The following is a 72089-nucleotide window of genomic DNA, read 5'->3' as shown; positions in this document are numbered from 1 at the left end:
AAAATAATGCCATTCCACAACTTCTAATTCCATCTTCTAATCCAGATTCTTCAGGGTGTCCCAACCACCTCAGCATTCTTCCAACTCTCCGACTACCAGTTTACATGTTTACATTTTGGGGTTACCATTCCAATCTTTTATCAATCCTTAAAGCACCTGCTTGCCTTAATCTATAAACACAAACAAAACCCAAAGTAGTCTTACTCCAGAATGTGTATTTCCTATATTGCTCCCTTTTGCAAAATAATGAAAGACTAAAACAGATTTCTACAGTATAAGGTGGAGGAGAATGTGTTATGTCATGACTGTGTCATGAATGTGTTATGACTGTCATGTCAGAGATTTGGGATTAAGGCTAACAGTATTGTCCAAGGACTTTTCACTTCTCTGTTTTTCTGTCATGTGCAGTTGGTTAGACATAATAAATACATGGTAGGGTTAGTTAAAAATAAACTGTTTTGGACACTTGTTCTGAATTTGGACAACACCATCCAAGGAGAAGATTTTCAACTGTATTATGTACAGACTGGAAAACCTGGGTTCTTTTTACAATAGCTTCATTTAAAGGAATAAATTTCATAATCTGACTGAGATCAATCTGATCAGAGATTCCAGCTGACATGTTTACATGGACTCTAGATAAAGTGATCTGATCAGCAGCAGAAGAAGAGGATTTTTTTTTTAACCTTTCAACCATATAAATGCTCAATAATCCTTAACTCTTTCAGTTTTCAACAAAACATAGAATCTTTTCCTTATGATCAAGTCGTTAAAAAAGTTTAAACAACCCCTCTCAATTGGATTTTAAATTCTTTCTAGGTCGATTGGATTGGTTGGGGTGTTTACTTGATGCAGTTTTATTTTGATTGGATGTGAGATTGGATCGAAAGTGCTCCATGTAAATGCAGCTAGTAGTGTTTTCATGCACTGCATGTTATTGAATTCAGTCAATTATGCTGGAGAGTTGGATCATGGACAAAAGAAGAATCCATTAAATTTTAAAGATCATGATGACTTTTATATATCAAAAGTAGATATGCTTTCCAAGCATTTTGAACATTAAAACCATGTAGATTAAGTCCAGCTATAACTGTGTAATATGACTCTCAAGGTTGTGACTTAGATAAAAAAATCAAGGAAGTTGAAAAGCGAAGGGATTAAGGAATAATGTAAAGCGCAGGATTCAAACTACAAATGTAAACGTGCAAACATCAGTTGTTTTAGGGGTGCTGTACTGCAGTAGAGAATTGCAAAGGCAAGACAAAGACATTACACAATTTTTTATACTTTAAAATGAAATTGTTACAAAAATCATCATTGACAAAAAAACATCTTTGAGAATTTGTCATGAGATCGTGTTTCAACGAGAACTGATTCCACGACTTGTTTTAGCTGTGAAACGTTTGAACATTTTTTTATGTAAAAGCAATATCAGTCAGCTATGGAGTCACTGTGTGTTTGTGTAGCAACTAAGTTTGTAACTCATTTAATATCTAAAGGTTTATTAAACCATTTTTTTATTATTGTTCTGTGCATTTGTGAAATTGCATTTTGGTACTTTTTTTTCATCATAATCATTTTTTTTTTTTTTTATCAACAATCATATGATGCTGTTTGCAAGAAATTTGACAAGTTGTCACCTCCCAGCAGTAAACTCATTTCACATTTCAGCATAGTTTAGCAATTTCACATTCTCACATAAAACTCGACAGGCTAATTTTTTTATTCCAGAGAAAGCACAGAGATGCCGTTGATGACTGTGGGAAATGTACAGCCATATAGGTATTGAAAAATTCAGTTTTGCTTAATCTATTTTGTTCAGCATCTTCACTCTGAGTCATGGTTAGGGGAAGTTACTGCTCTCTTTATGCATATGTTCTACTTGTGAAAAGATGTGTTGTTTTTATAAGGTGCCATTTGGAAGTCATGCTGTGGCCCTCCCCCTTGGTCAGCGAGGCAGTCAACTCTGCAAAGAAAAGTTTATGATCTCACTAACACACCATGAACCTCAGTCAATTTGTGCACTGTAGTATAAGAGGGAAGAAAAAATCCCACATATTAAGACTCAAGAATTGTGCAGCTTTGTGCATGCTAGTGGTGTACATTCATGTGTCACCTGGTCATTCACTCACTTTCTATACTACTTAGTCCAGTTCAGGGTCACGGGGAAGCTGAAGCCTAGCAGGCAAGAAGCAGGTTACACCCTGAACAGGTTGCCAGTCCATTGCAGGATTAACACAGAGAGACAAACAGCCACTCACGCTCACAATCACTCTGTGCCACCTGGTATCACCACAAATACCACAACATATATATTTTTTAATTAACAGTCAGTAGCATCACAGGCAATCACAGCTGATCAGGAAAGGAAGTGGTTTACTCATCTTCTGCTCTTTCCACTCTCCCAGCAGGGAGCTGACAAGTGAATTATCTTAGCGTTTACACAGATGCTCAAAGTTAGACAGGGCCATGAGAAAGGGGAAAGGCAGACTGATCAGGTTACAGGCAACGGATGCTCTCCTGAAATTCTCTGTTTGGAGTGCAGCTTGTTGTGAGGGATAGTCTAACATACCGCCTGTCTTATTACCTGCTGGGTTTGTGTTAGTGGGTGTCACCATTGCTCTTTGCTTCCCTCCCTCCCGTCCTGGGTCTCTCCCTGGGAAAAGATCAGTTGTGCGAATGTTGGGATAAACAAATTAACATCTGTGCTGCTTTATAGCTTGATGCACAAACAGAAAACCAATAAATCTCCTTTCATATTTAAATATTTTAAAGATTTTGGCACTTAAACTCATTGACTGCAGCTTATTTGCATGGCTAAGAGTCACATTATATACACTAGTTTTAACATTCGAATTGCACAAGAGTACAGGAAATTGCATCATAGATTGTTCATAAGAAAGTGAACCTGCATATGCAAAATTTTTATGTGGTAAACCACTTTAGTCTGCAACTTAAAATATATCTTGAACTGAGGCCTCGTTGTGCATTTGGCTTTGACTTTACCTCCGTCCTTTTTTTATCCCCCAACTGACACTTCCAGGAATGGTGGTTGTCTTGTCTACACAGAATGTAGCCTGTTTTCTTCGAAGCACACACCAAAAATAAAGCAGTAGTTTGCTATTTGCTTTAGATATAGATTACATGTTAAATGTATTCACTGCAACTCCTATACGGTACATTCTGCATGAGCTAATTAACACTGCTACACTGAGTCAGAGGTTAATATAAAGGATTATCCCAAAACATAAATTCAATGCATAAAACATTCATTTTTAAAACACATAGACCAGTTTGTGTGAGAATAATTAAGGGGATATTTGTAGGTATATTTTTTTATAAACTCCCTCTTGGCTTTGGTGCTTTGGGAGAAAAATATCAGCATTTTTCCAAATTCCCTGGTGCCATCTTCCAGCTCCTGTCCTCGCATTGAAGCATTGGTCATCAGAATTGCAAATATGGAGCGGACTACCTCTCAAATAAGAATAATTAATGAGCAAGCCTTTTGAAGTTTATTCGTGGAGGACTGACATCAGAGATGAGCACCAAAGTGTTTAGCTTTTCATTTTTACATTTGGGCCAGTTGGGCAACATAAGTATGACCTTGTGACATTGTAATTTAAAAGCCCTAATCTGGCATTTTAAGACATAAAGAGCCTAAGTATCTTACCGTTCAGTAGTTTTAATCATTGCAGTTTGAGTCCATGATTTCTATGTCATTCCTAGAGTCAAATAGTGTTTTCATTTTACATATTATCATACTCATTCTGACTGCTAATCCAAACTCAGCATGACTTGTATGTAAAAAAATATTTAACCAGTGAAATTTGAGGTGATTGTTTGCACTGCCACCTCACAGAGGAGGAATGCATGAGGCATGCTGCGACTCCAACTTTGAAAGTATTGTTTGGTTTCACTTTACTAAAGACAAACATCTCTTGTTCTGGGTCTTCTTACTAAGATCCAGCCCTTGCATGTCTTTTGTGGCTTCAAAAGACCAAGAGACACCTGAACTCACTACTTCAAAACAACAATTAATAAAATGTTGTGTGAAATCATAGTGCTGTTTCTCCTAAGTTATGGAGCACTAATGGTTACTTACAGTTCCACTATTAGTGATAAAAGAAGAATAAACACTCTCTATCAGGCCCTTCTCACGCATGCTCTGTTTTTCATCTGGTGGTATTTGAATGTGTCACATTTACATGAGACTGGAAAAAAACTGAGTTATCTTTTTAGTCACACCAAAACTAGATATTTAAATGCGTATAAACATGTTAATGCATCTGAAATTGAAGCTCACAAAACCAGACTAACACAACCAGATAACATGGTTAAGGGTCAAATCATTCCTGAATATATACACTCAACTAGATTAAACTGGACCAAGGTGACGAACACGTCCTCCAAAGACCCACCTTTTTGCATCTTCATGTATTCTGGGTTAAGCAGTTTCATATAAATACAATGGAATTCCCCTAAAGCTTTATTTTACATTTATTTCAGCTTTTCTTTGTCAGATGGCAAAACATGTTAACTTGCAGTTGCTTAAAGCATTTTCAGATGCTGCTTTGGTCAAACACAGTCGTCAGTTGTTTTAACTGCAATTTCATTGGACAAAATTGTTATTCAGGACATTTGAAGACAACATCTGTGCAGCAAATTCAGCTATACTTACACATGCAATGTATCACCCACAGATAATTTTTTTCAGACCATAAATACTGGGGCAAGGATGGTGGTCCAGTTATAATGCAAAAATGTGGTCCAAGTTGAATTCAAAACATATCTCGACTCAACTATGTAACTGTACTCAGAGTCATGTTAGAATGGGCATCCTGGTATGTTTAATATTTTCCATTAAATTTGGCAGCAGTAGTCCTATTAGGTCAGATTAGATTACATTCATATATGATTTGCAACTCAGCACAAATCTGAACTGTTTCACTTTGCATTCACCCATAAAGCAGTAGGTTAATTTGGTTTTCTAGTCACCTGTTAAGAGAAAACTAGTAGTCTAGTGTTTGATCTCACCCACTGCGTTTGGTTTAACCCAATGCAGCATGCTTATTAAACTGATTTTGACTGTAGCTAAAACTTTCATTAAAAAAACAGCATTGTTATGAGAACCCTGTAACTCTGTGAAAACTTACTGAGTTTTGTACCAGTACTGCAGTTTTTCATCTTACAGCATCGACATTAACAGGTGTTCTCAGGTAAAAGATATTTTTTTCTTAAGCACATAACAGTTGTGGTCGTTATTGTACTGCAATTAAATCCACATCTTGTGTCAGGTTGTGTCAGAATTATTCATTTCAGTAAAGAGAGACTGGATCAAGATGGAATGTGTCATGAAAGGTGATAAGAAACGCAGTGGGTCTAGATGCTGGTGAAAGCAGACGTGTCTATCTTGGGCTTCTGGAGGATAAGGAGGCAGATAGAACGATCTGAAAGAGAAATGACAGCGAAACTGAAATCTGTAAAGAACAGAAATAAGACTGATTTGTTTGAAAAGAGGAAAACATGAATGGAAGACCAGAGCAGCGGCTTCATAAATGACATTTTAGATTTGACAGTGAGGGGAAAAAAGGAGTTACAGGTTAAAATCCCAAGGGGAAAGAAAGAAAAAGAACAAGATTGATCAGATCTTACTTATGAGCTTCCGCCAAAGCTTCATAACAACAAAAAGTAATATTTGTAGCTGCTGGTATGTCTTACACAACTAGACCATGGTGTGTGAACTGTTAGTGTAACACAACATGTGTTTGTGAGAAAATTTATCTTTTAAAAAATCTTTGGTTTTAAACCTCACTTGAAGTACAATCCAGCCTTTTGCTACATTTGGATTTGCATGAAGAATAAATAACATAAAAGTGTCCAATGACTGAATGAAAGCCATAAGTTTAACCACCAATAAAGAATGTTACATATCTTGTGTGTGAAAAGGGCTGTAGAATTTCTCCCTATGGATCTCCGTAAAAAACAGACACTCCATTTCTACCTTATTCTAAATCTCCTATTATTTTTTTCCTCTTCTGTCAAGTTAGTCATTTTTCTTTTATTTATATTTACTATTTATCTTTGCTTGTTTATTCTTACTCATTTAATTATTTTTTCATCTTCTGGACATGTCCTTTGATTGCATCTACATTTTGTCTTCCTTGTCTATTTCATTTCTTTATGGAAAAGCTTTTGTGGCATTTACAACCTATCCGTCTGATTTTATTTCCCTTTGTAAAGCTTTGTACAGTTCAGTTGTTACTAAAACCAAGCATTATTGTACATAGTGTGTTAAAATTAGGTTGTATTTGATAATACAACCTTTTTTTATGCATTTGTCCTCATTTACTGTCATAAGCTCAACTTCTGCATTATCACAGAAGACTTTATGTTGACTGATTAATGAACTGTTTTTCTAACAAATGCAGACATTTGTAGATAAATATGTTTTTATGTAAATTGTTAAAAAGGGTTTCTTAGTATGACAGTTTAAGTCCATTTTAGGGGAGGACTTCGGTGCCAAAAGTATTTTCTAGGGCATGAGGGATTTTCAGGTCACACATTTATCTCTGGTAATTCACTGATCACTCACTTCTTGTCTAAGCAGGCTCATTCAGGCTGCATGAAATTGAAAAAGATGTTGCAGATAACAAATGACAGTCACAGCTTTCTGTCCACTCAAAAATTACAGGACTTCCTGATCTAATTATGTGTGTAGTGGCATTTATATATTTGTTCAAACTAAATAAGGAACATTCACTAGACTTGTGGACTCAACGGAAACAACGATGACACAGAAAGGCAGCTGGTCTGTGTAGATGCTCCTTCTCTTGCACGCTTAAAAAACCACAACTGGTTCACAGGTTGTAATTTTACAATGGTGGAGTTTAGGCATGTTCCATCTGATATGCCTCCTGTTGTTTAGGGTGAGTATAGTTATGAAGAAGCGGTATAGAATCATGTGCATCCACAAATGACAGCTCAGGCTCACAAGCGAGACAGCTGTCTGAGTTCAACTGTAAACCGACATATATTAATTCACTGTTCCTCCTGTTACTATCAAGTGATCAGATGCTTCAGCAGGAAAAGGTCAGCAAAGAAGGAACATTTGATGATTCCACACGTAGTAAATGACTCCGTCCACGCTGATGACTTCAGGGGAATAACACCCTTGATCTCATGAAGAAGCTTTTATTATTCAAACTGAGTAAATCCATTATTGTCTTTGTGCACTGTCACAGCCGCAAGACGAAATGTCTTTTTTATATGCCACCACATTCATAAAAAGGCTAATTAGGATGGCTGTGGGTGTGAGGATCATGTGCTCTAGTGTGACAGACATTGAATGGATGACTGTGTTGGCTCACAGAGGAGGAGACTCGTGGATGAAGTGTACATGAAGGGCTCTCTGTATCTTTGCCGTGCACACAAGTATGCATTTCATTTCTAACTTTGGACAGGAATAGCTCCAAGCCTCAGGGTTTTAGCTTAAGGCCACCTCAGCTGAGCCCTGACCTGCATTGTCCGAAGCCTTGACCCACCAACGTCATTTGTGGGACTCGTGCCTGTGATTATAAGACTTTCCTCATAAGATTTAGTGAAAAATGACACATTTGTTGTTGGAACATCAAAGCAAAGACAAAAAAGAAAAAAAAAGAAATTTTTCCATTCACAAAGGAAGGAAAATGACCACACAGCCTTAAAATGCAGGACCATTGAGGAATATAAAGCAAATACATATAGACAAGACAGCTGGTCCATGGAATAATTACAGATACAAACATCCACAAAAAGATACAAGCAAATAGTGAAAAAAAACAAACAAAAAATAAATAAATCAAAAGCAAGTGCCAAGAAAAAATACATAAAGGTACAGCAACATAAAACAGATGCAAAACAACTGAGAATCAATGCACAACTACCAAGAGAATAAACATGAACTAAAAATGTACACATAAACGTAAAATTATATTTTTTAGATCTAAAAGAAATTAGTTTTGTAACAACAACAAAGAAACAAGATCAGAGACAGAAATTCCTCACTTTGAGGAAATAAAAACAAAGAAAGAAAAATGAACCATGAAAATGACAAGATGATGCAACAAAGAACAATTTAAAAACAAAACAAAACAAACAAACAAAGAATACTAACGGAGAAAGTTTTATATGTTTACCTTAAAACAGGAGTTATGACATTACAGCACTCCCACAAAAACATGTTCTGAATATGAACAGAGCTGGAAGAGCACAAAACCAGTGAAAACATTGGAAACTAAAAACCTTTCAACTGAATACTTCAATGTTTTCAGATGATAAATTTTCAAAAACAAAGAAAACAAAAGAGAAAGAACATGCTAGTTCACTGTCTCAGCTCATTCACCTCATCTAACACAAATCATTATTAAAACTTGATTAAATAAATATGATTAGTATAGGTCTAATATTATGTCATCTATTTAATACTTGAAATTAAATAACATAAAATAAATGCAATATATAAATATAATAAATGCAAATTTAACAAATATGTTGTTAAATCCCACAAGAAATTATAACTATTAAAAGATTAAACAGACCCAGACTAATGCTTGAAAACAGAGTTTTGCTAAATATATATACATAAAAAAAATCAACTCTTCCCCTGTCACAGTTTATAAAACTGATCTGTTCTCCTTATTGTGGAATGGATTATCAATTGATTGATTATAGCAAAAATTTTACAAAAGAAATTAGGTCAGAACAAGAGCCAATTCTTTAAAAGATTTAAAAAAGTTTTAGAAGAAATGGCTACTAAGTGTGTCTTAACTGAAAATTTATACAGCTTTATGTAAATAAAAATATGGAGGAAACATGTTAAAAATGCTCTATATTGAAAATCATCTCCTTTATATCTGTGCCCTGCCATGAGAAGGGTAGACTACATTTTTTTTTAACTGCAAATGGAAACACCTTTCTCCGAAAAAAAATAATTAAGCTTTGTTAGTCTATGTGACCATCACAATGCTTGGAGGTCAAAGTGTGATGCTTTCACAGCAAAACTATCCCAACAGGGAAGCGTGGTGCTGGTAGTGTCATGCTGTGGGGTCAAAAAATATGCGGCACTATAAACAGGGACAATTATATCTGGAAGTTAAGTCCCGATATGAATCTTCCAAATGGACAATAACCCTAAGCATGCTCCCAAAGTTGGAGCAAAATGGCTTAAGGACCACAAAGTTGGAGCATTTGAGTGGCCATTACAAACCTTTGACCTAAGTTCAAGCATAGCAGAGATGCAGTTTGGTCCACACCCAAGCTTCCGGCACTTTGGAGCATTCTGCTTTAACATATCATTTGCTGGGTCATAAATCTGCCCAAGCCCCACAGCAGGAAGCTGGTTGAACCTTTTACAAGAGAAGGCCTCCCCACCCTGTCTTGCCTCCCATTCCTGCCCTGTGACAGAGACCCACAGCTGCTGCGTGTATGTCCTCATCGCTCACTGTCAAATCATGGCAACCAACTAAATCCTGCTCTGTAGTAGCTGCTTACTAGAATACCTATAGTTCTGCCAGGGACTCTGAAAAAAGACACTGTTCCATAGATGTTTGGCACTATTCTCTGCTATGACTGTGTGTATCTTCTTGTCATGGGTGATGTGTTGTCCACTTTCCCTTTCTATTATCTTTTTCTTATGTGGCTTGAAACAAAGCTAATTCAACCTACCTGAATTGAATTTTCACCTTGCTCTTTCACTAATAAAATCGGAAGGAACAAAGTGATCTCAGTGCAAAGACCACTTATTTATGGTCTCTAATCTGGATCATTAATCTTTAGGCTCACTCATTTGCAGGCTGCTCTGACAGCTCATTGATATGAGAGGCACCCAGGCAGGTTTACTCAAAGTGTCCAACAAAGACAAACTTCTGCAGGCTTTGAATACTGCAGGTGTTGAAAGCTCACCTGAAGAATGGCTGTCACCTCAAGTTAGGCAAGACCTGGCAGCTCTTGCAAAACACATGTTGCAAAACAGACAATGTTAAGTTTAACCAGGAGAGCAGCTGCCTCGGAATTTGAAATGATCATGTGTCACATTTTGTTTTCATGATTATTCTTTGGTTTATTTAAACATATGTTTTACACTTTTGCTGCCCCAGAAATGTACAGTCACCAAACATGATCTGTATGTATGTGTGAGTTTATGGTGCAGGTTGGCAGGGCACCAAGGTCAGAAAAAAGGGGATGACCGGCGTCTTCACGTGTAATGCTCCATGTGAGGTACCTGTTATTGACACTGAAGATTCAACGGGGCTCCTGTGGGACCCTTGAACCTCACAGACAGTTCCTGGGAGCAGCACCGGAGGGCTGAAGAGTCCAGTGCAGTTAATGTTCAACCCTTTTGATCTCTGCCGAGAAGTCACATTCCCTGAATTCCTCACCAGCATTTTCAGCGGTAGAGAGACTATGAATGGCTCTACAGAAGATAGTTAACACTCCAATGTCTTCTCTCTCACCGAGGAGAGGAGGAATGAAGCCAAATTTGCAGGCACTAATTCTCATTATACGTTTTATTTGTTTTCCTATCATTTATTTTAGCAATTATGTCATCATTCTTCTACAGAAGTAAAAAAATATCTGCTTTCTGTTAACAAAGGTAAACAGAAGATCAAGCAAACTTTGATCAATGTTATGAAAAAAGGAAAACTTCCAAGAACCATGGGCAAATACGATGAGCTTAATGTTTGTTCTGATGTTTTTGTCCTTTCCTTTATGTTTTTCGGCATGGTCATAGAGACCCGCTGCTTTGTATTCTGGGTAAATTGAGCAATGTGAGTGATACAGGAGTGCTATCTAGAAAGATCAGAAACCCTTATCCAGCACTATGCAACTGTTTTCCCTTCATGCTTGGACATTTACTACCTGGTGAGTGTTATAGCCTCTGACATCAAAGCAGCAAAGCTCTTTTAGTGACAATAAAGTGATCACACCACCGGGGGGAATGTGTTTAGCAATTTACTTAAAATGCATGCCATGTGGATGGCAGATTTCATTCCAAGAGATAAAACTCAGCAGATGTCACTGCAGAGACAACCAATTTATGGGTCATATGAATAATACGATGCTCAGCGCAATGATGTCTCTGGGCTCTGCTGTAAAATGCTGATTGATTTTGTGAGATATTTCCTATTGTTTGAGCTGCTGGCTTAGGAGGTTTAGCATGGGGGTGATTAACTAATGGAGGGACATAATCCCAGGTAAGAGTCAGAAGCTGGGACCCTAAACACAATAGAGAGCCTTTGCTAACCTCCACTGAAGGGCTGAGATCAAACTCTGCAGACCTCAGTCACATGGCAGACGTTATTTTTGACTGTCATCTGTGTTTAGAGTTATGAGACTGAAATGGAAAACACTCCTACTTCAAGAACAGAATGAAAGGAAAGTGTTCACAGGGCAAGATGAGCTGGTGAGAGTAACTTTCGGACTAATGAAAATTGCTTTTTTTTCTTTCTTCCTGTATCACATCAAAACTTTATTACACTTAAATCTAATAGCTGAAAACTGGTCTGACTGATGTTGATTGTTGGTCGTTTGGGCTAGGTATGAAACATCCTATAAAACATCCAATGAAACACCCTTTTTCTCTGTCTTTGTGTTATCAGTTACAGTTTCCCATTTGGAACAAAGACACAACATTTGCTCTCAAAACCTTTTATGACCAAAGTGTCAAGTGTTATCCAATAAACCAGGTTATCTTAGTTCTTATGACGGATAGTAGCAAAGAATATGTTCACAACTTTTGTTGACTGACATGGAAATTGCCCACCTATTTCACAAAAAAAAAATCTTCTATGTTTGCAGGAATGTAATGATTGTGTATATTAGAATTTTCATAAACAAACGCAAATCTAATCTGAGCCTGAATTTCTCTTGTCTTGACCCATATTGTTCTCTTTTCCTTACTTTAAGTTTGCGAAAAGAAAAATGTAACTTCTTTCTGAATCCATTGATACAGTCAATTGTACAAAAGTTCTTCCCTTTTTATTTAGATGTGTACTATGTGTTTAAGTCTGACAGACCACAGGTCATTAGTATTACATTAGGCTAGGTTCACACTGCAGGCTGAAGTGACCCAAATCTGATTTTTTGGCCCCTATGCAACCTGAATCTGATCTTTTCATTTCAAATGTAACCCAGGCCACTTAGATATGTGGTCCTAAATCCGATACGTATCTGATCTTTTGCCATGCGACTTCAGTCTGAATGGCCAGGTCGCATTAATCCGACCTACATGTCATACACATCATTGTTTATAAACTCTTATCTGTAAAGGCGCTCACATCACTCTCCCATCTTTCCTGACTGTGACTCCTTACCCACACGTTTCTCTGTATAGACGTTGCTGCCACTGCTCCACAAAATGCCATGGCCAAAAATCTGTCTCTCCTCTTTGCAATCTCCTCCTAAAAATGATGCCATCGAAAATGTGCTGGCTATGGTTGGATAATAAATTAAAAATTGCAACATAAGCTCCGCTGTTACCGTCCATATGTACTTCCGCAAACACGAAGACGTCGCACGCACACTCACTGTCAGGTCGTCGTGTCTTCAACGCATGCAGGACACTTTTGATGTGCATAAGGTTCATACAAGAGATTACATACAAGTCACATTTAATTGGAAATGTGAACGGACTCTCAAGAAAAATCACAAAAAAATCCGAATTGAGCATTATGCCCTGTAGTGTGAACCTAGTACTTTAATATTTTGCCTAAGAACAACAAACACAAGATTTTACATTTTCTTTGGTTTATTTTTAGGTGGAAATTAGAAACTTGGACTTATCATTAATTACTGAAGACAGCGGGATCTGCATACAAAATTTAACTAGAAGTGTAGATGAAACACTAAGGAATGGGCTGTCAGTGAAACCCAGGGGTTAAATTAAGCCTTTACAGTACACAACAGAGAAATTATGACAGGATTTTGACTCATCTACCACCCGCTGGCTGGCCGCTACATAACCTCTGAGTCTGCATTGCAGTGTTTACCAACCTTAAACAGTTCACCGCATGACTCGTGACATGATTATGTCCAAAAGAAACATCAGAACCAGCTTTATGTGGCAGAACAACAGAGGAAGAAAATGCTAATATTTTAGAATAAAACTGCCCACCAAGTATTAGTCAGTTTGTTGAATGGTAGTTTAAGCTGCCAGGCTAATACTGTAATCTCCATCATGCATTAAAAATGTGCTTTTGTTCAAATTCACGTTTGAATCGGTTGCAGTCTCCAATTTTTTTTCCCACCGATTTAAATTAAGTCTATTTTTGGATTTTTTAGGGTTTTTTAGAATTGTTTTCTTGGCCATAGCTAGAGAAACTAATATCCTGTCCTTGTATCTAGTGTGTAGGTGTATCGTTGTAGGTCTCCCAGCCGGCATAGGGATGGGGGGAGAAAGGGGGTCTACAGCTCAGACTGAAAGTTTTTGGGTAACTTTTAACCAGAAGTTGTTATTTGGTGTGCACACCCATGACTACGTGATGTCAGAAACACCCATGATGCATTGATAGCAGATGTTGGTAGTCCCATTTTATATTTCTTATATTAAGTGATGTGAGTTCTATGAATGATTTTATATTGAATTAGTTGTAAATTAGCATTTGAAAGTATCAATCTTTATGTTTATTGTATTTCTAATTATTGATTTAAGTTGTAGATAATAAAAAAGACTGTTGGTTTTTGATTGCATATTTCTGAGATAAGTCATGGAAACTCATGAAGTTATTGTTATTAAATCTTTTTATCATGTAAACAAACAACAGATCACTTTATCTAACGTCCATGTAAACATGTCAGCAGAAATCTCTGATCAGATTGATTTCAGTCAGATTAAATATTTGTCCATGTAAACGTAGTTTTTAATCGCCCTCAGTGCAGTACAAAAATCCCCAATAGAGTCGAAAAAAGATCCACAAAAACACTTTAAGACTATTTACTCCATCATTAGCCTAGTATGAAAACAAAGACAATAATTAGGCTTACATTAAAAAAAAGATTCCTCAAAATAAGTCCAGAAAAAGTCTTAAAGTACAGGACAGATATCAGCCAGCTGTGCTGCAATTTGTATTTGATATATCTAGAAAGAAATATAGTGACAATTATCATCTCTAATAGATATAATATCTAATAGGGTTAACAGTGTTTAACTGTTACAAGATTAGCATCAATTTTAGTTTTATCACAATCATTAATTAAATAAATTGGCTCCTTTAGTAAGATGTTACATATCTAACCTAATAACACACCTGTGGGTTTTTCCTGAAAACAAGTTAATTTACTGTGGAACGTCTAATGTCTTCACTTGAATTCATACAGAGAATAAAATCATACTATGTGGATCCATTTATTATTATTATTGAAGCCTGGTGAGGTTTAATTGATCAGTTTCATTACTTATATTGATCACATTAAATGGTCACTAAAGTTTCAGCTCCTGAAACAAACTTTTTTCATTTCTAAATTCTTTATGAGCTGCTGTCCCGTTTCCTAGAATCAAAACTAGTTGACTGGGAAATATGCTCCAACAAATCACACACAAGTGAGTCACTATCGGCTCGTGATTAATTGACGTATTAAACTACAAACAATGTCCGTTGCCTTCAGCAGACATTCTGTTCATTACACATTTAATTTAATTTCAACTTTGAGTGATAAAACATCACCTATGGAAACTTTTTTTCTGAAGAGAGACAAGCAAAGAATCCTCTTTAAAAAGTAGTTGTTTTTTTTGTTGTTGTTGTTTAGCTTAGTTTTTTTGTTGTTTTTGTCAGAAATGCAGATTTTATTTCTGGGGCCAGGATCCCACAAAATTAGATATCTGCTATCCCTTCGTCTTTTCCTTCCATCCTGTTAATTATCTGACCTCTTCCTCTCATCATGTGGCTCTCTGGGGGAAATCTGACAGACTGGAAGGACTTTTGTCTGTTTTAGAGGAGTGAAAACGATGGGAGCCCCCTTCCAGAAAGATATACTTGCTGTGCATACAAACATGAACATCAGGGTTCTCCATCATATGTGTATATACTTGCTGCACCTCAACAACAGCACAACACGGCCAAAACACTCGATACTGTGGGTCACTGCTAGGGGCAGTACACAGCACTTGGACTCTGACATAGTGAAAAAGCCAATCTGCCGGTCACATTATTCTGTAAACAACAGTTTACCAATCTGTTGCCAACTGTTAATCCACAAGTGTGTCACTCAGTGCTTTAAGTGGAACAAAATAAGTGGTGGTACTCCCTTAATGACTTGCTGTCAGTTTGTCATACACTACAAATATGGGACAAAAACATGGGTGATACTTATATGTAGATCTATAAATCGATCTATAGATCAATAGTTTTATTGCATAGAAATGACAAAGAACAAACTAACAAAGCAAGTTTTAAATCAAATACACATTTGCCAAATTCAAAGTGCCATGGAGACACTTTTATTAACTTCAAGCCACATTAAAATTAACATTAAAAATAAAACTGAAAAGTAAAAACATAAAGTAAAAGCTCCTTAAAAACATAAAGAAGTGATAAGTCCCATTTAGACTTATTTAGTTTATTAACAGACTTATTTAACGGCATATTACTATTACAGTTTTTCCTCTGTGAAATATATTTTTTCTTAAGATAATATTGCTAAAGTGTCATAGGCCAGGCCAAATCTTATCTTTTATCTGAAAATAATCTTCAAAAACTCAAATGCTGACCAGCCACACTGTGAGTGTCAGATTAAACATGTTGAAAGTCAAATTGGTAATCAGATAATACGAGTTGTAATACAGAAATGTGTGAAATTCAAAATAGCCTGAACTTGAGGGCAACAAAAACAAGCGGAGTCCACTTCCATCACACAGCAGGGATAGATATATAGATGGAAAGGAGATGGCAATGGCTGAAAGAAAAAGCAAATATAAGCAGGAAGACATTAGCTACGAATATGAGGAAATTTTATTAATCAAGAACGTATATGTCCCATTTTTAGTATTTTAAATAATTGTATATGGCTTGACGTCGTACAGCAAGCGTTGTGAGTCAAAACAAAATATTTCTTTTGAGGCAACTTTTTTTCTTTTAAATTACCAAATACGAGCTGTAAACTGTGGTGAGGTCGGAGGAGCGTATACTGACTGCTGAGGAAAGCTGATAAAAGTCCTGGTATGCATTGTACGCTGTAAAAAAAAGTCCCGGTATGCTAAGGGATAACATTTGAAAGTGCCGGTACTGCGTACCGGTGCATACCAGCCCACTTAAAGCACTGGTGTCACTGTGCAAAGGGGAATAAAAATCACAAAGATGCCAGTAGTTACCAACAAGGGGCCAAGAGGCACTCCTCAAAAATATCTGCCACTGTGTTTACCTCTGACCTCGTGTTCACGCTCTTGTTCATGTTCCTCTAGCATTTAGCATGAGTGGCCTCACGCTCCTAGTGTACCAAATGTATGCTAAGAACACGCGGCAGCCATGATATGTATGCAAATGCCTTGCTAACAGCAAATAGCCTATATCGCAGCCCTTTCAGCTTTTAGGGTCAAAGCTGATTTTAGCTGCCTACTGGCCTGATCCATGATCAAACATGACAAAACTGGATATTTTAGGACACAAACCAGAGCGCTGCTGTGTCAAACAACAAATTGCTTCACAGCATTTTGCTGCAGCTTTGCTCTGTCTATGTGGCAATTCATCAGTTTTTCTGCTGCTCAAACAGCCATCTGAGCATGTGCAGAGGACCCCGTCATCACAGGCCTGAGGGGAAAGCATTTTTAACCTGTGGACTGATTGCCAGATCAGGATATGCAGCATCATTCAGGCTGACAGGGAAGGGTGTGAAGAAGCTGTAGAGAAGTTCATAGCAAGCTAAGGCCCCTGAGGCTGTGCAGTGACATCAGGTGATTGGTGATATAATCCTCTTACTGTACACATTACATGCTGTAATGGTTTGAGTAAACTTTGGACAGACCTCTCTGGTTTCAGCTGGCCTGCAGAGCCTCAACAAAGAAGACAGACAGAAAAAATCAGCTTTGAATTTACACATCACACGGGCTGAGACAGTTCTCAGCTTTGTTTTTTATTAATGGGTGGTACCAGCTGGGTGCTTTATGATCCCCCTCACAGGTGTGAGCTGTGTTACTGCTATGTTACGCTTGATAACACATAGCTCATCATGCATCCATGCATTTTTAAGCCTACAGTTTGTACTAGGGTCATCCTACAATTTATTAAAAATACTTTAATTTTTCTCGAAATGACCATTGGAGTAAGTATGACTGTGTTCAACTGCTGTGCAATGATGTTGTGCCAGCATGTTATATGAATGCCTGAGATGCGTATCACAGCTGCATGTGTTGCATGTTTATTATAGTTAATCATTTTTTCTACTGATTTATGCCATGGGTAACATTAGCAGAATAATCAAAGTCTCCAACTATTGCTGTCAGTTTAGTAAATGTTTCTACATTTTTTTGGTCAAGTCAACATTAACAGATAGTAAAGCAGTATTAGTTTTTTAGTTCTTTAAAGAAAAAAAACAATATTTTAAAACTTAGTCATATTTTTCCATTAAGTAAATAATGTAAAATATTTGGATTCATCTCCAAATTGGTTATCACAGGCAACATCTGCAATGCAATTGAAGGAGAAAATGTTAATGTGTGAGCGCTTGTTCTTGTCATTTTACCAGGTCAACAAATTATTTAGGTTATTAAAGCTACATCCACACTATTTGCAGCAGGTCATCCCTCTCCAGGAACAGAATTTTCTCTATCGTTATCTTCCATAAAAGCTGCTTCACTGTCCAGTGTTCTCCTCTGTTTGACAGGTAGTTCTAAAGCATAATGTATTAACAGGAACCTTTTCATTCTTTTGTGGATAAACCATCTCTGTCTGTGCAAACCTTACAAGCTCAATATTTTGTTGTCATATATTTATTTAATTTTAAACAACAGGAAGCTGTCCTTTTTGTACATCATGCACTGTAACCTGCCTTGCTCCATTCTTTTTTATAGTTTTAATGCTGACATTTACTGACAATGCTCAGAATTATACATAAAGTAATTTTTTTGAAGGGTCATTAAAAAGACATTTTGTAAAGGTAAATACACACCCACTCAGAGCCCCATCCTTCCATATTAAAAAGAAAACCTGGTTAATTAGTGTAATTTGCTGCTGCTATAAAATGAGCTACTGTGGTTTTCCAAGAATTTTAAGGTGCTACATAAAATCTTAATAATAATAAAACTTATCTGTGAAAATAAGAAACAATGCAATATGTTACAAAGTCAGAACACTACATGTAACTCTATAAACCTTTAATGGGAGATTGTGATTTTAAGTTTCTGTGTAGGCCCTGATTCCATCACTCCCTGGGAATGTGTTTTTCAAATTTGATATTGGGAGGAGCAAAGAAGAGGCAGAGAGCGAGACAGTTTAATTACACCGCCCATACAGGGGGTTATGTTTGATACGTGTCCTGGAGAGTGAGCTCACTTGAGAAGCAGCAGAGCAGCTTGAGCTGAATTCCTGAACTAACTCCCAGGTGTGTGAATTGTGTTCACTGACAATGGCTTCCAACAGTAATTTCCCCCATCTGCGTTTTTAATGCTGTACCAGTATCATGGTTCAGTGTTGTCCTGTGTCCACAGAGATATCTTTGGATTCTCTGAATTCTTTAATGGTTCTAAAGAAAATCATTAAAGAATCCATTAAAGTATTATTCTTAAATTACCTAAATCACAGCTGAACTCTTTCACATCTCTATGAGACATCAATCCTGTCTGAGATGCTCTTTTTTAAACTAAATCAGTTAGTAATCTGTTGTCAATTCAACTAATTACTTGTGTGATGTTCAACTGGTCATTTTCCTTAAAGCTTTATACAATATTTCCTTTCTTTTGTTGCCCATATGCTAATTTATTTTGAACAATTTATTTTTGCTAACTTATCTTTTACAACCCATTCAAAGTCAGGATATGGTAGCAGCACTATAAACAGAGAAGCCCAGACTTCTCGACCACTTCTTCCAGCTCATCCAGGAATCTCATTGTGTTCCCAGGTCAGCCAAAAAACATAGTCCCTCCAGCATCTTTAATGTTTGCATCAAATTCAAAATGAGTCCATATCGCTCAAAAATCTGTAAAAATGTCTCAGTTTCAACATTTGATACAGTATTTGTGCTACTTTAAGTTAAACAATTATTAACTATTTTCAAATCAGTTAATTTAGTCTTTATTTCATGCTTTTTGAAGAGCAGGGTTATATAAACTCAACGTATTACACCTCTGCTGCAACCTTAATGTAATAAAGCTGAATCTGATTTGTAGCTTGTGGAGCTCACTTCCCAAGAAAATTGCTTCAAAAGATCTCAGCATCTTCCCAGTAATAGTGTTACTGTTACTTGGAATAATAAGAGTCCTTATTGAAGCTACTTCACTGACAGAAAATAATTCCAGATTAAAGCTGTCCACTATATATTTATGTCTTTATAGCACAGCAACAGTAGGTCATGATATGCAACACAGGTCCCTGGCCAGATGCTAAATGTTTACCTTATGGTTCATGGCTAATATCCTGAGGTCACCACGGTGCTCCTGATTTGTATATTCTTGATTTGCCAAGAAGAAATTACTCAACTTAAGGTGGCAGCAGGAGTCTCAGTCACAAATATCTGAACTTTTGCAGATGAAAACAAAGCGGGCCTCATGCCATGATACTGCACAGAAGAAAATACAGGGAGGTCTTTGTGACTTGGGGAAACCAACACTTAAATACACTTTTAGAGGATTAGAGACGCACCCTCAGCAGCATCAAACTGTCAGATATGCCATCCATTCTCCATTAAGACTCGAATATTTTTAGGAGCTGTAAAATTGTCACAAAAAAATTCAGACCCACAGTGGCTTCAGAGTGGTGTGGAGAGGGGGGAGGGGGGGTGTATTCTGCCTATTTGAGGACTCAGTGCTGTTGCTGCAGCTGCTGAGTTTCTCACAGTAGCAATTTCAAGGACGCCAAAATGAATTACACATAGGCAGTTCACGTTTGGTAAAATCTCTTTACCTAATCCACACAATCCCATCCTCCTCAGCTAATTCCATATCTGCAACAATTTTTAAAAAGCGCCACGCACACACGTGCATGCACGGACACAGTCCTGCATTCCCTTATCCTCTCGCATTCTCTTTCTCTTTCACAAAATATTTGGTGAGCACTGATCTGTGATTTGCATGAGCAGTAATTAGGAGGCTTGGGGATTAAAGGCACTACAGTATGCTTGACTGAGGAGATGCTCAGTGGGAGGTGTTACTTAATCGACAAGTGCCATTCAGATAATAAAGCAATGAATAACAATTGCTCCCCAATGCGTTTTCCTGACACCTCAGTGAGGCTATTTTACAAGCCGTTAGAGGTAGAAAACAGGAGACAAAAGGAAATAAGACTATCAGCAGCTATCAGGGAGCTGGTTGGCGGTGCAGCTGGGTCTGTGATGTGTGTGTGAGGACACTGATACCAGAGCGCAAACCTTACATGTGTGTGAACCAGCAGCCTGTCTGTGTTTACTCCATCCTTCACCCTGCTCCTATCCCACAAGGCCCCTGCGCCTTTCTCCTCTGCTGACGTCTTATCAGGGGACAGCTCGTCAGGGACACACGTGCCATCGTTCTGACACTGACCGTGGGTCATTGAAATGCAAACAGAGAACACACTAAACCAAATGGGGTCGAAGAGCAGCAAATATTTGGCCAGGACGTTTTTTTTTTTTTTTTCCTTTCTCTGATGGAGCTGGGCTGTTTATGGTTGATGAAACAAGGTTAGAGCAGATGGCTATTCAGTGCACAGAGCTTTCATCCTCAAATCAAATAAAGCCAATACTTGTAGAAACAAGAATGGTTGGGGCTGACCATTCAATCTCCTCTCATTAAAAATTTAACAAGAAGAAGGTCAGTGCAATTAAATGATGCATCCAAAAACCAATACAGTGTGGAATTAATTATGTGAAAGGATAGTTTGTTTTTTTCTGTTAGAGCTGCTTGTTGCTTAATAAAGCTCAGCGATGAGTGGAAACTGTGTGACTGGAGCATTTAGAAAGAAAGTGCTTCTGAAATCATCACCATCAAACTGTCACTTTCACACTCCCCCATTCAAAAAGGAGGTTAACTACAGGAGAGTAGCTCCCTCTATCTACCAAAACCAACAGAGAAACAACAGGTCTGAGTGATTTCCTCTGAAAGATAATTGCTTTCGTTGGCATATTTTCTATCAGGCAGCAACAGGCGGTTAGACAAACAGCCATTATTTATGTTCCATTTAAACAAGTCAGGGAGAAACATAAAAACTTCCTCACCTTCATCCCAAGTTAGACTAAAGAAAATAAGTTTTTAAAAGCTAATACAGAATATACATAAGCAAAATTGTTTTCAGCACAATAACCTTAGAATTAAATAAAGAAAAATATCACATTAAACAATAGAGGATGCTGCAAAGTTGGTGGAAGTGAATGAATTGGTTAACAGAGCGTGTGTCAAGTTGCTTTCTTTAGTTTTAAACTGGAAGTTAAGTGGAGTACTTTCCTCTTTCACCAACACAAAAGCAGCCTGTTTGTTAACTGTTACAAGTTCTTCAAACAGTAAATCAAACACCCAGTGGGAGAAAACAACAAAAAAAGGCTTTGACATGTGTTTCCTTTCATTTAAATATCTAAGAACCTCTGGAAATAGGAAATTGTTTATGTGTTTTCTTATTCCGTTTGATAAATTACCACTCAATTTACTTTCCCAGCATGAATCAACTGTATTATATTATTCCACACCAACTGGCACCAGCCTCCCACTGACTGGCACTGTCACCGTTTTCAAGAAATTGTGGATCTCATCACATTACGCATCACTGAAAGTTAAGATTTCTGATGAAACTTGAAGCTGAGTTTGACTAAGGGATGCTGCAAGGAAGGAAAGTATCATCAACAAATATTTAAAATAGGATCAACAAAAAAACAACAACAAAAAATGTGTATGTTTTTTTATTTTTAAAAGAAATACCAGTAAAAACTTATGTTCTTTGAAAACTACATATGAAAAATATATGAAACTGCCACCATTTAGAGGTAAAGAATATTCTTTTGAGAAAGATACTGCTGCATCAAAACTGATGCAAAGATTGCTGTACACATTTTTTCCTGCATCTAAACCTTTCCCCTACAGTGCTGTGTGAAACTGTTTGATCCAGCCCTCGTTTTTTTTATATTTTCCTCTCAAGCAGCCAGACTTTTTTTTTATCTTTTAAACTGACCTTGAACAATAGTTCTCCAGACTTTCTGAAGGTCTTTCAGAGTGTTTTTCTTTATATACTGGCTGCCTCTTCACTCATATTTAGCTTAGCCTGTGTACATGACAGTTTTCAGAGAAATGCGTTTTTTTTTTTATTGTTGATCCACTTAAGACTGATCTATAAATCATTCAAGCGTTAAAATGTTCCCAACTCAAGTCATGAACCAGTCTTGTGTGTGTACAACTCAACAACAAATCTTAAATTAAATCTTGGGAAATTATGTTACTAGCAGCTTGTCACAAAAACACACCATTTGTTCCCATTTCTTTATTAAAAATGTCAAAGAGTACACAGTTAGACAGAAATATAATATTTTTTGTACAAACAAGGTTATTCCTAAAGAGTTATCAACCAACACTTGGAATATTTCAGCATGGTGTGCAGTGGGTAAATAAACGATCAATATGGGGTGACACAGGGTTCATAGACCACAATAAACCCTGCTTATCTTTCATTTATTTATTTAATCAAACTGGACTTAGTGCATTGCATTAAAACCCCGGCGGTACATTATTTAATTGCTTATGTACAAGCAAATATTTAAAATGTTTTATATCCAGGTTAAAAACTATGTTATTTCCTTTTGTAAATGATTTTTACATTGCAATTTCACTTCACTAAAACGTCATCATTTCTTCTTTTTTATGTTTGTTCTTCAACAGTTATTGAAATGTTAGCCAGTGCATGTGTATATATTTGATCATTTGTAATGTAACCCTGTCTCTGACCCAAAGACTGTGTGCTGACCCTAAATCCAGCAATTTAGGCTTATATCAGACTTATTTTAGGCTCTTTTAAGCTTATATGAATGTCCTAGATGGTGAATAATATTATAACTCTAAAGGGGATTCATTTTAGAATATATTTGCCAAAAAGTTTTAAGGAAAAAAAAAAGCTTATTTTTTTAATACTAGGTCTTGCAAGTGCTCTCTGAAACTAAGCCTTTTAAGGTTTCTATCAAGCTTTCACTAAACTAAATACATAATTGGAAAGTTCCTCATTTGAAGAATAACAAATGAACACTTTACATCAGGGGTGCCCAAGGCCAGTCCTCAAAAGCTACTCTTCTGCAACTTTTAACTGCATCCCTTCTCCAACATACCTGAATCAATGTCTGAATTCCCTCATCCACAAGTCATTCAGCTATGCAGAAGCCTGGAAACGAGCCATTCATTTAATTCAGGTGTGTTGGAGAAGGGATGCATCTAAAGGTTGCAGGATAGTAGCTCTCGAGGACCAGACTTGGACACCCCTGTTCTACATGACTCCTTTGGAAAACTGACTTTTGATCCTTGACCCCTGTGCATATTTGAAGGCTTATGATTTAACATGAAAAGGGGCCATGATTGTATTTCTTCCAGTTTTTAGAACATGCTCTAAATATAGCAAAATCTGGATATATCTGTTAACGTAGATCAAATACCTAATAAAGCTGAACTAATAATTACACTACTTCTAGATTATATATATTGATAATATGTAAATACAATGGTTTATCTGAGATATATAAGCTTCTATAAAATAAAGTGGGTGTAGGCTGGTACTTCCTCTGGTTTTGCAGTTGTTAATAGGGTAGTAAAAAATCTTATTTAATTTCATATTGTAAAACCAAACTGTCAATTACTAAAAAAACTAAATGATCGGTGGTGAGAAGAAAATAAATATGTTGGTTTATTTAAGATATTCCAAAACATTTTGTAAATGACAGCTTTCGCATGACATCTACACCAAGAGCAGCCAATGGGATGAGGAAAAAGCACCAGAGAGGCTTTCATGTAAAACCCAGAGTGGCATAATATGTCTCGCTGATTATTACTGTAAAGTTTGTGTTATAAAACATAAGATTCTTTTTGTCAATTTGCACTTTATTTACTTAAGATGTATTTTAGTTTGTAAAGCACTTTGGGCAGCATGACAGGCTGCCCAAATATATAAATAAACTTGACTTGATTTGATTTTCATGTGCATAAAATATAAACTTGTGAAAACAATAAATACATTTTAAGACAAAAATAAAAAGAAGAATATATATATATACATACACATACTTTTGACAGGATAAAAATAAGTGGTTGGTTCTGGTGTCAGTTCTTTTTCCCGCACTGTGGGTCACTGTCTGTAGGGGTGTATATGGGGGAGTCTGTATGGGGGTATATTTAGGGAGATGACACAAGTTGTTGATCAGTCTGACAGCTGTTGAAAAGAAGCTTTTCAACTTCTTGCTCGTCCTGCAACTGATGCTTCTGAATCTTTTCCCAGATGGTAGCAGGGAAAGATGTGGTGGGATGGGTGATGGAGGTCCATAATGATGGAAGTGGCTCTGAGGGTGAAGCGCTGCTCAGACAGTTCCATCAGGGAGGGGAGTGGGGCACCTACAATCCTGCTGGCCGCCATCACTACTCTGATATACTGGAAACATCTGGTTAGGATGCCTCCTGGACACCTCCCTGATGAGGTGTTCTGAGCAGGTCCCACTGGGAGAAGGGTCCGGGGGAGAGCCCGGACAGCTGGAGGGATACCAATATGTGGTAATGCCTCAAGATCCCCTGGACGACCTGGAAAAAGTGGCTGGGAAAAGGAAAAGTCTGGGCTTCCCTGTTTTGGCTGCTGCCCCTGCAACGCCCTGGAAGAAGTGGAAAAAAATTGTTAGATGAATGGATATTAGCTGTGACACACATGTGCACAAAATGACTTTATTAGAAAGCAAAACTTTTATAGTTTCATACTGTTTTCTTATAACCTTCAACAAGTGAATGCAAACCATCCATAGTTTTCTGTCACTGTTGAAAATGTTCTGACCAAGACCATAGCCCATAGAATGAATACGCACGCTGTGTAGGTGCACCGATCTCTCACATTGCTAGAAATATGTAGTAAATCAATGAAATGTTATGTGCGTACAAATCCACCAGGTAAAGAGAATACATTGTTTAGTCCCCTCCTTTCTTCTTAGGAGACTAAAATTATACTTTCGATCTTGTAAATAAAACAATCAAATCATTAGCCAGGTTTCATTATCTGATTATGTAAAAAAAAAAGAAAAAGAAAAAGAAAGAAAACATGCACACCTACACACACAAAAAGGATATTATTAGAGAGCAAAACTTTCATAGTGTTAATATAGTGAAATTATGATGAAGATGATAAAAAAAATTTCCTGCATTAGAAACCAGAAAAGTAATGCTAACATCACGACAAAGCTCCACTACTGTATTGACTTAACATTGCCCCGATTTCCCTGGTCTGACCACAGAAATAAGTTTTGAGACTTCGTGATTATTTCATGTATTTCTGTGAGATCCGGTTGGGACAAACCCAATCTAATGAGGAAGATGATGTGATGTAAATGAAAGCGCCAGAACAGTGAAGTGAGTCTTAAGGTCACCTCCTAAACATTGGAAAATACAAGAAAAAACAACTATTTTCAAATTTAAGTAAACTCTTTTGTTCAAGTATGGAAACTGATGGTGAGGTCATCCGGCTGTCATATTGCCTGTCATAACATCCCGCTATGAGAGCTCTGTTATGATCCGACGACCTCTCTCTGGGAAATTAGGCTTTTGACATTTATAGCTGTTGCACATCCGTCCCTGACGCACTTGTTGTTTGCTCTTTGTTTTATTGAGCGTGATGAGTCAGTCTTTCCTTTCTACTGTCCAGCACGGTCGACTCTGTTACCACGGCGATTTATCCTTCAGACAGCGCCTGCAGTCTGATTGATCAAACCGTTGATGATGCCTGTTGGTGGCACAAAAGACAGCACAGATTAAAAAACGTTCATTTTGTAGATTTAAAGGAGGATCACAGTGAATGAGCTGTATCTCATCTATACAGATTTGAAGAGTTAAAACTAAAAAAGTCAAGAAAACCAGCTCTTGACTTTGTCTCTTATCTAAAACTGCAGCAGGAGCCTTCACAATAATCTGCACTGACCTGCACTGTTGCCGTTTTTGCTTCAAACTAAAGCTTTATTATGCTCCCATTAACTGTTATTTTAGTGGCCATCACACATCTGTTCCTTTAAAGTCTCAGATATGTCTCAGCTGGAACTTTCCACTGATTTGTTTGTAACAACATCATCTGAGAATCTTCCCATTAAAAACACATTTTCCTCTTTTGTTTCCATTTAAAATTGAAGAATGATGTCAAAAGGCAAAAAAAATTGTAACTGTCAGCATGGTAAGGTAAAACCAGATTAGATAGATTATGTAACGATCGGCCCCAAAGCATAAGAATGTAAAAAAAATGGATCCCTTCCGGGAAACAGACCCCAAAGCTGAGAGACAGCCACAAATCATCCAGGTTTCAACAATTTGTAGTATTTTCCCCAGTTTCACTTCTCGAAGATGTTTTGCATCTATTCCTGTCACTCTCCCCGACTGTTTTGAGTATTTTTGTGACCAATTTGCTCCTCCTGCCACTCTCATACTGTGCTGTTGTCAAATTGTGTGTCTTTGTGGTCGTCCCCCCCCCCTTTTTTTTTTGTTTAATAACAAATTATATGACAACATATATAACAAAATACAAAACCCTATATATAATATATACAGTATAAACGACAATATCACATTTCACAGTCCAAAAAAAAAGAAAAGTTATCAGGTATAAATCACACCTCTTCAATTTTTCCTTCTTTTGATCCCTTTCTTTCTCTCTTTCCCATCTATATATATCTTGCAATCATCAGTATAATTGTAAAACTTGTTGTAACACAGAAAGTCAAATATACAGTGCATCCAGAAAGTATTCACAGCGCTTCACTTTTTCCACATTTTATTATGTTACAGCTTCATTCCAAATTATATTAAATTAAGCTCTTACCTCAAAATTCTACACACAATACCCCATTATGACAAGGTGAAAAAAGTTTTTTTTTAAGTTTTTGAATTTATAAAAAATGGAAAACGAAGAAATCACATTTACATAAGTATTCATAACCTTTGCCATGGAGCTCAAAATTGAGCTCAGGTGCACCTTGTTCCCACTGATAAGCCTTGAGATGTTTCTACAGCTTAATTGGAGTCCACCTGTGGTAAATTCAGTTGATTGGACATGATTTGGAAAGGCACACACCTGTCTATATAAGGTCCCACAGTTGACCATGCATGTCAGAGCACAAACACCAAGCATGAAGTCGAAAGAATTCTCTGTAGACCTCCGAGACAGGATTGTCTTGAGGCACAAATCTGGGGAAGGATACAGAAAAATTTCTGCTGCTTTGAAGGTCCCAATGAGCACAGTGGCCTCCATCATTCATAAATGGAAGACGTTTGGAACCACCAGGACTCTTCCTAGAGCTGGCCGGCCGTCTACACTGAGCAATCAGGGGAGAAGGGAGGTGACCAAGAACCGGATGGTCACTCTGGCAGAGCTCCAGCGTTCTTCTGTGGAGAGAGGAGAACCTTCCAGAAGGACCACCATCTCTGCAGCAATCCACCATTCAGGACTGTATGGTAGAGTGGCAAGACGAAAGCCACTCCTTAGTAAAAGGCACATGGCTGTCCGTCTTGAGTTTGCCAAAAGGCACCTGAATGACTCTCAGACCATGAGAAACAAAATTCTCTGGTCTGATAAGACAAAGCTTGAACTCTTTGGTGTGAATGCCAGGCGTCATGTTTGGAGGAAACCAGGCACCGCTCATCACCAGGCCAATACCATGCCTACAGTGAAGCATGGTGGTGGCAGCATCATGCTATGGGGATGTTTTTCAGCAGCAGGAACTGGCAGACTAGTCAGGATAGAAGGAAAGATGACTGCAGAAATATACAGAGACATCCTGGATGAAAACCTGTTCCAGAGCGCTCGAGATCTCAGACTGGGGCGACGGTTTATTTTTCAGCAGGACAATGACCCAAAGCACACAGCCAAGATCTCAAAGGAGTGGCTTCAGAACCACTCTGTGAATGTCCTGGAGTGGCCCAGCCAGAGTTCAGACTTGAATCTCCATCTCTGGAGAGATCTGAAAATGGCTGTGCATAGACGTCTCCCATCCAACCTGAAGGAGCTTGAGAAGCACTGCAAAGAAGAATGGGCGAAACTGCCTGAAGATAGGTGTGCTAAGCTTGTAGCATCATATCCAAAAAGACTTGAGGCTGTAATTGCTGCCAAAGGTGGATCAACAAAGTATTAAGCAAAGGCTGTGAATACTTATGTAAATGTGATTTCTTCGTTTTCCATTTTTTATAAATTCAAAAACTTAAAAAAAAAACTTTTTTCACCTTGTCATAATGGGGTATTGTGTGTAGAATTTTGAGGTAAGAGCTTAATTTAATATAATTTGGAATGAAGCTGTAACATAATAAAATGTGGAAAAAGTGAAGCGCTGTGAATACTTTCCGGATGCACTGTATAAACCAATCTTTCCTTTTAGATAATTGAACTATCGGGTTAAAAGGAACAAGAGGGGAGTACATACCAATTAAGATATTTTGTTATAAAATGCTGAACAGAGTTGCGTATAGACCAAAGCAACAACAAAAAAAAAAAAAAGAAAATTAAAAGGAAAGCTCATTTTTTAAAGTATTCCATGTTTGAGGACATTTTGCAATCCTGCATTTATGTATGTAAAATTTGGTAAAGATTATAATATTATTAATTAAGAATTCATTTGATTTTTCTTCGATAACTATCCCACATTTTATAAAATTAAATGAGTTAAAATCTATATGTATGGATTTGTATTGGAGCCGTTTCTGTATCAAATGCCATAGTTTATGGATTATTTCACACCTATAAAACAAATGTTCTGTTGATTCATTACCCTTACATAAATAACAGCTATCTACTATAAATTTAAATTTCGATCGGATGAATTCATTGGAAGGATATGTTTCGTTTATAGTTTTGAAGTGAATTTCTTTCTGTTTAGGAGGAATCGGAAATTTAAGGTAAGTGCTAAAGGGATGTTATTAATAATTAATTTAAGTTGTGTTTATTGTTAAATTCCTCCAGATTTAAAAATTCTCCACTGTTGTTCATCAGATGTACAACCAGATGTTTTTCTTTTTCCATTCATCCATATATACAGATTTTCTTCTATTTGTGATCACTCTGTTGTTCCATATAGGCCATGTGGGCTAAAATTGTGCTTGAACAACATCTTCCAGTAAAGCAGGACTTGCTGGTGAAATGTTGAAAGTTTTGTAGGGAGTTTCAATATTTCAAAGTCACATTTCAATAGAAAATCTAGTCCACCCAGCTTATTAAAGACCAAAGATCGTAACGCAAACCATATTTCATGGTCCTTTTTTAAGAAAGATTGGATCCATTTAATTTTTAAGATACTGTTCGTCTTTGTGGTTGTTACATACTTATCTATGCTTTTTTTCATCCCATTTTGTTTTGTTGGAGTTTTTTCTGTATCAGAGAAATTTTACATGTAGGCTAAGGGCAGGATTTAAAATAAACAACAAAAAAGCAGTTATGTTGGCCTCAGGATGTGTGTTCATTAGACATTCTGTCACCCCTCTTCCACTGTGCAGTCGGGTTTTAACTTTACATGTACGTGCAAGCATGTAAAGATCCTGTTAGCAGAGTCATCATCAGCACTCTCTTTGCAAATTCCACCATTTCCACGTAAATAAAGGGTGAAAGATGCATATTTGTTTTGTTAAACCAGACAATCAGACTTTTTTAAAAAAAAATGCAAACATTTACCCTTGATGATGTTCTTTGGCTCTGCAAGCTGAGGGACCAAAGGGCTTTTCTGACCTTGGGTCATAACATGCTGGGCTTTGGGTTCTGAGGACCTGGATTAAGAAACATTGCTCAATCTATGACAACCTGCACACAAGTCCAGCAAAAGATCAGAACATAAATCTGACTATTTTCTGCACAAATTTCTATTTGTCTAAACTTCTTCTGAATTTATGTTTTTCCGTTTTCACACCTTCAATAAGAGTGACAATGGGTATGTTAACATGAGGCTTTTACACATATGTCTTTCAAGTCAGGTCTGACAGCACCTTCAAGTTAGTGTCAAGTGAGAAAGTGTAGAGGCATGGAGGGGGGGGGGGGGGGGAGTAAGTAGCAGAAGCAGGTCTGCTTCAGCATGTCTACACACATGAAGCCACCATTATGGAACTTGCCACTCTCACCAAATCATGATGCCATCACTCAAGAAATACTGCGACTGGTCTGGTCTGACATGTGTAAGCACATGCAGAGATAGGACTATATCCAAAGTTAATATACACCTAGTGAACAAAGACAGCTAAGCCCAAACACCAGCTGACGTTTGCTGCACAGCCAGTGCAAAGCCAGTGGGGCTGCAGCGGAGGGTAAGGAAGTCATTTGGGATCATTCCTGGTGGTCTCAGCAATATGCATTTTCAGGTATTGTAATAATATGGACGGAAATTGGACTTGTTTCCATGTTTTCCATCCTCTATTTAAGCTCTGCCTTTTTCTCTTTTTCACCTAAATGATTCAATTTGTTCACTGTTTCAGTGTTTCTGGCATTTGATGCTGAGCAGGTGGCATACACTCGGCTTTTAGAGCTTTTCAGTTGGAAACAACCGCCTGCTGCGGCAATTAAACAGGACAAACAGTAACTTTCCAGGCTGTGAAATCCAAACAATGACTTAAATGGATATAAAACACACAGGACTCAGAGGAAAGGCAGAGTTTGGTGGAAATTTTCTTGGTTCCTCAATACAAGCCACGCCATTCATATTGACCCTCATGTCATTCTTCTTAATGAAAAAATGTGGAGTTTTAATGAAGAAAAAGAGGAAGCTGTTATTTCTCTTTTGTAATTTTTTCAAAGCTTTTGTCAAAGTCCAAATTAAAGCTTTTACATGTTGGATTACGCTTTTTCAATTAATATGGGCATAGAAGCTATATTTTTGCATTTTCATTTATTTATTTTTCTATTTTCTGGGCACAGCAGTCTAAAGTGACAAAAGAAAATCTTGTCTCTGTTTGGTTATCATCTGTGGTATTAATGAGGATACCACACAGCATTTTAACAGGCTGTTTTAAGGCCTAATGAAGGGAGTGTTGGGTCAGTCTGAACTTTAATGAGGCGGACTGCTTAGGGATGCTGCTTCGATCACCCATTAATCAGCGCATTGCTCTCAGTTTTCTATTTCCTCTCTACCTCTCGCTGTCTTTCTCATTTTCTCGCCTCTGTAATTACACAGCAGATTCTCCCTGCAGGCTGCAAAGAGTTCAGCAAATGCACGCTCAAACACGCTGGCATATGCATGCTAACCACACGTTTACACGCTTTACCTCATCCTGTCAAGGTAAGAAGAAGCCATTTCCTCATCACTCTCTAAGTAGTGCTGCTGAGTGAGACAAGGGGCGGCACCGGCAGAGACGTTCAAACAGACTGAAAGAGGCAGAGGTAGCCATTAGTGGAACATCTTGGGAATAAATGTGTCTCTACAAAGGGTGTTTTGAGTTTCCTTTTCACTCTAATCTCCCTTTGTGGTTTGAGTGAGTGCTGCCTGATAAGTAGCATCCATCCCACATGCACAGATGAAATTTTTCCATGTCTTTATTTTATTTATTTTTTACATTTGGTCATTTCAGAGTTCATCCTGCTCAAATATGGCAAATGCTCAAGACTAAAACAAAAACATACACAGTAATACAAGTAACAGAAGCTAGGCACATCACAAATGTCAATAAATGGTGCAGCTACAGTAAATAGTTGCAGGACAGTCAGAAAAGTGCAAACAGTTATAGAGCATCACATTCAGATGCAAGACAAAATGAAAAAAGAAAAAAGTAAAGAGTTTACTTCAACTATGGAACTGTTTGCATCTTTGATCCATATTATTCATTTTTAAATAAAGGTTTAATTTAACTATAAAGGACACTACAGCTTATTTCAAGTGATGATTTTACAGGTTTTTTTATCTATAAACAATTAACCCAAACTCATTACAGAGTGGATAATTATGTTGGTCCATTCTGCAAGATGTTTTTGTTTCATTTTGGTTTGAACCTCTGTTATTAGTTTGTGTGTAATTTAAAGTTTGGGTTTTGTTTTGTGATAGAATATTTTATGTTTTTCATTCTGTCCATGTAAAGTTTTTTGGATGTTTTTGTGGTATCTTGTCTTTTTGTAATATCTTGTATGATAAATCCTTCATTATTTTATTTTATTATTATCATTTGCTGTTACTTTGTTTAGTTTTTAGTATCCTTTGTCTCCTTTTTTGTTCTTTAGGTTTTTTTTTTGTTTGTTTGGTTGTTTGTTTTTGTAGTCAGATTTCCATTTCCAGTCTTTTTTGTATAATTTTGTTTCTCCTGGTAATTATTTTATGTATTTTGATAATAGTTTTGATGTAATTGTTTTTGTAGCTGCTGTTTATTTGTGCTTATTTTGTGTCTCTTGAATGTTGTCTTGTATCTGTAAAACATATTTTCTTTTCCTTGTGTTTCATTAAAGCCTTAACTTGTCTCTTTGTGGTTATATTTTGGCTCTATGTTGTCATTTTGTGTTTTTACAGTTGTTTTGTGATAGAAAGTGACAGAAAGTTGGTTTAATCCCCATCTTCCCCAGTCCACAGGTCAACGTGTCCTCAGAAAAGCATGTCTATGAAGAAAAGAACTCTGCATAGGTATAAGGAACTATAAAGAAGTGTTATATGAATCCATGTGTGAATGTGGCTTATAGTGTAAAAAAAAGGCTTTAAATGGTCAAAAAAAATTAAAAAGAGCTTTATGAATGCAGTCCATTTAGTATTTGGTTTTGTGTATTTGTACGTGCTTTGTGTCTGTATGTTGTTTTGCGTGTGGTAGACAGTAGCATAAAAAAAACTAATGAAATTAAAACATCTACAAGTCTATTGCACTGATGATGTAGGCATTTTAACATGCACATTTTTTATAATACAGAAAATCCTTGCGTGCAACAAAATGCACAGAAACATGTCAAGCCAGTCAAACCAAGCTGTGTCCAGACTGCAGCAGTTGGACATGCCGAGTTACAAATGTCGGTCTTCAAAGTAACTGTTTAACCACCTGTTGGCCAGTCAGACATAAGCATTTTTCTGTTAACGGTTTATAGTATCGTATTTAAACCGAAGCCATCTGTAAGAGTGAAGAACTGTGTTGTCAGCATAAAACTCGCAAGACATAGGCATCAGTCATGAGTGGCAGCACACACGCTGAGTGGAGACGCCTGCGGCACAAATCAATGAAACACATTGAGCTGTTAACAGAAAGAAGGTAGCAGTCTCCACACACCCTCATCTGACAGATGTACTACACAACATTCAAAGTTTATACACCACTGGCCCATAAACCTGTCACGTCAGCCAGTTTCACAGCCATTCAGCTCCAACACACAATTAGCCTGGACATCAAATCAATAACCTTCTGCTCAATTATCCCATGACTAATGCTCAAACACGTATGGAGGAAATAATAAAGTCATGATGGGAGTGACATCTGACCTCTGAATTGATATTGCCTCATTTTGTCTTTTCTTGGAGCACAGGCTGCTGCTGCTACTTCTGTCTGTGATAAAATGGAAATGAATGCTGACAGATTCTGAAGAGCCGGCTCTAATTTGACATTGTTCTTTGAAATAGGGCACTTTAACAGTTTAATTGATCCCTTTCTGCGCCTTTTGAGATAATAGCACATTCTCTTGTCTGGTTAACACTCATTTACCAATGGCTTCTTTTTAAATGCCTTCACCATGCCATAAAGAAAAGAAAAAGAAATTGTATACACAGATTCGTCTAAAAATTTAAAGTTTAAAATATTCAAACTTCAGTTAGTAGTTTAAGCTTTGGGTTTTGTTTCTCATTTTTTGCTTAGCGTAAAGCTGGTAAAATCTGACAAAGCACCACATGTGCCCTCTGATGTAGGCTGGAGTGTCACTCATTTATTGGCATAAAAAGTTGAACAAGCTTGTGTTTTTTACTAATCAGCTGTCAGTAAAAATTGAATTTATTAAATTTCCCACTAAAATGACTTATAACATCTAATATCACCAGTGTCTTATAGTTTAAGAAAGAAAACATCTATGTATGAATATTGTCAAAGAAATTTTCCATTAGGCAAACAATAATTTATGTTTATTCTTATATTTACTCCTTCAAAGAAAACAACTGGAGATTTTTTTTTATTCTTAAACTAACTTAACTCTGTACATTTTATTTTTTAGAAGCTGTTACAATTTAACTTAGAATCCTCTTTTTTTATCAAATTATCGCTTGTGTAAAGTCTCTTGTCTTTTAATATCAAATTCTTAAGACATTGTTCTTATCAAAAGAATAAGAATAATAACTGCACACATTGTGAAACAGGAAGTCAGTGGACTTTCCTGGAGCACAGTGGCAGTGGCCGAACTAGACTTGTATACAGGGGGAAGCCAGAGAGGGGACAAAACTTTACCAAGGGGTATCTAAGAAAGGACGTGACTGTGTTCCTCTTTCTAACACACACTCATATACGCTGACGTGATAATTCTGGCCACATGAAAGAGACATGAGAAATAAAACATCTTTACATTAATAATCTCGATCATCATGTGGAAATATTTGCAACAAGTTCACAAAGGTCCATAGAAAGGTGAGCAGGTTGTTTTGAGGTGCAGTATGTGGAGCCTGGTGAAGTAGAAGTGGGGGATCAATGGCTTCTCCACCTAGCATTTCATGATTGACTGTCTGGTGTGGTAGAATTGTCCTTGTGTCTGATCACAATGACTTTTGTCACTAGCCCCACATTCCTATATTTTCCTATACAAAATCATACAGGTTACAAGCTATATTTCTCCACATTTGCATGCCATAGTTTACTTTAAAATCAACTAGCAACCTTGCTTGCCTCCTGTTTGAATGAAACTGGATCATGTAGCTCTAGCTTAGTTGGAGCTAAGTAACTTGGATGCTGAGGTAATCTTTAATCTTTTCTTTATAGTTTATTTTCAACTCCAATAAGAAAATCTAAATACACTCACTGAAATGTAAATATTACATGGCTTCCCCACATTATTTTAAAACTAATCAAGAGCTAGATTAGCGCTAACATCAGGTTAATAACCTTACATAACATTATTTGCCCAGGGACAAAATCTTTTCTAGAAATGTGAAGCCAAATACCAATATTTTAAAAGGAAGATTTGATTAGGAAACTACTTAAAGAATTACTTTTTGGTGTAGTGACACTGGTGGTCCATGCCTGTCTGGAAAGACGTTTCTGTCCATCTTCTCCAGTAACCTGTCAATCACCTGAGGTCGCACTAGGGGTGTCCAATCAGATTTCAGAGGTGGCCAGTGCCACCCTGGTCACCCCTCTAGCTCTGCCCCAGCACAGCGGTGGTCACAGGAGCTAGTGAGAGTGAGAAGTTGAGTGGCAGAGGATGGATGTTTTGGAACTTGTTTAAAATTTTATGTGATGAGCCAAACAGGATTCTCACATCAAGTCTGGATGTGATGAAAATGTGGATGAGGGTTTCAGCTGCAGGAAAAGAGAGATAGGTGGAGACAGGTAATGTTCTTCAGGTGGAAGAATGCTGTTCTGGTGATTTAGTTGATTTGTAGCTCAAAGGAGATGTTACTGTCAAAGGCAATCGCAAGCTTGTAAATGTGTGGACAGCTTGTGCCATATTTCTGTCACAGGTTATGACCAGCACATTCTCATGACATCAAATACCAGTCAGTTTTTATTCAGAAGGTACAGAAGGTCAGCCTTCTGTAACACACTGGGTAAACTTGGTTAAACCACATGGTGATGTTTTCTTTACCAAAGTAGCTAGCTTTAGTTTTAGTGCCTAAAACTAGCATGGGAATTGTGTTGCCTAACCCAAACCAAATAGCTGTGGGATCTAAACCCTACCAATGAGTGAGTGATGTAAAAAGACCGAATGAATGAAAACAAGGAGGTGGAAAATAACTGTTGAGACAGTCTTAAACCTCCAGTTCTCTGGTAAACTTTAGTTTCATCATTGTGCTCTCCATCATATTGTTATATGTCTTTTCCTTCACCAGTTAACTTCTGACCTTGTGTTACCAGACACGTTGTCATCCACTCTCATTGGACATAGCTCCTCACTGATAGCTCACCCATGATTCCTCTACCACAGACTGCTCCAGTAAATTAAACATAACTAGATATTCAGTGGGAGACAAGGACTTGTCCACAAGCCTCTTGAATCATGTCTGAAGTGTTTACACATAGAAATTGAACCACCACATTGCATGACATGGGCTATTTATCTGTGCCAGGAAAATCAGGATCAAAATCTGATAGTGTAAACCAAACTTTACCTGTGCAAAGCTAAGATAGATTCTCAGTTATTCTGCCAGTGACAGGGAAGCAATTATTGGAGAATCATTTATTAAGCCCCTCCCCCCTCTTACTGTTTTAAATTAGCCAAGATTAAAGCTCTGCTCAGGCTGTAAATCACTGCAAACATGCCTGCTGTCCTTCCTCCATTTAATATGACTTAATCCAGCTTTAGAGCCCTATCATAAATTTGTAAAAGAGAAACCAATCATGACATATTATTGGCTGTGCTAAAGAATATAATTAAGCTTTTGCTTAATTTGACATTTTTACTAATCGTTTACTGCGATGGCTGTGGCCTGTGTTTACCAGGAGCTGCGACAGGTGTGGCAGTTGGTATTGATTCATCCACAGAGCTGAGTGAATAGCCAATAGCCAATGGAGGAGCTTAGGAACACCCTCCAGACAGACTGCTGGGAAGCAGGTGGGCGTCAGCTGCCCTCATACATCATAGCACTAACAGTCTCTTCTGCAGACAGTCAGGGGGGAAAGGGGTTTGAGGTGAGCGTTGCATAAAATGTCAGTAAAGCTAAGACAAAAAGAGAGAAAGAGAAAAACAGAAAGCGAGGAAACAGCCAGGCCTGAAAAACAGATCAAACTCTGAGGGAGGGGGAAAAAAAAGAAAGAACTGAAGGTGATGTAAGAAGAAAAAAAGCCGCCTGTAAGTAAAACAAAGAAGTCAGCTGCTGCAGTCGTGCTCGAACAGCTGGTGCCAAAAACAGAGTCGAGGACAAAGTGGGTTCTGTTTGGACTGGAGTCTTGCCAAAAGCTGGGCCGGGTTAGCGGGCAGGGAGCACCGCCAACACCAAGAGAGGCCTGCGGGAAGATCATTATATAACCGAGAGGGGAAACCTCACAGGCACAACAAAGATGCTCTTGACTCCCTAATGATATGGTTTTGTTTAAGCCTATGTCAGAGGGGAAGACAGAGAGTCGTTAAAAAGAAAGAAAGGCATCTATAAAAAGACAGGGAGCAAGGAAAAGAGGAGAGAAGAGAATGCAGTCTATTGTTTGTCCAATAACTGCTGCTGCAGAAACTACTGTTTCCTGCACTTCTTCATTCCTCTCTAGTGTTTCATTTGAATTTATGTCTACACTGTATGAAATGACTGCTTCTCACAATACAGGTGACGAAGATGGGCGGAAAACATTACCCAAATCTTTCCAGTTTGATTCACTTTCCCATTTTCAGCAACATATGTGCGGAGATTAAACTCTGAAAAATGTGGTTTGGATTTCCTCCACTGTTTTTGCTTCTGAAATGGCAATTTTGTTTTGTACAGAAATTATAATCCATGTCATTTTCACTTAAGTGTCAGAGCTATTTAAGTTGCGGCGTCAAGCTTTGGAGTGTTGTTTTTAATCAAATAAATTGGAGTGTCACCCCTCCTGATGCACGGCACAGTTCAGTTCTGACATGATGAACAAAAGAAATAAATTTTTCTCCTATTGATGTGTGTATTTAAAAGTAAAAGCCATGGTTTGTGCACCACCAATGTTTAGGACAACTTCAAAATCAGATTTATCATGACTTTCTATCTATCTATCTATCTATCTATCTAACTTCTCTATGAGCTCTTTCATTCCGCTTTTAGGCAATGAGCCAACTAACAAGCTACAGAATTACATAAGATACCCTGGCTCCTTTTGCCAGCATGTTTCCATGTTATAAAAGTTTTATTTTATGGCTCTGATTGATACATGATGAGTACTGTACAGTGGAGTGTTGAGGCTGAGGCTTACAGAATGAATGTTCTCATTGTCCATCCTGTCATGGACTGATTATGGGACAATGGGCCCCTGGGCGCTGCCATGAAAAGGGTTCTCCACCCTTTCTACTCAAAAACAAGGCACAAGAGATTCAAGACCTGAGAAATGATTTTGGATGTTCCAGACAATTGTTTGGTGCATCTTTTAAGCTGTTTTGTCACTGTTTTTGTTTTGTTTTTTTTTTTGTTGTTTTTTCTTGTGTGGGTCTATGGTTGCTTTTCTCTGGTGTGATATTTAGTTGTGTATTTATTTAATTTAGTGTATAACAGTTTGTGCCTTTTTGTAGTTATTTTATGTGTCTTATGTGATGGTATGTTTTCAGCACTGTCATGCCTTCCTCTCTTGTTTTTTGCTGTCTTTAGTGTTTCTTTTGTGTCTTAGTTGTAATTTATTTTTCTTTTTTTTCCACCTGTTCTGATTTTGTGGGGTGTTTTGAGCAGTTCTTTCCCATCTATCACATACTGCATCCTTGGACAGCTGCACCAGCAGCTGCTGGTCTGTAGAAAGACTGCAGTCTCCCAACAGTCTATCAATTCATGCTGCACTTGATGCTCGCCCATTAATGGGGTGGCAGAGGGGTGCTTGCCAGGACATGCCTAAACTTGTTCTAATTGTTCATTCTGGGCTGAAATCCTGCTTAATCCTTGTCTTCTTTTCTTTTCTACACATTTTGCTTTACATCAAAAAGGCGATTATCTTTGGTGAGCTGATACAAGATCATGTTGTCATATTGATACCAAGAGAGTAATATCTGGAAGTTTTAATATCAAATATATAGTTTATAGCGTTTGTGACCTCCTGCTAACCAAATATCCTCTGACACACATTAACGGTCCTGTCTTCCCCAAAGTATTAAAAGATATTTGCACAAATGAGTTCTGACTGCTAAATGCAGCGTTACACGGTGTGTAATACTGCCTTCATTGTTGGTTATGCTCTCTTTTATGTCCTTTGCGGCTGACGAGCTGCTGGAGCATTCAACGAAGTGTTAACATGATGAGCTCTGCAAAATGGGGAAGCTTGTTAGCGAGGACAGATATATCCTGAGTCAGGTTGGATTGGGAATACTGCAATAAGTCAAACTCAGTCAGTGTCATCATCGCTCCCAACCTGACTGGAAATGAATGGCTTTTCAAGAACAGCACTCCTAAAATGTGTTGCCTGGCAGCAACAGGGGGGTTGCTAGTATAGGAGATGTTAGGCATTTTTTTTATTTAATCTTAGCTTAAGTATTATTGATATTTTGATTTAAAAAAAAAGTCTGGTACAGCTTATGTTGCTGCCTCGTCATTTTAAAACCTGTATACTCGTCGCCTTTATTCATTAGTCATCACAGTAGCAGCACTAAATTATACCTCTGTCGTTCTGATATTTCAAAGTTTACACAGCAAACATAAAACACTAATGGATGCCAACACCAGAATTTAAATCACTCTGTGTTAAAAAGGGGAAATGTATTTGACATTATCTTAAAATAAAACCAAATAGTTGTATAATCTATATTTAAAGTGAAAAATGATAGTATACATACATACAAATATGAAATATGTTATCAATTTAATTTAGAAAATATCGCTATGACTTGCATCCATACATATGAGAAAGACAAGACTGACAGGTAGTCAGTCACACTGATGATTATCTTTCTCAGGGAGATGTGATCCCTCTCACATGCATATGTCTATGTGATAGATCTTATGTGACATGTAACAGAATGTTCAGTTGATTTTTTTTCTTTTTGAAAGATTTAAATTTAGTGTAACAATTCATGAGTATTTGTCTCTTTTTATTAGGGTTGTGAGCAATTGCCTTGTGAGCATTTGTCTACGCACCAATCAGAACACAAGTTTCACACTTGTGGGTGCAGCAGCTGCACATGCTCTATTCATTGAAAAACAATGATTTATATTGCTTTAATATCTGAAATTCTCTCATCATGTCTTCATTTGACATGAAAATATGCTGCATAAAGAGTATGACTCATTTAATCCTGAGTTATCTGTCTCTTTTCTCCTATTTTAATGACACTTGGACAACAAAATAGGTAGAAATTTGAATTTTATGACCCTGTAAAAATAATTTAATTTAACCTGATGCAATTTGATGCTAAAAGTCTTTTTTAAATGCAACCTTAGCCCAGCCTGTCTGTACTCTGCAAAGTTTAAAAATAAATTAAGCAGATTTATTTGTTTCAGTGAAGACCAGACTCATCTGCTTGGTAGGATGGCTGGAGAAGAGTGAGGCGAGCAACAGCCAATAACGGCCAGGTAAAGGCAACAGTGCCAGTTTGCAGAAAGAGTCTGCAACACCTGCTGATTGAGACTAGCTAATATCACTTTATCTGATAATGTGATAAACTTTGTCACAGTCATTTAATTACAGAAGTAGTCCTAATCTGTCTTTAAAATACTCCCCTTTAGGTGCAGGAAGACAGGAAGCCATCTTCTCTGTGATTGGACAGTTTGTTAGTCATCATCCAATCACAAAGAGACGGAAAAACAGGGACAAAAAATCTACATCTGCAACTTCAGAGTTTTCCACATATTTTCTGTGCGTTGTGTCCTCGAATAGATGTTTGAAAAAGCACTTCTATTTTCCTTACAGACACAATTCTGGTTAAAACCATGCAAATCATTTTCTACATATTCACAAACTGGAATTTCTCAGGAAAATTTTTTGACAGGGTGACAAAGAGTTATTTACAATTAACTACTCTAAAATTATTTGAAAACGTTCACTTACAACTGCAAAGTCTTTATGACTTTATATTGAGCTCATATTTTTGTGCCTATGTGTGAGTTTTCTGAAAATTTGGAGGCTTTTTGTTTTGTTAGGTGATGTTTTCTCCAGTGTTCTGTCAAGATACCCGCAATCTCTATTACATAAAATCACAATCAATGCTCGTAACTTTACTTAGTGTGAGTTGTTGATCTATTTAAACAATGCATTAACACTTTGACTGCTTTGCTTTCTTTTCTCTGGATTTGTACAAAAGGCAAATGAAGATAAATACACAGTTCAGTAATAAGTACCTAATAAGTAATAATCTAAATTACTAATAAATCAGCCTGAAATTCATCCCTCTCTATATCAGAGCTTACCACATTGAATCACAACAGGAGAACAAGCCAGCTCCTTGTGTGGCTCAGAAAGCTCTTTTTTGATTATTTTCTTGAAGTGACAAGCTCTTCACATGCTCTCAACAGCTCCAGCTAACTGGCTGATCAATCAGGAAAATGTTTCTCCTCCTTTCAGTCAGTGGATTCACTCATTTGCTCTCCAATCCCCTCTTTGTTTTCTTTCACTGTAATGGCTTCTTTATGATTTCTTCCTCTGTTCAAAGGGCATGCAGTACTTGACTGGCTGTAAATCTGTTCGAAGACTAATCTGCCACTACCTACCAGCTGCTCTCTTGGCACTTACCAGGGCCAACATTACCGTTGCCATGGAAATCACCAAGCATGCCAGTTACCCATAAGGCCTGGCAACGTGCCAACTAGTCCAAGTGTAGCAAGCATGTGAGAGCCCGTGTGAGTGCATGCAGAGTGTGCCTGGACAATGTGAGTCTGTATTATTAGAAGTCAAATGGAGCCGTGCGTCAACAGCCAGAGAAGAAAAGGGCTTCATAAACTGCAGTCGCCAGCTGTTTGACAGTCTAAGCCAGATTAGTGCTTTAGTATAGTACAGTATTTTTTTTTCTTTTAACAGTGTTAGAAAGAAAGGTGGCCAGAGTCAGTTGAATGATTTCATTCATATGATTTTAAAGGCAGTCGTTTATTCTGAGAGTAAAGTTTCAACCTCCACTCACTCAAAGAACATGAAGTAAAGTGATTTTCTGCCCTTAAGGTTTGGAAACAAGACAGCCAGTAAGTCATTTATCACACCACAAACGTGAGGTTCTAACATGAAATGTGACATTTCTCATGCTTTGTCAAAAATCTGTTGTTTTTTTTTTGTTTGTTTGTTTGTTTGTTTGTTTGTTTGGTTGGTTTTTGTTTTTTTCTTTTTCTTTTTTTTACTCAAGACATTAGTTAACACGCCATATATCGCGGCACATACGGTACTATATATCAACACAAAGCTGCTCTTCTCGGCTTTTAGATTCCATTGGAATTATGTCGCTAGCTAAAACTTGTAAAGAGTTACATTATTTTAAAGAACATATGTTTTTTTCTGTAGCCCAACTTCCAGTTTTTAAGTTAAGCAAATAGCTTAGCTTATGATCAATAAAAAGCTTAAACCAGTATATAGCATAGCAGCAGTGAAAGGCGACAGGAGGACACTAGAAGACGGAGGTAGACAAAAACGAAGAGAAAGGAGGACAGAGTAGAGTAACAAGAGGGAAGAGGGAAAAGAGAGGAAGACAGGAGAAAAAAAGAAAACTTGTTACACAACATTTCTATGTTTCTTTGAGGAAAACAATAAATTTTTGACAATTATGCTTATTAGCTTTATTTTAGTTTAGTAGTGTGTGTATGTGTAACTGATTTTCAGCCAACCAGGTCAGTTGAAATGGCAAAGAAAATGGAAAATTACAGATATCAAGCCATTTGTAGTGCTCCAAAATCCCAAGTAAGTCGAAAAACCCCAGTAGAATCAAGTTATTGTGATAAAGATGTTCATAAGAAATCAAATGAAATGAACAGAATAAGCCACAACAGTTTACAATTAGCCACAACACTATTAGCCACAACACAATATAAAAGCTGCAGCGGAAGTTACACTGCTTTTCATTTTTCTTGAAAGTTACGCTGCACAAAGGGGGCAAAAGTTACGCACAAACATGGACAATTTTCAGTCCTAATGGATGAAAAGTGAGAGATTTTTTTAAAAATACGAGTTAAACACTAATATAAAAATGCTTATTATTTTCAGTATATGCTAATATAAATGTTAACTGTAATGTGTAAATAAAGACTTATTGATTGTAGTAACTTCCATTGCCGTTCACTTCCTGTGGCGTAACTTTTGCTGTTGTTTACTTCATGTGGTGTACCTACCAAGAACAAAAGAAGCGGTGTAACTTCCATTGCAGCTTTTGTGTTACGACTAATTATGGAGTGTTGCAGTTCAATGGGGGCTGCACAGGGGTGTCACTTCACAGCAATAAGATCGCTGGTTCGAGCCTTGGCTGAGATGAGGTTCGTACAGTAGCCTTTTTGTGTGGAGTTTGCATGTTCTGCCAGTGTATTCATGGGTTCTCTCTGGGTATTCTGGCTTCCTCCCACCATCTAAAGACAGGCATGTTAGGTTAATTGGTCACTCTAAACTCTCCCTAGGTGTGAGTGTGAGCGTGAATGGTTGTGTGTCTCTCTGAGTTGGCCCTGCGATGGACTGGTGACCCTGTCTCTCACCTGTAGAATGCTGGATGGGCTCCAGCTTCCCTGCAACCTTTAATTGGACAAAGTTGTACAGAAAATGAATGAATGTAGCTCAATGTGTTGTGTCTAATTATGGAATCTTGCAGCTAATTATAGAGTTTTGTGTTGTGGCTAATTATGTTGTGGCTTATTGTGTTGTGTTGTGCCTAACTGTGGAGTGCTGTGGCTCATTGTGCAGTCTTGGGGCTAATTGTGTAGTGTCATCCATTCATCCATCCATCCATCCATCCATCCATTTTCTACTGCTTATCCGGGGTCAGGTCACAGGGATAGCTGCCTAAGCAGGGAAGTCCAGTCTTTCCTCTCATCTGCCACATTTGCCAGCTCATCCAGGCAGATCCCGAGGCGTTCCCAGAGATGTAGTCCTGGTCTTCCCCAGAGTCTCCCCCTGGTGGGACGTGCCTGGAACACTTCATCAGTGATGCATCCAGGAGGCATCCTGAGCAGATGCCCGAGCCACCTCATCTGGATCCTCTCAATGTGAATGTGGCGGGGGCTAAGGCAATTAAATGTTTTATATTAAAACCTGAGGGTGTGACAATGTCAACTGGGGGAGGTAAACCCCCAGTAAAACTAAAGCTAAAAGGTAGGTTCAAATAATTGCACCTTGGCAGATGGATTCCCACACAAGAGCAGTATTTTATTTAACAATTACAATTATTTTAAAAGAACACAGTTAAAAGTATAAAACTTGAAAATTCCCAAAATAAACCTATACAGACAAAAAAAAGACTTCAAATAATCAAAATTGAAACCTGCAAAACCATAAAAAAACAAATAATATTGTCAACAAAATCTGGGCTGCATCTGCCATGACAGTCTGTCATTCACCCCTTGCGCTGGGGTGTAAAAGCAAATTCAAAAACCACAGTTTATTTGTCTACCCACCGATGGACTGGAGGAGCGGACGGGAATCCAAGTGGAGACAAAACAGCAGAGCATCCGTCTGCTCAGCAGCATGGAATAAGGCTACAAAAGCACACTAGTCAAATTACCACCAGGGTTAATATGCCACTCTGTCTGTAAAGACAATGCAGTTTTACCAACGCATCCCCTTCCGCAGAGAGGGAAAGGGTATAGGAAAAGAGTTATCATGGCCAAGTAGTACACCACCGAGGTGTAACTGCCTGGCATGCGGCTTTCAACACAGCCTCGACAGCTAGTGGACCAAAACGCTGAACAGAAACAAGCTGGTATAACTACTCAAGGGCCGCCCAAGCCCCGGCAAAGAAAGAGAGATGGCACTTACAATTGCAGGTAGATAACGTTGACACTAGGCCACACCAACTGTCAGCATACAGCACACACCCTGAGTATGCCGTAGTATGACACTCACCTGCCCAGATATAAAGGCGCTCTACTCCGCCCAGCAATTAGTGCCGTATGAGCTACAACTTGAGGTTGCAATGTGGGTGGGAGGAAATTAGAGTGAGGAAATCCCACTCTACCACATAGAGAAGCAGCAACTCTACTCTGTGTTCCTCTTGGCTTACTGAGCTTCTCACCCTATGTCTAAGGGAAAGCCTGGCCCCACTGCTGAGAAAACTCATTTCGGCCACTTGTATTCGTGATCTCGTTCTTTTGGTCACTACCCACAGCTTGTTACCATAAACGAGGGTAGTATCGACCAGTAAAGAGCTTTGACTTTTAGCTCAGCTCCTTCTTCACCACAACAGACCAATGTAGAGTCACTGCAAACACCGCACCAATCCGCCTGTCAATTTTGCGCTTCATCCTTCCCTCACTCGTGAACCCCAAGATACTTGAACTCCTCCACTTGGGGCAGGACCTCACTCCCAACCTGGAGAAAACACTCCACCATGATTTCGGTTTGGAGGTGCTGACTCTCATCCCAGCAAGAGCTGAAGATCACAGCCCACTGAAGCCAACAGACCCCAAAGCAGAGACCCAGTCCTGAGGCCACCAAACCAGATCCCCTCAACACCTCGGCTGTACCTAAAAGTTCTGTCCATAAAAGTTATGAAGGCAATCAGTGACAAAGAGCAGCCTTGGTGGAGTCCAGCCCTTACTAGAAACAATTCTGATTTACTGCCAAAAATGCAGACCAAGCTCTGGCATTGGTCGTACAGGGTCTGGACAGCTTGTACAAGGGGGTGCAGCACTCCATACTCCCGGAGCACCCCAATGGGGGACACAGTTGAATGCCTTCTCCAAGTTCACAAAGCACATGTAGACTGGTTGAGTGAACTCCGAAGTCCCCTCCAAGAGCCCGAAGAGGGTGTAGAGCTGGTCCACTGTTCCATGACTGGGACAAAAACAGCACCGCTCCTCCTCAATCCGAGGTTCGACTATCTGACCCTCCTCTCCAGGACCCCTGAAAAGACCTTACCAGGGAGGCTGAGGAGTGTGATCCACCCGTTCCCCCTTTCTGAAAAGATTGATGACCACCCCACTCTGCCAGTCCAGGGGAACTGTCCCCAATGTCCACACGATGCTGCAGAGGAGTGCCAACCAAGACAGCCCTACAGCAGAGCCTTAAGGAACTCCAGGCGGACTTCATCCACCCCCAGGATCCCTGCCACTGAGGAGTTTTTTAACCATCTCAGCAACATCAGCCCCAGAGATAGGAGATCTCATACCAGGGTCCCCGGTGTCAGAGGGATTGAGGGGGTCCTCATTCCCTTCACCGACCCACAACGTCCCGAGTCGAGGTCACCAGCACTGCACTGCTGCAGAGCACTGCTTTCCACTCCTGAGCTGTCGAATGGTGGACCGGAATCTCCTTTAAGCTGTCCCAAAGTCATTCTCCATGGCCTCTCCAAAATCCTCCCACGCCTCAGTTTTGTCTCAGCAACTACCAAAGCCACAGTCTGCTTAGTCTGCTAATACCCATCAGCTGCTTCTGGAATCCCACAAGCCAAAAAGGCCTGTTAGGACTCCTTTTTCAGCTTGACAGCATCCTTCACAGCTGATGTCCACCAACGAGTTAGGGGAATTTAGCTGGAGCAGGCACCGACAACCTCCTCAACAATAGAGGCACGTAACACAGCCCCCTCTGACTCAATGTCCCCTGCCTCACCTGGGATATGGTTGAAGCGCTGGGATGTTGATACTCTTTCTGACAGGGGACTACGCCAGAAATTCCCAGCAGACCCTTTGGGTCTGCCAGGCTTGACCGGCATCCTCCCCCATAATCTGAGTCAATTCACCAACAGGTGGTGATTATCTGACAGCTCCGCCCCTTTCTTCACCCTACTGTCCAAGACATGCAGAAGCAAGTCCGATGATATGACTACAAAGTCGCTTATTGAACTGCGGCCTAGAATGTTCTGTTGCCAAGTCCACAACAAACAGTTGCACCCCTTCAGGTCTTGCTGTCATTACCCACGTGTGCATAAAGTCCCGCAGCAGAACGATGGAGTCCCTGGAAGGAGAGCTTTCCAACACCCCTTCCAAGGACTCCACAAAGGGTGGGTTCTCTGAACTGTTTTTCGGTGGATAAACACAAATAACAATCGGGACCCATCCCCCAACCTCCCCTAAAGACATGTTTGGCAAGGGTGACCCTACCAGGGGCATAAAGCCCCTAACAACATGGCTCCTAGGATCTTCAGGATGTGCAAACTCCTCCACTGTGGTAAGGTGGCAGCTCAGGGAGATGGTGTAGTGTTTTAGCTTTTGTATTGCTGTGACACTTCTGAGCCACCGTAGAAATACAACACATCTCCAATAGCTCTCATTGTTTTCTATTATTTTTCTTTGTATTTGCCATAATGTTATAGCATTATTTTCTAGAACCATGTTCACTATTTCAGTTTCCTGTTTAGGAGACAGAAGACATTCCCAGCCACCTTGTGGTGGTAATCTTTCAGTTCTGCAATAAAAACAGTAAATTGCTATAAATACTATGTAGGAATACAAAGTAGGAATACATTTCCAAAATCCTTGAAATACTTTTTACAGTCATACAGAACTGTCCACAGGCAATACTGCACTTATTAAGTACTGTAGTGATTTTCAGTACTGCAGTTTTCTAGTAAGAGCAGATTTCCTACCTATTCTCATTTTGGAAAGTCCAGATGATGGATGCCATAGTGTGCCTCCTCAAATTTGGCTGTACTCTTTGGCAAGCCTCCCCCATTGTTAGACCATGGTTGACCACATGGTTAACCAAAGCTATCGGAGCTCAAAGATTACGGTTCTTGGCCTTCCTCCTCGTCCTCCTCCTCTTAGTCCCCTGACTCTGAATCTGCATCTGTTTCCAATGTTGGCATCCATTGCTCCAAAACTGACGAGCTCACCTGTTGCCCTTTTATGCTAAAGCTCTGATTGCTCTGACAGTTTTTTGCCAATGCGATGTGTCAATGTGCATAGTAGGGCACTTAACTTTAGACTTTATAATGATTTCCTTCATTAAAATTGTGCCACATACAGCGAATTGTGTGTAGTCTTTTTTTTTGTTTTGTTTTTTTTTTTAAGTGTTTTAGAACTGCAATTTGAGGGTAAAGCAGGAACTGTGTTTGTAGTTTAGCAGAATTTGTTCTAGGGGTTGCTGCACAAGTTATATGTTCTGGGGCCTCATTTATAAAACTGTGCGTAGCAAAGCAAACTACAGGTAGTGTCTGCAGTGCAAAGAGGAAATGCGGCTCACAAAAACTTTTAGATTTATGAAAGCATGCGCACACATGTCCCATGCCTGTTTCCGTTTATAAATCAGAATCAACTCTAAAGCGGGCGTATGTGAGGGAATGCCTTCCCACGCCCACATGGTGGATATAAATTGTCAGGTGAACACCTGTAATAAATATTCATCACATCATTTCCATGATGGCTTGAGAGGGGAAAAGAGGGAAGAAGCGGAATTTTTTGGGGTGTGAGACTGAGATGGACCACGTTGAAAATGTAAAAATGTTTAATTGGTGGGAATGGCATAGGCATTACTTGTGTCAGAAAGGCAGGTGGCAGATGCTGTTGTCACAGTGTCAGAAGGCAAGACATGCCAGAGGAATCGGATGTTGCAGCTGGATATCTCAGTTGGTAGGGCATCTGTCTGCCATGCGGGAGATCAAAGTTCAAATCCCACAGCGGTGAATATTAACACCTTACAGTTGGGACCTTAGGCAGGACTCTATAGCCCACAGTAAATAGTTTTGGAGAAAAGAGTCTGCTAAATGACAAAAATGATGCCGGTAATGTAGTGTTTTGTTTTAATGTATAAAGTAAATATGTACAGATACATCTGAGATTGGTCGCAGTTTATTTAGGGTTAAATAATATTTCTTTATAGTTCCTGGGTGTTCCAGGTGAGTCGGCAATGCTGCTGGAGAGGGTGAGAATAGAGACTCGATGCAGCACCGCCATGTCCTCAGAGGAAGTCCTACTGGTGAAGAAGGACACGATCGGCGCTATTAACAGTGTGGCCAAGGAGTTGCAGGAAATGGAGACGGTCTTGACAGAAATTGCTACAACAATTACAAAAGGGTTGTGTAAGAATAAATACATAAATAAAAATCCACCTCTTGTGTGTTTCATAAGCATTGCATCACTTCTAGAGAGCCTGTCCCACTCTGCTGGATTTCAGAATAAATAACCAAAGCTTACTTTTCGCATTTTCTTTTACTGACTGGTAAATGTTGGCAGCAGACTCTCCACCTCATCATTTGCTTGATGTTATTCTGTCCCGTTGGTTTCACAGTTTCTCGTCTTCCCAGATTTTGTGCATACACCATGGTCAGAGTTTGCGTGGAGGCAGGAACATTCACCTGCCAAGTTTTGTTTTAATAATACCCAAAAGTTGACTTTATTTGGCGTACGACGGTTTTTGTTCCTACGCCAGCTTTATAAGTGAGACCCCTGGTCATTGTGTCTCAAGTACCAGTATTTGTGTATAAACAATTGAGGACAAACTGTAAAGTGCACAGAGTCTTGTGGCATCAGTTGCAGATCTCAAGCAACTGAATGCAAAGGACTTTCCTCAGAGCTGTTGATTATTTTGGTCCTTTGGGACTACAATAGTAAGTACTAAGTAAGTAGTATGGTAGTGCAACATGGTAAAGGTCTGGAGAAAGATCTGTAGTATTAGACAAACATTGGTCACTCTAAGATAATAGTACATTTATTGTTTGTTTATAGGCTCCATCCTTATCAAAACAGTTACACAGTATAAGAACAATCTATTGCACTTATGACAGTTTGTCATCATTAAATAATTTTTGTCTGCAAGAAAAGACAAAAGCATATTATCCAAAATTAAACTATTAATTTAAAATCTCTATTAAGGTTCTGTATAAATTTTATTGTTCTTCACTGATGAGATTTGTAGGAAATCAAATGTGAAAATAGATATCCAGAAATGTGACATGGATATGCTTTTTCTGACATTTTTCTGTATGCCTATCTATTTAGTTATGGAGTTCTTCTCTCTCTCTGTGTGTGTGTGTGTGTGTGTGTGTGTGTGTGTGTGTGTGTGTGTGTGTGTGTGTGTGTGTGTGTGTGTGTGTGTGTGTGTGTGTGTGTGTGTTTGTGACAATATAAAATAACAATAATTCTATACTTTGTTAATAGTGGAAAATCTTTACTGGGGCAGTGCTAGATTATGTGTTTTAGTTAAAAAATTATATACTCACTACTGAAGCATCATCATCTCTTCGAGCACATTATTTTTTAACTTCATGAGCTTTAGGTAATAGTCTTAAATGCAACATATTTTTGCTTCCTTTTATGTGTGAACATGAAGCTCGTGAAGGCTTAACAATGAAAAATGCTTATATTTTTACTCCTTCCAACCAGAAATATGTCACAAATTGAGCCTTTGATGTGTGAAGAAAGCTGTTGGTGAACGGTGAATCTTAAGTCACAGAACATTTAACTTTAGGTGTTGTGAGTCACAAAGGCAAAAACAGGACTCACTGGTTCTAGATGGAAAAAAGAGATAACCAAAGCTATTGTTGTCCATCACAGCCCGGATGTCACATGAAGCCTGCACGCTGCTCTTTTTCATTTTCCTGCGTTTTCTAGGTATGCATGAGGCCTCTTCACTGAACGTAACTTGCGACATAGGGATGAGGAAACTGCTGTGGTTTGGTTGCCACGGAAACCAGGTGAGAGCATGTGCTCTGTGTGTGCTCTGTCAATGGCATCACACATTCCATGACGTCGGCGTGGCAACAAGGCAGAGGAGAGGGGGCGAGGTGAGGCACCTCAGTGTTCAATTGATCTTCTTTAAGCCACTAAAGCCTGTGAGGGAAAATATATGGAAAGCAAAGCCTGCTGCTCCCAGTACTGTCGACTTGTCCCCCATCTGCTTGTCCCAGTGATTCACTTATATGATTATGATTGCATTGTTGGATTATTTATACAAAAAGTACCATTATTCCTGCTTCATTATATCCAGTGGAATATGCCAGATGACCTCTTGCTGCTGTTTATATTTTTAAAAACAACTGCATTCAAGATGCCCAAAAATACTTTTAAAAACATATGATAGGATATCTGGTGGCAATATTATGAGGACTATCACACCAAAAAACATTAGTTTGAGACCTATTTTACAGTTTATAAGGGCCATATTTTCTTTCTTCACCTTTACTGTAGAGTTGCACAAAAGTAATTAAACTGAGGCAAAAATGTTGAACAGCTTTGCAATGAATAGGATTTTTACTTAAGCTGTCAAAGTATCTTTTTACATGCTATCTTGATACTTCATGTCTAATTATAAGGAACGCAGTCACCTTTCTTAGTCTGCACTTCACAACCATATCAAAAGATAAGATCATGAACCCACTTTCTACATGCAAAAAATATTGCATCTGGTTATTCAATATAACTGTAAATAGTTTAGCAACAGCAACATAAGGGCAACAACATCACTGTAGCTCATTCTGTGTGAAAAAGGGTAAATTGAGAAAGAGACCATCACTTTCCATGATAACCTCTGTATCACATCTTTTACAGATACACAAAACCTCTGAAATTTTCCAGAAATGTGCCACTTCTCCAGCATGTGAGAACGGAGATATCTGCAACATTTGCCCCAGATTTCTCGTGGAGCTTTTCCTGTTGGCTAATGTAGAATTTCTCCAGAATATCCCTGAAGGAGATGATATAAACATAGAAGTTAATTCTCAAAACATTTATTTGCTAAGAAGTGTGCTTACTAGTGAGGGATCTAAGCATAGCATTTTTATGATACACACTTTTCCACATCTCCTTATCAAGATACATCACTAGCACAAAAGATGTTAAATGTTAGCTGACAAGCGTGTTATTGCTGTTTCATCATTTTTGTTGTGACCTGTATGTTGCCTTCCACTCACTCAGCAACATCATGGGTAAGTTCACATTCAATTTTTTTTTACATAAACATGAGAACAGTCAAGAATCCTCATCGGTCATTATAACCAAAACAATGATTTTCATCATGTCACCTCCTGTGCAGTCAACAAGTGCCAATCTGTAATATTTTCAGCTGTTTTTCTTACAAAAGACAACTCTTAACTGAATTTGGCTATGTTTGGCTATATATATATATATATATATATATAATTATTATTATTATTATTATTATTATTATTATTATTATTATTATTATTATTGTTGTTTCTGAGCTGGTTCAATAATAACAGCATCATTGATCATTCCTGATGATAATTTATTCTTTCCATTAAGTTCCTAATAATGAGACTAGAAACCAAATAGATAGGACTGAAAAATCAAATGATGTAGCCAAATATTTTGGGTAAAGTCAACCCTGAATTAGGAATACACCCCAACTTTTTTAAAATGCTCTGACATGGTGCAGAATGAGAAAGAATAATATTATTACATGTTTCTCTTTGTTAGTCATAAATTACTTCATGAGACCAGGCTCCAAGGCTGCATTAATTGGAAACAACACATTGGTATATACTGAATTTATCTCTTCAGTGTGTATAATTTCCCTTAAATGCAGTTCATTAAAAAAAAAAAAAAAAAAAAGATTACTAGAAACAGTTTTTTTGAGTTCTGCTACAGATTTTAATTAGCTTAATGTGTTCTATAAAGTCTTTATCTCAGTGTATGTTGACTAGATTGCATGATAAATAAATTATGTAAGACTAAGCTGACTTTTAGTTCTATTGCCTAAAATCATAGTTTTAGCTGAGTCTCTCTACATTATTAGAGAAGGAAAAATAAATGTAGAATGATTCATGCGGATTTACGTTTAATTTAAGCCTTTAAACCCCTCAGCTGCTACTTTATCACCTGCCTCCATCTTGTTTAATAGATACTTATAAAACCTGGCCAGAAATGACCTATTTGCACTTACCTGGCACTCAGACATGGATTTCCAGTTTCCTGGTCTGTAGACCTGATTACGTTACACTAAGATCAGAGGCACCTCTTCCAGACACTGGAAAGTATATTGCAGACTGCTATTCAGGTTCAGCTCTAACTCTCAGCAGGTTTTACCGAGGATGAACCTCTTAAGCTGCTTTTCACAGGGCTAACAAAACAGCAATATGTCCTGTGATGAGCTGATGAAATGAGTGGTCAATGGATCTATAGGAGGCTTTGTTACTCTAATCTTACTACATGACTGCAAGACAATAGATGAGAAAATGGGTGATAAGAAAATGTGTCAAGGAGGAGAACGAGATGCTCTAACTAACTTAAAAGCGAGCAAATGAGAGTGCCCAATTTATCAACATACAGCTTATTTTTTGACAATTTGGGAATATGCAATGCCAACAAAATGTCCAACAGGATGACTGTATAATTCCATGCGTAATTGAGTGAAGTGTGAAATTTAATCATCCTCTAAATTAATCCTTGCACCCTGCTTTACATGCAATTAAGTCTGCATTGTCATCAGAAAGATGGATAGAAAATACAGACTGCCGGTGACTTGCTGACACCAAGTCCTGTATTAATCCCTATCTCCTGGCTTTGGACCATGGCGGGAATATGTACTGGATGATGGCCACGTGCCCCCTCTCAGCTGCCTCCTAATTTTGCCCCCAGCTACAGGTCCGCTCTGACTCCACAGACCTGCCTGTGCAGTCTGGCCAATCTTTTCCTCTGGTTCTCTCCTGCCCCCTAAAGCACAAAAAGCAGAATAAAGCTGCAATGGTCAGTCCTGCTGGACCACTGCTTGATTTTCTCAAGTATTTTTCAGTAATGCAAGTAGAAAATGCAATGTACAGCTTCTTATGGATTCTTTTCTAATGCATAAAGTTTGCCACGTAAAGAACTTTACATTACAATAAATTGTTTGACGGTAATCTTTCTTATTGTTGCAAAAACGCCATGAGATGATAAAAGAGGGAGAAATAGCACTTGGCAATTAAATACTCCCATGTCGTTGGTTTGTTGGCTTGCTTCTTTGAACCTTCTCGATTCACATGCATTCCTCTCGCAATAGGAGCTGTCACTTTGTGTGGAAATTGTCCCTTCAGTGTGTGTGGCTATAGGGAGAGTCTGATGTCCACTCCGTGCCACTTATCTATGATGTGAATGGGAAGACAATGAGACCCCCAGTGGCTCCCTCTTTCCGTGACCCGTCTGAGGTCTGATTTGCCTTGGCAAGGGGGACAGAGGCCCAAAACAAAGCTGAAGGAGTCTCCAGTGAAAGGGTTCAGAGGTCAGCCCCAACACCCAACTAACAGGCCCGTCCTCTAGTTTGGGCTCCTAAATGGGGAAGAGACACAGAAGCGTAGAGACAATAGGATAAAAGGAACCTCCAAAACCATTAAATTCTGAGGAAGTGATGGCCGTGAATGATGACAGAGACTGAATAGAAACTCTTGAGGTGGGAGGTACGCTCTATTAATGACCATGGATGCTCCATTATGGCAGGCCTGTGAGGTGGTGATGAGGTGGTACATTTTTTCCCATTAGGCCTCTCTTCCCTGAATGTAGAGACAATTCCAGATTGATGTAGGAATCCTAGTCAACCCCCGTTGTGAACCTCAGCACAAGCAGACAACGTGACAATACTTTGGAGGCAGGACGAGTCAAATTACTGTTTGCGTAACGTCAAGCCTTTCATAGCTCCCCTGAGGGACAATTTGATTGATGGACTTTCTCTTTTACAAAAAGTGTACGAGAGGATGTGGTCATATAGTTCATGGCTTCAAAGTGTGCATGATAATGGATTTGCTTCTGATTGGTAGCAGTTCAAGAACTTAAAGGGATGTAAATTATGATTCATTCATTACTCTCTGTCAATATCATTATCAAAAAGAATTCATCAAGCTACATAAACTGTGAAGGACAAGACACCTAAACATGTTACATGCATCTAAAACATGTTGTTATCCTTCCTTAAAGCTGCTGAAGCAGATGTATTTAGACGTCTACATTAAGATTATATCGCCAGCATATGTTGCTCAGTTATCCTTGGCATTAAGTGTGCTTACTGTTGTCTCAGGGGTCAATGTTCAATCCCTCTTATAGGTACAGATTTGTTATTTCACATATGTGCTTGCAACCATTCAATGTGTCTATCTGTGTTCACGAGTAGCATTAGTAAAGGCCTAAAACTTAAGTGGTGGTGATATAAAATGTTTTGTATTACTAAAATAACTAAGTGCTTTTTATATCTGAATAATGTCAATGAGCATGGGTTTTCATCAAGTAATGGATTTTCTCCAACATTTCTCACCTTGTCTGTGATTTACAAATTTTATTTTCTCAAGCTATTTACATCCCTCCTTTCACCTCCCACAACCTTTTCATGAAGCTGATCCTACAGCACTGATACAAAATGACTTGTATCCCACCTGGATTTTTAAGCTCCCCACACACAAATATTTGGTTTAATCAGCTTGGAAACACTGAATATCTCTGTCAGTGGAAACTTTCAGTTTAGAAAGTCTCTCATTTGAAGTGTGTGTTGACTTTCATCATTTTCCTGGTAAACTAAAAAACATCCAAGTTACAGTTATCTTTAGCACCTTATTCATTCCAGCTTTAATTTTATTAGACCTTATGGTAACCAGGTACATGTTCTATAGTTAAAAAGTTAAAACCTCTACTCTGGCAAACAACAACCAACCTTATAACAAAAATTAGGATATAGTGCCAAATATGTTGCCCTCATGAAGACCTAAGTATTACCTGTAAAAACATTCTTTGACAGCAATTCATGCTATAGTAAATATGTACTTTTTCCACAAAACCTAGTGAGCTCTTTCCATGTCAGTGCAAAAAACTATTAGCAGAAAAAAAAGATGCACTGATCTCTATAGTATATCTGTTCATAACTAAATAATAGGTAAAATACTGTATTCTTGTTTAACAAAGGTAGAAAACTAAAGAGCATATTTAACATGATCAGAATTAATCATAACCTTGACATAGAACCACTAATTATATAGTAAGCATTTTCTTTTTTTTTTTTCCTGACTTTATGTTTCAGCTCCAGAAAACTCAGTTTATGTAAACAATAGATTCATATGACACTCCAGACTTATGTAAAAAAAACACACACAAACAAGACACAAAAAACAGAAGTATGTCTAGTAATTATGTGGCCACAAATAACTTGATTTAATAGTTTTACAGTGAGAGTCCTTGCTAAAAGCTACACCTCACAGATGGCTGCAACTGCTGAACACTGCTGCCATTAGGGACTGGCTTTTTTCCCATGCAGAAAAATGCCACAGTCCAGCCAAAAATAGGCATCCCACACCTTGAGGAACTGCTTACAGGATGATATTCTATAGCTGTCCCACGCACACGCAGCTCAAATCATGGGTAGCTAACTTTGAGTGGAGATAAGGAATGCGACCAGCACAAAATATTCAAGGCACAACTGAGTATATTCATAGATCAGGGTCAGCAACCAACTCCATGTATGTTAAAGCCACTCCTCTGCCTGTCCTTCTGAGGGCACTTTCAAGAGAAAGTGCACTACAAACTGAAGTACACTTACAACATCTTAAAGGTTAAGTGCTTTGCATGATGTTGCTTCTTCTGCACAGATGTGATATGCTGTGATAGCCAAGAATTTCTATATTCCAACCCAGGGTTAGCAAGAGTTGGTTCCAAATCTCTTGGTCTTTCAGCATTGGCTCAACAAAGCAGCAGTAACAGAGAAAGGTGCAGTCCATCCACTGGCATGGATTTGTGTGATCAAAGCAATAGCACTAAGCTCTTGAGCAAGGGAGCGTCTGCTGTTTGCAGATGGAGATCAGGTTGCTGACAAAGCTTAACATTCTGCAGTGGGGAGTCAACTAGACTGTTAACTAGCTGTAAGCATGATGATATGCTAATGTAAATATGCTAATCACAATTCCCGCATTGGTGCAGGGATTTAGCCTGGGTAATAAGGTACCTAACAAGGGTCAGTTTTCACCTTTGGGACAGGCTTGAATAACAAACATGGCTTAAACACAGCTACACTGATTGACATGAAGTGTGTTGTATTCGATATCAGTACATAAATATGAATATATTCATTTTCCTTGTAAATTATTAAAACATTTTTCTAGTCTTTTAGAGAAATGCCACATATATATCAAAGACAGAATTCTTTTTTATTGTAAAATTGAAGCCCAGTACAGTACTTGTCTAAGAGTCTTTGTTTGTTAATTACATTGGGAATTATCTTTTGTGCTCAGTGCGCTGCAGCATGCATAATCTAATTTTCAACTCATGACACCTCCCCCCCTCCAATGACTGGTGTCATGGCTCTGAGACGGGTGAACTAGACTTTCTTTTGATTTAGCTGTAATTAAAGTGGACTAATGGACAATTAGTTTGGTCTAATTTTCAGGACAGCACTGGTCTTACTCACCTTTGAACCGCAGGGCTTGACACCAGTCTGACCTGCACGGTTGAATCTATACATGGCTGTGTCAGGGTCAGCAGGGTGAAAAGGTCGGCCATGCTTTGCTAGGTCTTTGATTTGTCAAATAATTGTTTGCAGTAATTTGACAAATGCACATTCATTGTATCTATTGTCACATTTTATATCTAATGTAGCATCAATGACAGGGCACACTAGCAAATCCTCCAGTGAATGTCAATTTTTTTTACCATGTTTGAATATTGAAAATACATAAATAAAAGGATTCTCTAATCAGAAATCATTCCTAATTTGTTCTTCATTTATTTATTTATTTATTTTAGTATGCAAAGACCCAGATTAGATCCTGCAGCTGTCTGTGGTGTTAACCTTTAGACTGTTGGGTTAAACGGCTCAGAAGTGGATAGCATTTCTCCGTGAGAGCAGTGCGTAATCTCAAACACTTTGTCATAAAAGTCTCAGCTTTGCTCTTGAGAATAGTTTTTATTTTCAATAATCATCAACAGCATTCAGAGAGATGGATGGAAATGCTTTACATAACATATGACTCAATGTGTACAAGTTAAGCCAAGTGCCTACTGACATCCTTCTTGATAACACTCAAAAATGTCCTCACTGATAAAGTCAGCCCTTTGTCTTCATTAAGGAAACCTGACCTATTTGTGTTAGCATTGTTTGGGGTACCTCATTAAGGTCTTCATGTCAGCTCATACTTCCTCAGTGTCTCAGTTACAAAAGGAAAAGGCTATCTTGAAACTTATTTTAACTCATTTAACTGATTATTCAATTAATATGGAATACTATCTAACTATTTACATTAGCTTATATGCATCCAAATTAAGGGTGTGGATGCTATTAAGACATGAACATCCTCTAATGAAGTGCTTATTGGGTTTTCTTTCATATTTATTTTCTTGATTTTTGAAGGACATAATCTCTTCTTAACTATTCAAAAGGTTTCAGTCTATTGAATTCACAGAATAATGTACGTCTATGACATCAGATGTTCAGTGTTTATGATCAGAGCGCACAAACACAAAGCCAGTCATCCAGAAGCAAATGAGCATTGAACAGCAATAGAGGTAATCAGCTTCTTTTTGGCAGAGTGTTGCATGTACTTGTTTAATTTCAAGGAAGATGGTTTCAATTAAAAATAGTCCTGTGGAGGTTTGTACCATATGGAGGCAAGAATTGTCTCACTGCACCTAAAATTCTGATATAAAGGTTTAAGTTGAATATAAATTTTACACATTAATTAGATTAGCCTTTATTTTAGCCTGGTAGGTGTGTATTTCATGAGCTGTTTTGGACATTGTGTATTTGTGTGCACTGATAAATATGAAGTTATGATAACTAGGTATACTGATCAAAGCTGGTATTTGTATAGTGCAGCAAGAGCCTGCACACTCCCTGAATTTGACATTGGCCTATTTTAATATCTATGTCTGTTGTTGAATGTTGCACCACACTGACTCTTGACATGTAGCTTACTGTGAAGTCAGAGTCTGTAAAATTGAAATTCACATGATAAGACAAGATGAGCCATATCATGGAGAACCAGCCTCACAGCTGTTGGTTGCCTGTATGTGAACAGAATGAAAACTCCATTCCAAGGTTGAGATGGACTACACAAGGCAAAAATCTGACACAAATTCTTAACATGTGATGCTACACAGAGAATGAAAAATTATTTCTATCAAAGTGTCTTTGTTTTGTGAGTTATGTCTTATTCTGAGGAAATGTTCAGATAATGTTGGACCACATCTGGTTCACCAGTAACCACTGATACCTGTGTGCTTGTGGGGATTAGCACAAAGGCTAAGCGTAACAGCACAGGGAAGACATTTCTTTGAAATAAAGAAGAGAAGGATCCCCCTTGTGCGGCTTTATTTCACGTGTAGTCAGCAGCTCTCAAGGGCTCACTGATTTAGGATTAATGTGAATCTAGTGGTCCAGCAGGCTGTGGGAACCTACAGCAAATGCAAAATTACAGTCCTGTAGGTGAGTGCTTCTCAGTCTTGTTTCATTAAAGCCCACATATCTTTAAAAAAGTGTAAGCCCCATCCCCTTTAAATAACCTGTCACTTTTTCTTTTTTAAACTAAAACTAACACGTCTGCATAACTGTCTGCAAGGATATCAGGTATGATCCTTGTGAGTCCTGTTGTTGTCATTTGCATTTATAAATACAGGAGCTGAAAACTATAAGAATAAAATTACATATCTAAGTCTGAATGGGAATTAACCCTTGACACTGTGTGCTCGGTCAGACTATGCAATAAGGTGTGCTTTGACAGACCAAAACTTTTCTATAGTCCTAAAAATATTTCATATATCACACTGAATCATCTTGAAGGGGACAAAGCTCACCTTTAAAGCAGTTTAATAGTCAAGGTATTTGGCTATAAAGATCCAAGGGGTTCACAGCTTTGTAGCTAAAAATGTGGATGTCTATCAAACCTAATTTATTTGATAATTATGCATCAAAACAACAGAACATGGTTTAAGTTCTTCCCAAGTCATGTCGCTATGCTAAGTAAACTAGACCAGTTATCATAAAGATTTGAGATGACTGCCATCTCAAATTTGGCGTTAGTGTAACTTGGTTCTTTTAAGCAGTTTGGTAATAATTTCTATGTTAAAAAAAGAAAAAATATGTTTTTTTGTGACAGGTTTTATGATACCATGTAACACTTCAGCTTTTATTTAGGCTCTCAATCAGTCTAAAATGGAAATAAAATGAAAATAAATTAAAACAATAAAATACTTTTCTATTTTCAGTTCTCAAAAACACTCCTGTGTCTTTGTAAATTTATTCTTCCATCCCTCCCACTGTAGCTTTCATGAGCTTTTTGCATGTTCAGTTTGAACAGCACGGCTTACATCCTATGTGAGTTCTGAGAAGCAGCTAGTGTGTATAGACTGACAGCTGATTGCACCACGGTTTAATCTTGTTAGGGATTTTCAAAAGTGCTGCGTCCACTCAGATGTGGAGATAGGAGTGCCACGCAGCCTTTGTGTGCAAAATTTTCAATGCTACCAAAAAGGGGTACAAAGGGCCCCCCTGGTGATGTCATTCCACTGTCAGCAAGAAGGCCCTTGTTGGAGGAGAGGGGCCAGGACAGGACATACTGTGACCATCACAGCCTGAGTGCTTCACCCTGACCTCCACTGAACGAACATATAGCAACCCCTGCCGTGAAGTTCAAGATCAAATTCTGTTTTTACCATAAAAATATATATGACCTGAACTAACCCTTATAATTCTGCCTACAGAAACTCAAATCCCTTCAAAACCATAAATATATGTCTTCTTTTTTACATTATGTGTCACTCCAGTAAGCATCCAGTCATATTCAGTTACAGAGTCATGAAAGTGCAGCTGCCTGTTTGGAAATGTTCCTCGAATGCTTAGATTTATCTGACCAAAACTGACTTCATGTGTAATGGGTATCAGAGACCAAGACCCTTTGATAGTATATAAAGTTGGAAAGTAAAGGAGACTTGGGTTTTGCTCTTTCAATCCATCTCAGTTTATTAAATAAATCAATCATTGACACTGTACAATTTATATTTTAGTATTTCACTGTCTCTGTAGACATATTCCAACATGCACAAACAGAAAATCTCTGAACTGCCTCTATGAACAAACAACACAGAGTAATTTCTGTTACAGAACCTCACTGAGATTAAAATCTCTTTTCCAAGAGTGTCCTGGCCAAGACAGCAGCAGGGCAGGTCTTACAGACACACAACAAAACACATTCAAACTGGCAAAAAGTTCTTTAAAAACAAGGTAAGAACAAATAAATAAATAATTAAATAATCATTTAAAATCACTAAAATTACTAAATTAAGCAGAATATCTACAAACAGATGAAACTGCCTCCAGAGGATCCAACATTTCTTTAAAAACCTCCAATGAGACCAGGCCATGAAGTTTCAGGTCTTTCCGCAGTTTGTACCAGTCAAAGGGAGCAGCGTACAAAAATGCCCTTTTTCCTAGTTCGCACCCTTGGGACTGAGAATGATAACATGTCTTCTCATGAACTAGTTAAAAGTTCGTTAAAATCAATTTAAAATGAATAGTTCACGTTCACCATTTTAATTTTGAACTAGCTCGTAGTTCAGCTCATTTTGGTTGTTATAACCCTCTAAACGCTAAAGTCACCAAATTGCGACAAGCACCAGGCCATGTCTCCAGATAGAGATTTTAAACCTGTTACCACATTCCACCGTGAGAAGGCAGACATGTGAACCGGCCATCAACAACTAGTCCCGGTTAACAAAGACCCACTGGTGTTACACCACCTGCCACCCCAAAGTCAATAAACCTAGGGGAAACACTAATATGCCCATTTTTACTGTATTGCATCAACAGAAAGAGCAAGCCAGTGCTTACAAATATTTAGTGTTAACTGTCATTCACTTTAGTAGTCACTTTAGTTGTTGCCCCCCTTTTCCTGGCTAGTGCCCCTGCCCTGGCCTCTGATCAAAACTTTTCTAGATCTGCCCCTGCAGCATAAATCCTTTCTACCACCTGTCAGCTAGTTTATTAGGGAAGGGTCCTGCTCCGATGTATATCTCAGAACCTGTTCATAATGTTCTAAATGGTCAGACCTGTGTCTCTAATATCTGCACAGCTCCTCTCCTTTCACTGCCACTTGTCATTTCACAATGGGAATACATTGACTTTATTGTTGGTTTGTTAGCTAGAGTGCGCAATGCATGATGGTTAATGTAGTGTGAAGTGGGTGTAGATGAAAATGAAGGCAATGACTGTTACAGGACCTCACATAATCTGAATGAGTTGAAGTTCACATTCTTTATTTATAAATTCAGTTCAGCCTTAACAGAAAATGAATGTATTCAATAAATACATTCGTGCACAACACTGACAGGCTCAAAGGGTGTTTAACCCATTTATCTGACAATTTCTTGCTGCTGCTCACTAAACAGTTATACATGTGCAGCTTGTGTTAGCTCTTTAGCTACTGCTAACTAGGTGACCAGTTCAACTCCACACTTTTGCTACATTGTTAATACTCATAACTTGTTTACTATTATATAAATCAGTGTAAGTTTATTATATGAGTAATGTAATGAGACATTTAGAGATATACTCAGATGTTGCAACAACATTGCATTTCAACACATCGAGCTTTTCACATGCTGCTCTGTACCCTACTTCATTCTTTGGCATGACTTACTTTTTAACAACCTTAAACTCATCTTAAACTGAATTTGGCTTCCTTTTATTTTGCATCTTTTTAAAGTTGTAATATGAGTAGCATGAGGAATTGTTAAGCCAGCTTCCTATTCCCTAGAAACAGGTTCATAAATCTCAGCCGTATTATGTTTGTGTGAACATAGACAGATGTGTCCTAACTTAGCAAACTTCCCCGTGTAGCAACTCCTCTTACCAAGAAATTGTACGTCACTGAACTCTCCCTCTTTTTAGAGAGCAAATCTGGAGATGCTCCAATGCTTAATGTTACAGTGATATATAACAAACACACAGATAAAAATATACGGACAAGGTTGGGTCACACACCAACAGACATCTAACACTTGGTTTCATATGGTAATGGTAGCACACAGATCCAAGTGTTTATAGGTATTTATGGGCATGAGTCATGTGTGTTCATCAGAAGTGGCTTCCCCACCCATCCACCACACATACTACTCCTTCTTATAACATACCCCCCCCCCCCCCAATTTCCTCTTAAATTGGAGCCTTTCCACACTACTGTAAATCATCTTACACTATAACATCAGCAGCTCTCAGTGAGTGCAGACACTTAGACAGAAAAGAGCAAGCAGCCGGTGTTTTGAAAGTTTGGCATTTGACAGATGGCATGTTTGACACCAGCCTCTTCGAGTGCAAATAACCAAATGTGATCCTGAAAAGGTTTAATCCCCCCACCCAAAACTGGATTAAAAAGTAATTCTGATCGAGGCTGATCGCATAATCTAAGGAGGTTAGCATGATGCATTTTATGCTAATTGAACATTCGATCAAATCAAAAGTTCTTCGTATAAAGACAACTAATGCCACCCTGACTAGACCTCTTGTCCCTCCTTTGCCACACTTTGTGTTTAATATCTGTCACTAGTGATGACATGTGAAGTCAGTGTTTTCTTACGACAACACATTGTCACAACAATTTATATTAGCTAACTAATATCTGAAAGATGCTGTGACTGATTTACATTCCAAAGATGTTCTATAGGTCTGTTTCTTAATCCCATCATCACCCACTCCTTCATATTCCCAGCTTTCTGATTATTACACAGGTTTCATACCATTTCCTGTTTCTTATTTAATGTGTTAGATATATTCATCAAGGAAAAGGTTTGCCCAGATGTGAGGCTCACTGTGCTTTGCTCTGGTATTTTAAGACCTTTCTTTTATTGTCTCCCCAATTTAATTTGTTGACTTCATCACTGTGGTTAGAACTGGAGCCAAAAAGGAGAACGGGTGTTGACAGCTGTTGAAATGATGCGTGACCAAGCCCTAAAACAGACCAAATGACTGTTCAAGACTTAGAAAACGAGTAACTCTCACATAAAAGAACAAAAGAGATTAAAAAGAAATGGACAAGCCAAACTCGACCCAGACAGATATTCATTTATCTTTCAAAGTGGTTACTGAAAAAAATGTTTTAAAAAATTAAACCACCTCCACACTTACACACAGGACAAAAATACACAGAGAATATTTTAGTGCTTTATATTGATGCATTACATACAGCATGAACCCAAGATATTTCATGTTTCTTCTTATAAACTTAATTTGTTAATATGCATCCATTTTTGCTTTTTAAACATGAAACATCTTCTAAAAGAAGTAATTATGATAATATTAATGATCATTTTCAAAGAGGCTATGTCAACCCACTGATTGTTATTGTGATTTGGTACAAAAATGATATCCAGGAGAGGCTTATAGGGGCAAAGTTGAGCGGAGGATCTCCAGTTATGCAGCAAATGCAGGAGAAAAACAAACATTTCAAAACAATGTTCCTTAAAAAAAGAGTGGTATGGATTTTTCACATTTTTCCAATTACAGTGCAAAATATGTTAAAATGTTTTAAAAAAAAACTGTATTATTTTCAGTACATTAACCCCTCATCATAATCCTTCAATTTTTAACCAAAACAGGGTTTTATGTCATTTAGATTCTTTTGGACTTGTTGTGGACGAACCGTTTTACTGGACCCTTGGTGATGTAACAAAACATTTTTTTTTACTACCATCTGCTAGTGAAGTACACTATGGCTTCAAAAATAAATTCCATTGGTGACAGAAATAAGGGTTTACTGAATCTACAGCTATGATTGCATCCTGGAACGTACAATATTCAAATCTCAAGAACATTCTTAGCTTTCCAGTGGTGCATAACATGTGTAGGTATTTGGTAAGTAAACTTAGCAAAAACATATTTATTTGTCATGTCCTATCCTCAGGAATGTCTGGTGCCAACATATTAAAGGAGAAAATCTAAGCTGGACACCAATGACCTTCATACTCCAGATGGCAATGCACTGACCCATTTATTCATTCATTTGCTTGTTAATTTATGTATTTTTTAATAGTATTTTCGACAATGTTCCAATTCTTTCTGATATGAGGTTGTACAAAAACAGGAAAACATATTTTTTCAGACAAAAACAAAACAGAATCCACATCTAACTAAAAACATCTGATAACATTACATCATTTTAAACACATGAATTACCAGGAGGAAAAGCCATCTTCCTCTGCATGGACACCTCCTCTGTTTGAGTCAAAAAGACTGCAGGAAGCTGCCATGATGTATGCAGAGTGACACTTTGACCACCATTTCTAGGGTGTTGGCAGATGACCTTAAAGCACCTCTTGATGTGAATCTATCGATGGCTGAAAAAGGCTCTAAAACTCCCTAAAACTTAGAAATTAGAGAAAAGCATGTGTGAAACAGCATAATATTGAAACCTTTCGTTTTGACCATTACTGAAGAGAAGCAATGTCTTGAGTTTAACATAGCGGGGTAGTGGTAGATGTTTGCACACAGCAATTACTTTTGTACAAATGTCCTTCATTCTAACAATTTTTCACAAGAAAATAACAATAAAGTTTGAAAAATGGGACTCTTTTTGGGCATCTGGACTGAATGATGACATTGTAGTTCAACTTAAGGCCTTCGCTCACTGCAAAGAAACTGATGTATTGAGACAACCATAATTCAGGGGCTTCTGTTTGCAATAAGTGCCTTTTATTTATATGAGTGGGCTTTTGAAGTGGAAAAAACACCACCTCTGCAATGTGTTCATTAAAAACATTATTATACTTTTCCCCTTAAAGTTCATCATCGGGGTACTGAGTCACAGTGGTCTTAAGCAGGACCCCTGTGTTGCAAGCTTATCCTCTACAAAGAAATCCAATAAGGACAAAGAACACATTTTCCCATAAATACCTGAATTTGGCCAGTTAATGATGCCTGCACAAATGGCCCCGACCAAACAAAATAGCCTCAATTTCTGGTTAATTTATTGGAGACAAGCACCATGCTGAGATCAAACAAGCAGCTCCTGCTTGGAGCACCTTCACTGAATTTGCCGACCCAACCACCTTGTGCATTTTTCTATAAGGGGCATGGGAGGCCAAAAGAAAAGAGTAGCCCCGAGGAAAAGACGAGGTGAGCACACATGAGGTTTAGGTTTGTGTAATGCTTGAGTAGCACAATAAATTAGCTTGTTAGGAGATGTTCTATACTCATACACAGTAGCTAAGAAAATATCAGAAAGAAAGCCAAATATCCTGAATGATGGGTAGCTGCAGGGACCAGAAACATATGACTGACAGATGTGTGTACATCTTGTCTGCCTTAGATAAAAATGTTGCACAAGAATACTGTCCTGAAACTGTTTCTACCTTAGGTAAAGATACTGCATGGATTGTATATGCACACTAATGTTTCTAAGATATCCTGTTTGGCTTTATGTTATTTTTTAACTGGATCTATCCTTGAGTTAAGGTGAAGCTTGAGTTTCATTACAAGACAGCTTTAATGACTAGGTTAAGGGCTTGGAATTCCCACAACCTGAGCATATGAGGAGGATTTAGGTTGGCTCTTTTGTTCCTGACATGAAACGGTCCATTGTTAGTCAAAGCCTGAGGGCACAGTGGCCAAAATGCACTACAACAGGTTATGATCAGATTTTTTTCATATTGTTGCACAAGGACACTATTAACTCCCGATATACTGAAAATGTTTTGCTTTTAGAAATTGTTCGATTAGAGAAAAAACTATTTGAAACAGATGTGATGCATGTACTGAAAAGTCATTTCATAGTTGCTATGTCTTTTCTCAGAATGGCCAGCATCCTTTTGTGGCCAGACATTGTGAATCCACAGCATATGGTCAAAGAAGCCCTGAATGCTAATGAAATAAGCCAACTTTAGGCTGCAAAAACAAAAATCTGTCAGTTAATATTACAAGAAAATAGAAGCCCACCGCTTAGTTCAATAACATAAAAAGGCCTGGTGTTCATGGGAGACAGAAGTGGTGGATGATCACAGGATCATTTCCATGGTTAAAGAAAAAAAAAACTCTATATTCAGCCAAGTGAAGAACGCACTCCAGGAGGTAGGCATATCATTACCCACTGAGAGTCGTCCTTAAAGAGAAGACTTCATGAGAGTAAATACACAGGGTTCACCACAAAGCTGCAAACCATTCATGAGACTCAAGAATAGAAGGCCAGATTAGACCAGAAAAAAAGAGGAAATAAATCAGGTCCATTTCAGGGATAGTATTTTTAGGCAGACTAAACTAAGATTAATCTGTATCAGACTGTTGGGAAAAAATAAACATGAAGAAAGCTTGTGACAAATGACAAATCATCAGGAAAAATTCTGATGTGTACAGAGATAGACAATCTCATAAAATTAGCTAAACCCAGAGAAGCTGATTGGACAGTACTTCACAGTATAGATGCACATACAATGAGGGAGTTTGTACATGAAACCAACTAGTGGTTGTTGGGAAAATCTTTGTTAGTGAATGTCCATCTATTGTTTTGATGTAACTCACCATTGGCTCTTTTGGATGCAGTCAATATGGTTATGAATCAATTCAAAGCGATGAATGCCTGTGTAGTACATTCAATGAACTCTGTAGTAAGTTAGCTGAACATTGTCTGTTTTATCTTTCAATGTTTGAAGCCTGAAGACTGGTAAAAGTGTATGTGTATACAATAATGCATGTAAAATGTTTTAGCATAAAATCAATTTTGCTTGTTTTAAAAACACATAAAAACACTAGAAATAGATTTAAAACTCACTAGAATTATTTTTATACTAATATAATAATAATAATTTTAATAATTTTTACTAATAATGACCTAACTTCAATTCATTCTGCACCTACAAAATGATGTTCTGTTGCGCAGGTGTAAGTTGTACATCACTGTACAAAATCATCTTTGTGGTGTGTTTAAGTGCTTATTTATTTATTTATTTTCCTTTCCAGATGCCGGTGACATGATGAGACACAGCAGGCGGTCCTGCCATCGCTGCTGGTTATTGGCAAAAGTGTGGTGTATGAGAAGACCTTCTACAACAACCCTGCAAACGACTGCTGAAACTTCCAGAAAGTCAATCAATCCATCTCGCAAGTCTCTTCAGTGTGTAACGCACCATCTATAGGTTATTTTACTATTCTGTTATTTTCAGCTGACTCAGCATATTGAATCAGCGTCTGGTCTGTCAGCAAGACAAATTATTTTGACTGTCTGTTTAACATAAATGAAGAATTCAACACTACTCAAGAGGCAAACTTCCCACTAACCATACCTTCAAACTGCACACAAACATTTGTTCTGAGCGTGAAGTGAACACTGCTTTGTTTAAGTTTATTATCAACAATTTATTTCCTTTATTGAAAACCATAAATAGACTTCCACCCCCCCCTCCACCCTGGAGAGTCATGCCTTCGAGCATGCATGTAGATGGTACACCCGAAGCTAGCGTTCACATATGTTCTATGCAGTATGTTTTCAGGCATTTTTCTTACCCAGATGTTTGCTACACAAAAAAATTACCCAGCAGGAGGTCCTTTCTTCGTTGCTAATTCTTCATGTCACTTTGGTGTTTAAGAGGCCTGAAATCCCTAAAATAAACAACTGAAGACTTTTAAAGTAACGATCGAGTAAAGCCTCACAAAGGAGGAATCTCATTCTTTGTTGATGGCCCTAAGACATCAGGTAGTCATTGTCTGCAAAGAATTGAGGCTGTCTAGTCTCAGCTGAGTAGGGCAATAGTTTAACAAATTATAGACAGTCATTGTGAGTGATGGGTGCAGTTATCTTTTTTCCTCTGTGATATTTATTTATTAGGAGTAAATATTTGTGCCTAGTTTGTTTTGGCCTTCAGTTTCTCTTTAGCGGTAGTAATAACAGACTTCTGTGCTGGCCTCTGACTGGTTATTAAAAAGCACTAAAAGCTCCCCTCTTCATAGAAACGGTCTCGTCTCTGTCTGCAGTTTGATTTGATGAGGGTGAATGTGTCAGGGTCACAGCCAGGAGGTCTCCGCCCCGCTGGCGATGGACCCCATTTTTATGGAAGACCCCCTCTGTGTTATTGAGACATGCTAGTCATGTCCATTATGAGATGTAATTAGGTTATTGTGCTTGTTAGCTCCTATTATCAGAGGAGCTCTGAGATGTCTACATGCGGCTGGTGGTACAGGCTGGGTTTGCAGATGGTTGTTAATTTATGTTGGCATCCTGATCAGAGTCAGAAAACACAGATCAATGTGCATGTCTTATGAATGAACAAACTTTCTTCTCTCTTTTTTAAAGTATATTAATGCTATGTGTGCTTTTATCCACAACACTTTAACAAAAAATAAAAGAATTATAGATTTCGTAATATTTATGTTTTGACAATGGCTTGACAACAACAGGGTTAAGTGCAAGATGTATACAATAAATCAGGAGATAAACAAGCAATAGGACAGATTAAGAAAAATTCAAATTTTTTACTTCATTAAAAATGTGTTTTCTTGAGCAACCATCTTTGAAGTATTCCATGTCATAAAACAAGGGGGTATTCAGCTGATGCAATCTTGCTATCCAGTAAAGGTGGATCTCAGAAAGTGGTATGAGGATGGTCTAAAATACTAAAGAAAAAGATCAAATATAAACTTTTCTGAGCTTGGAAGTGCATTGATACAGCTTATTGTTATCATTCCCTTTTTACGAGGTAACCTCTTACCTGTCAGGACCCAGGTGGTAGAAACATGTTGACATCTGGCTGCCTTACCTTGCTGTTAAGGGGGAAAATAATACATAAAGCTGTAGCTGAGGTTTCTCTTCACCGTGACTTAAGTTCTCTCTGAGAGGGAACTGAAATGAAAAGGTTTTGTTACTCAGTGATGCATATGATCATTAAATGCTCAGATTATAGTTTAATGTCTTCATCCAGATGTTAAAAACTTGATTTCAATACTGTACTGAAAAGATTAAACATTGATGCCTTAAAACTAATTAAGTTAGACATAAATGAACTAATACTTGTGGTTAGTTAATGCACATCCCACTGCCCTCACTGATAGACTTGAACCTTTTTCTGCCTTTGTACTTGTTTAAATAACACTGATATGCATGATGGGCAATATATGTACATATAAACTGTGTCTGGCTGAGGTATTTAAGGAGGGAAAAACACATAACTGTCAAGGCAGCAGATTTTCAAGTAGATTGTGACATTTGTTGAATGCCACCATATTTGGATGGAAATTTGCTGGCGACTCGGTCAAAGATCAGGGTCAACTTTAGCTATGTGTAGGGGGTAGCAGGTGGAAATTTGAATGTTAGTCTCCCTTCTCTCTGTGGGTGATGCTATAACACCAGACAAAGGTCATGAGCCACATACAGACCTGAAGGATACGGAATGCTCCACCTCTCAAATCCAGGTCACTTCTGTTGACTTCATGAAGAAGGGCCTCCACTGGATCCTGATACTGACCTCAGTGGAACCTTAGGAATGAGAAGCGGGTTGGCAGGTGAGGAGATGAGCACATGAATTCTGGTGAATGAACTCCGTCCTCCCTGGCACAAATCCCAAACCTCAGAGAGGAATGTGCAATCATGACACACTCTGCTAGAGAGTAGTAACCTGAAACACGCTCCTTATGGACCACAGCTCTACTGGAAATGGCAACAATGAAGTGCTTGAGATTTGATCCAGTTGTAATTTAACCCTAACAGATGCAGAAAAATTGTTATGCACTGCACAAAATTTGAGAAAAAACTCAACAGATGCAAGTACTAAAGGTTCTTATTATTGAAGGGTAAATATGTTACCCTCAGGGAGGGACTTTATACGTGAAACCAACTAGTGGTTGTTGGGAAAATCTTTGTTAGTGAATGTCCATCTATTGTTTTGGTGTAACTCACCATTGGCTCTTTTGGATGCAGTCAACATGGTTATGGATCAATTCAAAGCGATGAATGCCTGTGTAGTCATTGAATGAACTCTGTAGTAAGTTAGCTGAAAATTGTCTGTTTTATCTTTCAATGCTTGAAGCCTCAAGACTGGTAAAAGTGCATGTGTATACAATAATGCATGTAATTTTTTTTAGCATAAAATCAATTTTGTTTGTTTTAAAAACACATAAAAACACTAGAAATAGATTAAAAACACTCTAGAATCTCTTTCATACTAATACTAATAATGGCCTAACTTTATAGAAATTTTGTTTTGTTGCATTTTTCTTTTACCTCAATTAAAAACATACAGAATTCATTCTGAACCTACAAAATGATGTTCTGTTGCGCAGGTGTAAGTTGACATCACTGTACAAAGTCATCTTTGTGGTGTGTTTAAGTGCTTATTTATTCATTTATTTTCCTTTCCAGATGCCGGTGACATGGTGAGACACAGCAGGCGGTCCTGCCATCGCTGCTGGTTATTGGCAAAGGTGTGGTGTATAAGAAGACCTTCTACAACAACCCTGCTAACGACTGCTGAAGACTTCCAGAATGTCAATCGATCCATCTCGCATGTCTCTTCAGTGTGTAACGCACCATCTACAGGTTATTTTACTATTCTGTTATTTTCAGCTGGCGACTCGGTCAAAGATCAGGGTCAACTTTAGCTATGTGTAGGGGGTAGCAAGTGGAAATTTGAATGTTGGTCTCCCTTCTCTCTGTGGGTGATGCTATAACACCAGACAAAGGTCATGAGCCACATACAGACCTGAAGGATACGGTATGCTCCACCTCTCAAATCCAGGTCACTTCTGTTGACTTCATGAAGAAGGGCCTCCACTGGATCCTGATGCTGACCTCAGTGGAACCTTAGGAATGAGAAGCGGGTTGGCAGGTGAGGAGATGAGCACATGAATTCTGGTGAATGAACAAGCTATTTAAAAACAGTTTAGAAATGCCAAACAACCAGTAAAGGCCTGCATATTATAAACACAGAATTTAAGCAGATTTACAACACTAAGAATTAATAAATGAATGAGTGGACATGATTTCCAGTTTAAAGATGCTTCTTTGCTAACCTATAACAAATGTAGTAAACAAGTC

At 38.2% G+C, this 72089-nt stretch overlaps 1 long non-coding RNA gene across 1 annotated transcript; it reads right to left on the bottom strand.

The window, feature by feature from the left end:
* Positions 1–12336: 12336 nt before the first annotated feature.
* LOC121628968 lies at positions 12337–30907 on the bottom strand. The gene is made up of 3 exons (XR_006008308.1): positions 30895–30907; positions 24725–24732; positions 12337–12467 (listed from the first exon to the last, which is right to left on the bottom strand). It is a non-coding gene; the product is annotated as an uncharacterized LOC121628968 (long non-coding RNA).
* Positions 30908–72089: the final 41182 nt, after the last annotated feature.

Source organism: Melanotaenia boesemani, chromosome 18 (genome assembly GCF_017639745.1).
Source record: "Melanotaenia boesemani isolate fMelBoe1 chromosome 18, fMelBoe1.pri, whole genome shotgun sequence".
NCBI classification, from domain to species: Eukaryota; Metazoa; Chordata; class Actinopteri; order Atheriniformes; family Melanotaeniidae; genus Melanotaenia; species Melanotaenia boesemani.
This window is presented reverse-complemented; position numbering and strand designations above follow the sequence as displayed.